Source organism: Microtus pennsylvanicus, chromosome 19 (assembly GCF_037038515.1).
Source record: "Microtus pennsylvanicus isolate mMicPen1 chromosome 19, mMicPen1.hap1, whole genome shotgun sequence".
Classification (NCBI taxonomy): domain Eukaryota; kingdom Metazoa; phylum Chordata; class Mammalia; order Rodentia; family Cricetidae; genus Microtus; species Microtus pennsylvanicus.
The window spans coordinates 4,654,355-4,726,443 of record NC_134597.1 but is presented as its reverse complement, the minus strand read 5'-3'; the positions used below and the strand labels follow the sequence as shown (position 1 = coordinate 4,726,443).

The 72,089-nt window shown below is 39.9% G+C and overlaps 1 protein-coding gene across 1 annotated transcript; it reads right to left on the bottom strand.

Moving 5' to 3' along the window:
- Positions 1-38,678: 38,678 nt before the first annotated feature.
- Sdhaf3 (succinate dehydrogenase complex assembly factor 3) lies at positions 38,679-63,076 on the bottom strand. The gene is made up of 2 exons (XM_075953451.1): positions 62,809-63,076; positions 38,679-39,245 (listed from the first exon to the last, which is right to left on the bottom strand). The coding sequence occupies exons 1-2, from the start codon at positions 62,980-62,982 to the stop codon at positions 39,042-39,044; spliced, it is 378 nt and encodes a 125-aa protein (XP_075809566.1). The 5' UTR covers positions 62,983-63,076; the 3' UTR covers positions 38,679-39,041.
- Positions 63,077-72,089: the final 9,013 nt, after the last annotated feature.

Below are 72,089 nucleotides of genomic sequence, written 5' to 3'. Positions count from 1 at the left end.
TTTGAAAAGGTTTAATACCTTTCCTAAAACACTTAGGCTGTTGTGGAATATTTCACTATGTAAAAATGCATCACATTTGTTTATGCAATAGAATATTCCTTTAACTGTGTAAAGGTTGGTTTTATTTGCTTATGCTGCATTTATTTAATGACAAAATGATATGATATGTTTAATGACATAATGATATGATATGTTTATTTTGCTGCATTTGTTTAACCATATAAAGATGTGTTGCTCTTTTTCCTTGTCTGCCCAAGGCACCCAATTGGTCTACTAAAAAGCTGAATGGCCGATAGCTAGGCAGTATAGAGATAGGGAAGGCTGGTAGGCAGAGAAAAAATAGGAGGAGTCATCTAGAATGAGAGGAGGGGAGAAGAAGGAGGAGGAGGAAGAGAGAGGAGAAAATGAGAGAAGCCAGGCAGTCGCCATCCAGACATAAGATGCAGTGAAAGTAAGATATACCGAAAGCAAAAAAAGAGTAAAAAGCCCTGAGGCAAAAAGCAGATGAAGAAAAATAGGTGAATTTAAGTTAACAGAGCTACCTGGAATCAAGCCTAAGCTAGGCTGAGCATTCATAACTAATAAGATGTGTCCCTGTCATGATTTGGGAGCTGGTTGGTGGCCCAAAAGGAGAACCCTGGTACTGACTGTCACACTGCAAATGAGTGACTCTCAACTCATATTTCCATCTCACAGTCATAACCTCTTAGGAATTCAGAGAAATGTGTTAATTTATATAGAGGAATGGATTCATACATAGTATATACGGAAAACATTCCTTCAGACTGTCTTTCTCAGAGTTCATCAACAAGTATGAAAAATAATCTGTTTGTTGTTCATGATTAACCTGCTCTGAGCACAGGGTTAAAATTCCTTTTAACACGTGTTACACAGGCTCCCGTGAAAACCAGAGGAAGGTAAGCAGGCAAGATTTTATTTAAAGTCTATATACAGAATTACTAACTGATTTAAAAAATAAGAATTTTGCCAGTTAAGAATAAAGAGAATGTTGAAGAATATCGAACCAACATCCAGGACAGGAACAGGTTTGGAAAGTCACCTCCAAGATCTAGACTTCACTGGACAGAGCATAGTCGTGGGTCACTGGGTGGCAAAGGTATTCTCTGGGATTTCACTTGAGGAGGCTGTGTTAGAGACAGTGACCCCTTGCTGAGGTCGCAATGGAGATGCCACAGAAGCTGCCAAGGGGAAATTCCATGTGCCATTCACCATCAGCTACTCCTGTATCCTGGCCGTGAAGAAACTATGTTCAACTCCAGAGGTTTTCTTTCTCTCACTGTGTTCCTCCAGTACTCATTTCTGACAAAGCCTGACATCATGCCAGCTGTCAAAGGAATGCCCATTTCCACTGCTAAAGACAGAAAATAAAAGTTAATATTCAAATTGATTCAACAAGTTTCTAAAGATGGACTCTATTTGGTATATCTGCACAAAAAATTTTTTGGCCCTGTTAAAATCACAAACTCTTATTTAGGTGGTATTAGTTTTGGAACACGGAGTCTCCTCTTTTCTTCACTTATGTGTCCATAAAGAAGAATTTTTCTGGCCTCTCCACTGCTTCATTCATCCTCAAAAGTGGGAAAGGAATTGGCTACTTTGGAGGAATGAATGAGGTCACGAGCCCAACATCCCCGACTTATGTTTATGAGTCATCTTGCCTTCACAACAAGTTCATTTTCATCACCATCTTGTGAGGCTTTGTGAGATGCTGCCAATGACTGGAGGGCATGTCAATGAAGTGAGACAGATATGTCCAATCAGGGCAGAGGGTGGGATGGAGGCCATCTTCAATTCAGCTTTCATTGCTACTAAGATAAGTAATTTCAGCCTCTAATTAGGGTCTGTATGTACACTTTTCAGGGGGTTCTAAATTCTTATAAGAAAGATAAAAATCTAATGTGTTGGTCTAGATAAGAGCCCATTATTAATCCAATCAATTTCTTTTTTGTTTGGTGTTTTTTTGTTATTGATGTTGTTTTGTTTTGTTTTTGTTTAAGACAGGGTCTCTCTAAAACCCCAGGTTGTCCTGGAACTCACTATGTATACCAGCCTGGCTTTGAGCTCATAGAGATCCACCTGCCTCTGCTTCCCAAATGCTGGAGTTTAATGGCGTATTTAATGGTTGATTTTAAAGTCAGATTCCAACCAATTTCTTAAGGAGAGCACCTCTCTGAATTCCCAGTGTAAGCCTCCTACTGTGCTTTGAGCAGGCTCTAATCTTAACCCTCTGCCTCCAACTTAACCGAGTTGGTATAGTGTACATTTTCCCCTAACGGAGTATTTACACTGTTTGCCATACCTTCTCATCTCCAATTCTTCTTTCCATTCCTGTGCACACACACAGGCACAAACACATGAAAACATACCTGTGTCACTTTCTAAAATGTTTGTCAAGACCTGTCACCAGACGCGGCCATATAGTAAAGACGCGTATTAGCTCTGCCACGGGGGAGGAGATTTTACCCTAAAGCAATGAGTAAAGTATCCAGCATCAGATCCGACAGTTGCTTAAGAGGACAGCCGAAAGCAGAGGCACCAACTGCTACCAACCCGCCTTCCGAGCTGGCCAGAGGTTGTCACATGAGAATCATGGCCCCTCATCTCAGGGTTCCAATGCATTTTTACATAAATTTGCTAACTGTGTCCTACCACAACCACCAATAGTCCAGGCGCGCGCGCGCGCGAGAGAGAGAGAGAGAGAGAGAGAGAGAGAGAGAGAGAGAGAGAGAACCATTCAGGATTTGTCCTTAGTACTTTGTTGTCTAAAAGCCAAAGTACGCACATGAAACCTTATTATGCAGAGTGTGGCAAAGATCATGGAAGAGTTACAGAAACATGGGGACTCACCAAAAGGGGAATTTTACCTGCTTAGAGACAACAAGAAGGGCTTCAAGGCAGTCTGCATCCGAGAAGGCTTTGTAGGATAGATATATATTGGGCACCTGGAAAGAGTAGAGGCCCAAGTAAGTAGAGAATGAGGGGTAATCAAACATCTGGTGATCTTAAAGCCCTGATACCTATGCAAGCAGACTGTAGAGACTGTTTGCTATGAGATCGTAGTGCAAGACAGCGTCCCACACTGGGCATAGGACAGGCACTCAATGCTGGTGAAAAGTAAAGTTCCAAGATCTGGTGGTGTAACTCAGTAGCGGAGCACTTGGCCAGGAGATCCTGGGTTCCATCGCCAGCGTGATGTCATTTTGTAACCCACTGGCTTTTGTTGGGTTGCTTACGTGCGCATGAGTGGGAGGGCTATCTACAGAAGCATGGGCAACTAAACAGTGGCCACCACTGCGGCATGCCCATTGCTGCTGGATTTTCTCCCCTCCACCATGATTCAGAAGCATTTTATATACAACCTAAACTTACATCTCTTGACAGATACAGAAGCCATAAGTATCTTTTCCCAGTGTGCTCCTCGTTCCTCATCATGTCTGAGGCAACCTTCGCTGTGTAGAAACCCACGTTTGCTCGTATGGATGATGCTGCGGGTCTGACTTAAACATTCGTTTATCCTGCTGGGACTCTGCAAAGCTAAGATTTCTTTTTAGAATGCGAGTTAGACTCTGGCACTAGGGGGCGCTAAAGGACGCGTGAAAGGACGAGAACAAGGGTCATGCTCCAGCCTGCTTACTGTCCCTGTTAGCAGTGGCCGACCAACTTCCCCACCCTAACAACCACAGCTGGACTCAGTGGCACAGATGATGCCAGTTTGCATTGTTGCCCGCTCACTAAAATGAGTGTTATTACACTCCTTCACACACTGCAAGACCAACAGGCTGAGCCCTGGGACACCTTTCACAACAGGGGTGACCCAGCTCCACACTTCCCCCCAAACTTCAAGTTCCTCTTCTTTGCCCAGATTCGTATTGTTTTCAGTTTGCTTCCTAGCAGGCTAGGAAATATATGTTCTTTATAATTCTGTATTAAAATGTTGCTATGCGTCTTAAAATTTCTGACTAAATCCCCATTAATAGTGATCAGAATCTATGTAAAGTCAAAAGGAGAAATTCTGTGGTATTTGTAGTGCAAGCATTTTAAAGGTACAGGTTAATCTGAAAATAACTCATTTAGAGCGATACTAAGTTGACCGTCTATTAGAACGGGGTAGCTGTAGCTGTATGGGCTCATGGCCGAGTCCTTTATTCCAGGGCTCCTTAAACTTCTGCCACTCCTCATGGCCCCATCTCACCTGAGAGATTTTGTACAGTCCTGGGAATACAGATAAAATAGGTATGCAAATCAATCAAATTTGGGGAACTCTGGGCTGGTGAGCTGACTGACAAGTAGGGAACCTCACTAAATTCACTTGGTTAACTTTGAAGTTTGGATGAACCTGAAAAATTAATTTTTTTAGACTTTCCAGATTTAAAAGGAGCTTGGATATTTTAAGTATTCCACTAAAAGAGTCTGGTATTTTTTTATTTTGATATGGGCTGTGAGATTTCCCCGTTCACTTGTGACTCCCTTAGTTTGAGTTGTCCCTTTCTTTTGGTTAGTTGAGCCAAGGGTCTGTCAATTTCGTCTCCTCAAAGAACCAGCTCTTCACTTCATTGATTTTTGTATCGTTTCCTTTGGTTCCGTCTCATTAACTTCTGCTTTGATTTTTTTTATTAATACTTGTTGCCTTCTACTGGGTTTGAGTTTGGTTTGTTTTTCTTTCCCAAACTCTTGAGTCACATCAATATGGCATTTATTTGTCATTTTCTGATCTTTTTTAATGTCGTCACTTGGGGCTATAAACATCTCTCTAAGCACTGCTTTTCATGTGCCTCAGGAGGTTTGTTGTCTTGTTTTCATTTTCATTTATTTCCAGGAATTTTCTTTATTTCTTACTTGACCCCTTTCATAATTTAATAATGAATTACTTAATAGCCATGAAGTCTTGTACTTACTAGAGATTTGTTTGCTGTTGTTTTATTGTCTTAAAGTCAGAAAGAAAACACAGAACTATTTCAACTTTCATGTATTTTTTGAGATTTGCTTTGTGTTCCAGGATATAGTCCTTCCATGGGCTGCTGAACAGAACATACATTAACTGGTGTTTGGGTAGAATATTCTGTAGAGCTCTCTTTGGTGCATTTAACATATGACATCATTTGATTCTATTATTTCTCTGCTTATTTTTTTGTCCGTATGACCCGTCTATTGGAGAAAATGGAGTACTGAACCCTCAAATTACGGTGATCCTACCACAGTCAGGGTGTGTATTGATACCCGTGGCCCAGGGTGACACCAAAGGCCACATGAATGCCTGGGGTCTAGACCACAACCTGTGGCCGTGTTGGTACCTGAGGACCATGCCACCACTGTGGCCATACTGTCCTGGCTAGCCACCTGTCCACACAGGCTAGCCATCCTTTCCACATGGGGCCAAATGCATTCAATGCTTCTCTGGGTCTGGAATACCTCACTCAGAATGATCCTTTTCTAATTCCATCCATTTATCTGAAAATTTCAAGATTTCAATTTTTTAATGGTTGAGCAATACTCAATTATACAACATTTTCTTTATCCATTATGATTTACATAGTGGCTGTACAAGTTTGCATACCCAGCAGCAATGGATGAGCTTTCCCCTTAGTCCACATCCGTGCCAATAGGAATGGTCACTTGTTTCATTGCCTTTAGTCATTTTGACAGGAGTAAGATGATATCTCAAATCATTTTGTGGTGGTGAAATTTTTACTCATTGGCTCTTTTGGTGGATCCACCACCCAGCTCCCAAATAAATCACATGGAGGTTTATACTTTCTTATGAATGCTCCGCCTCAGCTTGGCTTGTTTCTTGCCAGCTTTTCCTAATTTAGATTACCCCATCTATGAACACAGTTGAACAATTGTCCTTGGTATGATTGAGCATCCATTGGGTATATGCCGAAGAGTGGTATGGGAGTCTTGAAATAAATTGATTCTCAATATTCTGAGCAACTGCCTTACTGAGTTCCAAAGTGGCTGTAAAAGTTTGCTCTCCTATCAGCAGTAGAGGAGTGTTCTCCTTACTCCACATCCTCTCCAGCATAAGCTGTCATCAGTGTTTGATCTTCACCATTCTAACAGGTGTGTGATGGTATCTCAGAGTCATTTTGATTTGCATTTTCCTGATGGTTAAAGATGTTGAACAATTCCTTAAATGCCCTTTGACCATCTGAATTTTTCTGTTAAGAATTCTCTATTTGGATCGGTACCCCATCTTTTAATTGGATTATTTGGTATTTTTGGTGTCTAGTTTCTTGAGTTCTTTGTATATTTTGGAAATCAGTCCTCTGTCAGATGTGGGATTGGTGAAGATCTTTTTCCATTCTATAGGCTGTCATTTTGCCTTATTTACCATGACCTTTGCCTTACAGAAGCTTTTTATTTTGGGGGAATTCCATTCATTGATTGTTGCTCTCAGTGTCTGTGCTACTGGTGTTATAGTTAGGAAGTGGTTGCCTGTGCTAATGTGTTCAAGGCTACTTCTCACTTTCTCTTCTATCAGGTTCAGTGTAACTGGATTTATGTTAGCATCTCTTATTCACTTGGACTTGAGATTTGTGCATGGTGATAGATATGGATCCATTTTCATTCTTCTACATGTTGATATCAAGTAATGCCAGCACCATTCGTTGAAGATGGTTTCTTTTTTCCATTGTACAGTTTTGGCTTCTTTGTCAAAAATCAGGTGTGTGGATTAATGTCACGGTCTTCAATATGATTCCATTGGTCCACCTCTCTGTTTTTACGCCAATACCAAGCTGTTTTAATTACTATAGCTCTGTAGTACAGCTTGAAGTCAGGGATGGTAATACCTCCAGAAGTTTCTTTGTTGTACAGGATTGTTTTAGCTATCGTGGGTTTTGGTTTTTCCACATGAAATTGAGTATTGTTCTTTTGAGGTCTATAAAGAATTGTGTTGGCGGGCTGGAGAGATGGCTCAGCAGTTAAGAGCATTGCCTGCTCTTCCAAAGTTCCTGAGTTCAATTCCCAGCAACCACATGGTGGTTCACAACCGTCTGTAATGAGGTCTGGTGCCCTCTTCTGGCCTGCAGGCATACACGCAGACAGAATATTGTATACATAATAAATAAATATTTAAAAAAAATTGTGTTGGACTTTTTGACGAGGATTGCATTGAATCTGTAAATTGTTTTTAGTAAGATTGTAATTTTTATTATGTTGATCCTACCCTACCCAAGAACATGGAGATCTTTCTATTTTCTTCTTCAATTTCTTTCTTCAAAGACTTAAAGTTCTCCACAGCGCACTATTCATAATATCCAGAGCCTGAAAACAACCTAGATGCCTTTCAACCAAAGAACAGATAAAGAAAATGTGGTGCATTTACACAATAGAGTATTACTCAGCTGTAAAAGACAATGACATCATGAAATTTGCAGGCAAGTGGATGAAACTAGAAAAATATCATCCTGAGTGAAGTGATCCAGACTCAGAAAGACAAACACAGCATGCACTCACTCATAAGTGGATATTAGATGTAAAGTAAGGATAACCAGGTTACAATCCACTGCTCCAGACAAGCTAGGTAACAAGGAGGACCCTAAGAGGGACACAGGGATTGCCCTGGGAAGGGGGAAAAGATGACACTATGTTTTAGCATCCAGTTTTGTTTGTTCTTTTTTTTTAAGCTCCCTTTCCCACAAATCCCATCTCAAATCATTGTTACCACCATTCCAACAGGTAGAGAACAGTGTAGACAGCCTCCTCTGCCTTCTTTCTTTATTTTTAACGTTTATGCATCAGTATTAATATTTTGCATATGTTGCATCCTTATTTTGAAAAATGCAAACTTTCTTTTTCCAAACTATGGACATGCCCATACATGAAGGAGGTGGATGGCTCAAAAAGAAATATCAAATGAAGTGATGGGGGCCACTATAAGAAATTGAAGCCGTGCGCAACATTGCCCAGAAATATGCCACTAGGAATATATGAAGCTTAGGGGTTTTGTTTGTTTTGTTGTGGTTTTATTGTTTGAAAGAAAAGTATTGCAATGCATTTTGTGAGGCAAGTTTACAACACTCCAAGTTTTGAATAAGAAGAAAAGAGAAAATAAACAAATAAAAACACCAATACCTAGGTTTATACGAAAGATCATAGTCTTTGGAGCTCATCTAAGCCATAGGAATGTCTCTCTTATCCCATATTAGCTGTGCCAGTCAGTGATTACAGAGAATTACAAGTTGTAGAGGCTTTATTGTTTATTGCTGGTTATGATCTTAACAAAGTATAATTATGTATTACCAGCAGGGTGTTTTTAACTGTGACTATTGTATAGAAACAAATTTTGGTATCTTTCAGAAGCACATGAAGTTCTTACCCCTCTGCCCTGCCCATTGTTGTATAACTTCAGTCATATTGGACCTTTAAAACACAAATTGTAAACTCAGCCAAGCTGTGATAAGTAAATTGGTTACTGTTTACACTGTGGTGAGCTTTTCATTTCAGCAGACAATGCTTTCTTTTCCAGAGAATAAAAGAAAACAAATCTTCAGATGCAGTGGTCTTCTGTAGCATCTCATCTATGGTGTTTTGTAAATTCTGGAGACATTTTGACTAATTTGTCTTAGAGCTGAGATGTAAACTTTGCTTACAAACATTGCTAATTCTACTCCCGCTTACGGTGTTCTAATTTTCTGTGAGCACACTAAAAGCAAAAAAAAATAAATGTGAATAAAATGTTTAAAAAATTATTCCATCTATCTTTTGCCTCTGGACTTTTACCTTTCTCTATTTCTACACATCTTTCTTTACTTCTTACTCTGTAGCTTGCTGTGTAGTAGGGTGGCTGACTCCTGGTGTTCTCCTCTCCTTGTTCTTTCTCCCTTGCTCCTTACCCCTCATTTCTCCTTCTATTTATTCTCTCTTCCTGCCAGCCCCACCTATCATTTTTCTTGCCTTGCTTTCGGCCATTCAGCTCTTCATTAGACCAATCAGGTGCTTTAGACAGGCAAAGTAACACAGCTTCACAGAGTTAAACAAATGCAACATAAAATAATGCAACACATCATTAAACAAATGTTCCACAGCATAAACAAATGCAATGTGGGAAGTCCTTCTGTATATGTGTTGCTTTTATTGGTTAATGAATAAATCTTCTTTCAGCCAATGGCTTAACAGAGTAAAGCCAGAGGAAATCCAAACAGAGATGTAGAGAGAGAAGGGGGATGCCATGTAGCTGGCGCTGGAGCAGACAGATGCTGGACACCTGACAGAATCTTGCCAGTAGGCCACAATCACATGGCGATACACAGATTAATAGAAATGGGTTAATTTAAGATGTAAGAGCTAGCTAGAAATATGCACAAACTAATAGGCCAAGCAATGATTTAACTAATACAGTTTCTGTGTGACTATTTAGGGTATTTAGGGTCTGAACAGCCAGGAAACAAAAGAGCAGCCTCCCTCTACAAAAATAAAATTTTGCAACAGTTTTGATTTGCATTTCCCTGATGCCTAAAAACATGAACATTCTTTTAAGTGTTTCTTAGCCATTTGAGTATCCTCTTTTGAGAATTCTCTATTTAGCTCTGTATCCCATTTCTCTTTCACTTGGAATTCTATGTCTGATTAAATTGCTTATCTGATCTTGGTTTAACTTTGGTATGTGGTATATATTGATAAAAATTATCCATTTCTTTTAGGTTTCCAATTTGATGGACTGTGGGTTTTTTTAAAGTATGTCCTTATGATTCTCTGGATTTCCTTGGTGTCTGTTATTATGTCCCCCTTTTCATTTTTGATTTTGTTCATTTGAATCTTCTCTCTCTGCCTTTTAGTTGATTTGGATGAATGTGTGTCCTCATCAAATCTTATTGATAGTTGCTGTGGGAGCACATTCCAGTCCTTCAGCCAATAGCCTTTAAGATACCAGCCCACTTGGGCGTGGTCTCTGATACTCTAAAAGCAGTTGTAAAGCATGCGCCTGCTCTCTTGCTTCTGGCTCCTGCTTCTTCCCGGCTGCTAGACTCTGTTCTTTGTGAAGAGGACTGTTATCTAGGACAGTTATCTGTAAGTTTCCTTTAAATAAATAACCCTCTTATTATTGATAATTCTGAACTGGTATGGGATTATTTTGTGACTTCCATCATTAGATAGTCACAATGAATCAACTCTTCTTAGTTTTATTGATTCTTTGCATTATTTTGTTCCTTTTTTTCATCCCTGAGTAAGTATTTCCTGCTGTCTACTCCTTTTGGGTGTGATTTCTTCTCTTTGCTCTAGTGCCTCTTAGAACCATTTTCATTGTGTCCTGTAAGCTTGGGTATGTTGTGCATTTGTTTTCATTTAATTTAAGTAAGTTCCTTCTTTATTTCGTTCTTGACCCATTTTTCATTCAGTGGTGAGTTGTTCAGTTTCCATGAGTTTCTAAGCTTTCTGTTTGTTGTTGTTGTTGTTTCAATCCAGCTTTAGTCCATAATCTGATAGGATGCAGGGTGTTATTTCAATTTTTTTTATTTTTATTTTTTGAGACTGGCTTTGTGTCCAAGAATGTGGTCAGTTCTGGAGATAGTTCTGTACGGTACTGAGAAGATGGGAAGATGGTACATTGTTTTGTGTTTGGCTGAAATGTTCTGTAAATATGTTAGGACCATTTGTTTTATGACATCAGATAGCTCCAGGATTTCTGCTTAGTTTTTGTCTGGATGACCTGCCTACTGGTGGAAGTAGGGTATTAAAGTCATTCACTATCACTGTGTGAGGGCCAATGTCTGATTTAAGCTTTAATAGTGTTTCCTTTATGAACTAGTTTGGTGCATGTATTTTAACAATTGCAATATCCTCTTGGTGGATTCTCCCTTTGATGAATATGTACTGTCATTCCCCATCTCTTCTGGTTAGTTTTGGTTTGAACTCTACTTTGTAAGGCCTTAAAATGGCTACATTAGCTTGCTTCTTAGGTCCATTTGCTTCAAATATCTTTTTTCTGTCCTTTTTCCCTGCAACGATGACTATCACTGACCATTAAGTCTGCTTCTTGGATTCGACAGATTTTACATCCATTCTGTTTGTCTGTATCTTTTTATTCAGGAATTGACACCATTGATGTTGAGAGATATCAATGGACTGTGTTTGTTGATTCCTGTTATTTTGTTCTTGTGGTGGGGTTTTCTCCCCTCTTTCGGTTTGTTGGCCTTATTCCTTGTGATTAGGGGTGTTCTTGACCTCTTCAGTTAGTTTTCCTCCTAGAAACTTCTATAGGGCTGGATTTGTAGGTAGATATTGTTTGAAATTGTTTGTTCGTTTATTTGTTTGTTTTTATCATGAGTTGTCTTTCTCCATCTATTGGGAAGGATAGTTTTTCTGAGTTTTGTTGCTGAGCTGGCATCTGTGGTCACTTAGAGTTAGTAGAACATCCTTCAAGCTCTTCTGGATTTTAAAGTCTCCATTGAGAAGTCATGTATAATTCTAATAGATCTAAATTTATATGTTATTTGGTCTTTTTCCCTTGAAACTTTTAGTATTCTTTCTTTGTTACTGTTTTTACTTTTATGTGCTGAAGGGAATTTGTTTTTTGATCCGATCTATTTGGTATTCTACATGCTTCTTCTACCTTGATAGGCACCTTTCTTTTTAGGTTAGAGAAAATTTCTTCTGATTTTGTTGAAAATGTTTTCTGTGCTTTGACATGGGTTTCTTCTCTTTCTTTTATTCCTATTATTCTTATATTTGGTTATTTCATAGTGTCCAAGATTTCCTGGATGTTTTATGCCAGGATTTTTTAGATTTAAAATTTCTTTGACCAAGAAATACCCATGTCTTCTCTTATGCCTCAGTGCCTTAGATTCTCTCTTTCATTTTTTGTATTTGGTTGGTGAGGTTCCTGTTTGAGGTCCTAAATTTTTCATTTCCATATTTCCCTCAGCTTGTGTTTTCTTTATTGATTCTATTTCAACATTCTTGTCTTGAACTGTTTTCTTCCTTTCATTCTGTTGTTTATATTTTTTTATAGATTTCATTAATGGATTCATTTATACTCTCTTTAAGGATCACTAATATATTTTTAAAAGACTGGTTTAAAATCCTTGTCTTGTCCTTCAGCTGTATTGGCTTTCTTAAGGCCTACGGTAATAAGGTTGCTGGACTCTTGTAGAGACACATTATCCTAGACGTTTTGGAAGTTTTTAAACTGGCTTCTAGGCAACTGGGTTTGGGGAAATTACAGTTCTAGGTGCTGATGTCTGGTCTTGTCTTCGTTGGGTAGGTTTCCATTCATTCTAGGTGCTGATGTCTGGTCTTGTCTTCGTTGGGTCAGTTTCCATTCATTCTAGGTGCTGATGTCTGGTCTTGTCTTCTTTGGGTAGGTTTCCATTCATTGATCTCTGTTGCTCTCACTCTTAGAAGACTATGCTAGCTGTGGGTTGCCTGGTGGGAATACTTGTGAGATCCTGCCAGGTGTGGTACTGGAGGGTTCTGTGTAGAGTATGTTTCTAGGTACTGGGGGCTGAAGCTGAGAAATGAGACTGTTGTACAAGGGGAAGTAGGCTGAAGGGGTCCACGGGAAAGAGGAAAGCAGGCTGTGAAACCAGGGTGTACAGAATCTCCTGGGAATGAGGACAGCTGAGGACAAATATTGACAGCTGGGAGTCTTTTACAGAGCTGAAGATGAGGCTGGGGGATTGGATTTGGAGGGGAGGAGGAAGCGTGAAGATTGCCTAGCTACATCCCAGGTCAGCATGGCCTGTGGGTTCCCAGGGAATTGTAATGTCATCTTGGCTAACTCTTTCCTTGATCAGAATTCTATGCCCTTCTTTATAACTTCTTATTAGTTTTAGTTTGGTATCGATTTTGCCACATATTAGAATGGCATTTCCTGCTTGCTTCCTGATCCCATTTACTCAGAATATTTTTCCATCCTTTCACTTTAATTCCCATCTTTAAAGCTAATATCAGATTCTTGTAGACAACGGCAAGGTGGTGTTTTCTTCCTTAATCCATTCATTCAGCTTGTGTTCTTTGATTGAAAAGTTGTGGCCATTGCTACTCAAGCACTGTTTAAGTTATTATTGAAAGGTCTGTGTAAAGAAAGACATTTGGTGATTTTGGTTTATTTGGGATTTAGTTTTCACTTTTTGCTGTTTTGTTATTGCTGCTGCTGTTTTTGCTTCTTCTATTCATATCTTCAGTCATAATTTGTGTCCAGTAATAATAATTTCATTTGTTTTTCCTCCACATTATCATAAGTACATTTATTGCTCTGACTGACTTGGTGAACATAAATTCTTTTCTTCCTAATGTTTTTAGTTTAAATATAATTATATAACTTTCCTTCTTCCTTTCCTCACTCTAGTTTCTCCCAATTACCCATCCTCAGTGCCCTCCCATGTCCCTTCAAGTCGATATCTCTTTATTTTTATTATATGTGTCTATACATAAATTTATAAAAATAGAACATACTGAGTCTATTTTTGTTAGTGGTGTGTATATGGTTTCAAGGATGACCGCTTTGCTTTGGACAACTAGTAAAGAGGCTCAGCCCTGCAGAAGCTAATTGTCCTTTTTCCAGCATCCATTGGTTGCCTGTAGTTCAGTCTGGGGGTGAGTCCCTGTCACAATACCCCTTTCATGTTAACATGCCCACTGATATTTCTGTAGTCTTCTTTATGCAGCCATTTCTAGCAGAGACTGTTTTTATAACAGACTCCCTGGTATTCTGGCTCTTACAATCTTTCCATCTCCTTTTCGGGAATGTTGCCTGGGCCATAGACACAGGAAATGTAATGTAGAGATATCCACTGAGCCTGAGGTCCCTGGGATCCATGATCTCTGCATTATTGGTAGACATGAATTCTTTTAGCCTGTTTGTATAATGGTAAGTTTTCCTTCCTTCAACTATGGCAGATAGTTTTACTGGGTACATTTGGGTTGGCATTTATTACCTTTTAGAACTTAGAGTACATTTCTGCAGGCTTTCCTGGCTTTCAAGTTTCCGTTGAGAAATTATTCTGATGGGATTTCCCTTATATGTAACTTGTGTGGTTTTTTTTCCTTGAAGCTTTCAATACTCTTTCTTTCTTCTGTATTTTCAGTGTTTTAACTGTGCTATCCTGTGGGGGTTTCTTTTCTGGTCTTGTATTTGGTGATCGATGTGCTTCTTGTACCTGTATCTTTCCTTGGTTTGAAAAGTTTTCTTTTATGATCTTTTTGAAGGTCTGATTTATGCTACTGATGCAGGATTCTTTCCTTCTTTGCCTACAATTTGAAGTTTTGGTTTTTGTAGTGTATCATAGTCCTTGCATGTTCTTTTCCTGTGACTGTTTCCCTTTGTGTGTGTGTGTGTGTGTGTGTGTGTGTGTGTGTGTGTGTGTGTGTGTGTGTGTGATATCTAATTCCTTTACCTTATCTCAAGCCTTGCTATTCCACCTTCAACGTGATCCATTCCACCTGTAAAGCTTTCCCTGAGTTCTCTATTGAGTTTTTCAACTTCATCTTCACTTCTCTTGAATTATCTTCAATATTTCTATCTTTTTATTGAATTCCATTTTTAAATTCTGGATTTTCTTCATCAACATTTCATTCATCTTTATGGTTGTGTTTTCTTGGGCATTGTATTTCATTAATTTCTGCCCTGATTTTTATTATTTATCCATCTACTAATTTGGAGTTTGTTTGTTCATTCTTAGACTTTGAGAACACTATTAGGTTACTCATTTGAGGATTCCATGATTTTTTTATGAAGGTACTATGAATTTCCCTCTTAAAACTGCTGCATCCCAAATGTTATATTAAATTGTGACTTTATTTTTATTTGCTTCTAAGGTTTTTTTTTTAACTTCTTCCCTGGTTTCTTCAATCATCCACTGGTCACTGAAGACTGTGTTGTTTGGTCTCCATGTGTTTAGATAGTTCCTGTTCTTTCTTTTATTATTGATATCTAGTTTCATTGCACGGTGATTTGTCTGATAAGATGTGGGAAAATGTTTTGATTGTTTGTGTTTATTAAGACTTGACTTGGGCTGGAGAGATGGCTCAGAGGTTAAGACCTGCTCTTCCAAAGGTCCTGAGTTCAATTCCCGGCAACCACATGGTGGATCACAACCATCTGTAATGAGGTCTGGTGTCCTCTTCTGGCCTGCAGTCATACACGCAGACAGAATATTGAATACAAAATAAATAAATATTTTTTTTAAAAAAAGTCTTGACTTAAAGATCAGAATGTAGTCTACTGTATAGAAAGGTCTATGGGCTACTGAAGTGAATTTGTGGTTAGCAGCTTGTTGGTGGAATGCTTTCTCAATACCAGCCCTACATTATCTATTGTGCAAATTAAGGCTGAGGTTGCTTTATTGACTGTTTTGCTAGGTGATCTAGAGTTATTTTATTTAGATCCATATCTGTTAGTTTATGTCTAAAATGAACTTTTTGTTTGCTTTGTGAAATCAACTTTCATATATAAAATGGTGTGTGTGTGTGTGTGTGTGCGTGTGTGTGTGTGTGTGTGTGTGTGTAATGTGCACAAAGGTGCCCCTGAATGCCAGAGTAGGGCATCAGATCTTCTGGAGCTAGAGTTGCAGGAGTTGTGGGCTGCCTTACATGGGTGCTGGGACCTGAACTCAGGTCCTCTGGGAAAGCAGCAAGTGCTCTTAACTGTTAAGCTATTTCTTCACACACACACCCCCAAAAAAATATTCTAAGGAAATAAAGCAGAAGAGGGGATCAAGAAAGGGAAAAGTGCCACAGAAATGAGAGGGAAGTGAGTTGAAGACAGGAGGAATAATGAAATCAAAACAGGAGTAGAAAATGCAGAGCAATCATAAAAACCTAACAGCAAAAAATACAAACCAAAACAAAACAACTAGGAAGTAACAATGTAAAAGAGAAAACACGTAACAAGATTTTTGGAAGTAAGGAGTAGGCCTATATTTCTCTTTTGTGGGATGCATTTGGAGTCTCTTAGCCCCTGGATTGTTCTTAGGAGTTGCCTCTGCCAGTGGAAGAGCAGGCTGCTTATGTGTACGTTCTGGCTCGTTAGACTGCAAGTCTGCGTATGTACAAGCTGCAGTCTGTCTGTCTCCCCTCACAGGCTGAATCTCTGCACAAGAGTCCACCCACCCACGGGAGCGTCCCCATGCCCTTCATAAATTGCCAGCACAGGACAACAGCTACATTGATAGCTATTGTCTTCGGCGTGTGTGTGTGTGTGTGTGTGTGTGTGTGTGTGTGTGTGTGTGTGTGTGTGTGTGTGTGTGTGATACTGTCTACACACGGCTTTCCGGGTCTGAGACTCCGACAGGGCGGCGTGTATTCGTGTTTACCTTGGCAGCTGGATGCTCCTTCAAGGCTCGGGCTGAAGCTGGCACTTTGTAGCTGTGCCGGAGTGCGTTTGTATCCAGTGAGTTGATTTTTAGGCCTGCTCTGGTGGAGTGTTCAAGCGGTTCACAGGAACCTTGCCCTCTTAGTCCACAGAATGGGGTGCCTTGGGGAACTGAAGACAGGGTAGTGTCAAGCTTCCTACACTCTTCCCGACAGAGTGGTTGGATTACAGCTTCTCTTAGGACCAACTCCGTGCTTGTCCTGGTGTAACGGGCAGACTGCAGTGGCTGGTACCAAATCCCTTCTCTTTCGCCTGCTTTACACAGCTTGGGATTATGTCTAAAACTGTTTTTGTTTTTACTTGTTTTTTTAATTGAAAATATTTTTATTTTATTTTCTCTCTCAATAGAAAACAGACAGGAAAAGGAACTCGGTTTTTGTTGTGTTTTCTTCTGGAAACTCCTTTTCTCTTTCATCTGTGGAACAGGGTCTGGAGATAAGGGGTCTTTTCTTCTCAAACCCTATGTTCTGTGCTCGGAGGCAGATTTTGAGGTTCCCACACAGACCTAATGGTCCGTGCTCCTAGACGAGATCTGTGGTTCCCACACAGATTTAGTATTCACGGTTTCTTATCTGATATTTGGCTGGCTGTTGCTTACCAGGGGCCTGGCTTTCCTTTCACACCTCTCACCGGTTTCTGGCATCACAGATCAAAGGTGACCTTACAGCTTCCTAGGAAAAGGAGAGTGCCCTTAGTCCTGTAGTCTTGGCCTTATAGGCATCAGTGTCCTGACCTCATAAATCCTTTTGTCGTGAGTTAGTTTTGCCTTGAGAGTGTATAGTTAGCATAGGAATATTCAGCTCTTTTTATGGGGAACATATATTTCTATTTTTAGTTACTATACATTCTTTTGGTTCAGATATTGTTTTATAAACTAATAATTTTATTTAAACTTCAGAGTATCTGTCTTCTCATTGATGTTTTAAACATTTTTCCATGTCCGTTATATCATTGTCTTATTAACTTTAATTTCTATCTCCTTGCTTCTACTTACCATTCCTGTGTTTTGTTACATTTTATTTTCTTTTCCCTGCCATCTACTGAGTGGAAAAACTTTTCTTCTATTTGAAACTAAAGGATCAGCTGAAGTTTCTCAATAGTTTTTCTTGGACTTTCTTCATAAGATGAAACTCCTGGTCATTTACCCCGTGTCCTCTGTGTTCTGAGAGGAAAGGGGACAGTTCCAAGAAGAAATTTTAGAAAAAGAGTAGGCGTGGCATCCATTAAATTCCTAGTGTGGGAAGAGAGCTGAGGGCGATGTGAAGCCAAGGCAGGGACCGCAAGATCAAGGCTGTTGTATCATCTCAAGGAAACCACAATCTGGCCCAGACCTGGGGATGAAAATATGATGTAGCTGGCCTGGGTCTGAAAAAACCTGGGATAAAACCAGACTCTCTGAACATAGCGGACAATGAGGACTACTGAGAACTCAAGAACAATGGCAATGGGTTTCTGGTCCTACTGCACGTACTGACTTTGTGGGAGCCTAGGCAGTTTGGATGCTCACCTTACTAGACCTGGATGGAGGTGGGTGGTCCTTGGACTTCCCACAGGACAGGGAACCCTGATTGCTCTTTGGGCTGAGGGGTGGGGACTTAACTGGGGGAGGGGGAGGGAAATGGGAGGCGGTGGCGGGGAAGAGACAGAAATCTTTAATAAATAAATAAATTTTTTAAAAAAAGAAAAGAAAATATGATGTAGATAAACTGACAGGTGTCAATAAATTTCCCTGCTGAAATGGACTTCACATGAGAAACTCATGGTTAGACAAATTTTCCTTTTGTTATTTGAAAACTTTTGATAGGTCAAATATGAAGTAGCAACTGTCTTGTTAGGATGGAATTCAAACCTGAGAGAAAGGATTTAACAAGGACATTACCTGTAGTGAGCTGGCACTCTTGCCAGTGGACTTCCGAGAAACTAAGTTATTGAAGCACAGTGTGCTGGGGTGAAAAACAAATACCACCAGGAAACATTCAGTGTTACGGAAACCATTGCCTCAAGCCTGAGGAAATATATTTATAAGTAATTCTATCCACATTCAGTCTCATTTCATAGATGCTATGCCAGTGATTAAATTTTGCCTGTTTTCCTTGCTGGGGGTGCATGGCCAGCAGTTAGAATGAAGGAAAAGTAAAATCACAGAAACCAAAGGAATGGAAAAATTAATCATAAATCAAATATCATTTACCCTCAGGAAAACAATGTAATAAAATAAATCCTATTTCTCTCGTTACTGTTCTAACCACCTAGAAAGTTTTGGAGACTACCTCAGGATACTAAATATTAGGTAATAAATGTTTAACTCATTTTTCCTGTGTTACCATTGTTATGGACTTTTCCTTCCTTCCACATTAATTCAATATGATACGCTGAAAGCAGTTAGAGGTTTAGGAAAGAGCATGAAAGCATGTTCCATAGTGACAGTGTCAAGTCCAAACTGAAGCCCCACCGCTTCCTCTGCTCCTACTGCATGGAAGTCCATTGAGATTCAAGGCTTTGGGTCTGGTTAATTTCAGTGTGTGATACTCTTCCCTTGCACGTTATTTATAATAAACTTTTAATGTTTAAAATTTTTTAATGATTTTAAGTTTGCTATGGCTCCATAATTGCAGTCTTCAAAGTCAGTATGTATTGAGGTTTCTAATTCAGCTGGCATTGCTGATCTCCACCATGGCTGGCATTACACTGGCTGAAGGGTTTAAAAGAATATGTCTGGGTTCCTACCCTCAAGGTTGTTGTGAGCTGAGTATAGGAAATATGTTGGGATAGAAATTTACGTGTACATTTTTCAAGGACTCACATTGTAGACGGATGAACTCTACTACACATCTGCCCAATGTCAGATGGAACCCTTGTTCTCTGGAGCGTTGCCCTATGAAAAATGTCAGGACTTTTGACAAACATCACAGAGCGAATGTCAGAAACAGAACAACAATTCAAATTAGATCCACCTGTGAGCAAAGTAAAATCCAGTTCATTGACTCTCCAACTCCAAACCTCAGATTTCTCTGGCTCTCTCCTAGAAGGGAGAAGGGCGGGAGGGAAGGAGAGAGAACTTAAGTCAGACCCACCTCATTCTTCTATATTAACTAGCAACCAGAAATCACCAGGCATACAGGAAAAGGCAGCCATGTGAAAGACGTCTAAGGTACTTATCCTGCACATCAGGTGAGGACAAAAACAAGGAAACAAAATCAAAGTCACTCCAAATGGCTCCTGAATAAACTATTTTTCCCCTTTAAGATGAAAGCTGTGATTTATACGTTGACTGCAGGTAAAGACATTGTCAAACCTGAGAAACTGAGTTGAGTTTCTGTGGCTCATGTAGTAGGATGGGAGAATTGATCCCTTCACGTTTTCCTCTGCATGCACATGTGTCTTATAGCATGTGGGCATGTGCACATGAGCACACACACAAATAAATTTGGGGCAGATAGTCTTTTCCTTTTCCAAGTTCAGTCCAACAAGGCCACCCCAGTTAAGCCTCTCTGGCCCCAGCCTCAGCTATCATTACTAACCCTTCCATCTTCACACACAAGCGCTGGAGGTCAGAGTGAGGCCACACATTCTCCTGGAACTTTCCAGTGATAAAAGATTTTGCTACAGGACAGGCAATGATTCATTTAATGGATGACCAATTTAAACTAGAATTAACACCGAAAGCAAGAGTAGAAATCCAGTCAGGTGTAGCTTCACACACTCATGTTAACTGAGTTAACTCATGGGTTTTTATTATTATTTTTATTTTATTTCAAGTTTAGGCACTCTTGTTGGTTTTCAATCCAGTGGCCTCCTCAGCTCAAGTGGGTATCCATTTGGAATGATGCTACGTCCCATAACAAGGAGCCTCATGGTCAGGAGATGATCTCATCCTTATACTAAAGTCATCCTGAAACACAAGAGACTGGCTCTCCTAAAGTACATCTGTAGCTTTTCTTCTTGGATGTACTCTTTGATTAGTCTGGGAGCCTCACAATAGTCTTGGCTCACTTCAAAACTTCACCCCTCTACACTCTGGTCCTTGAAGGCAAGTCTGACAGTTGATTCTCCAAAGTCAGCTGTGTCTCAGATGTTCCTGGACTGTCGGCCTGCAAATAATGACATGGAGACTTATTATTAATTATGAAACCTTTGCCACTCTTATAACTTAATTAACTTATACCTTTTAATCTACATTCTGCCACATGGCTTGGTTACCTCTCCTTGGTACCACATGTCCAAGTTGGTCCATGTCTCCCGGCATCTTTCTTCCACCCTTCTTCCCAGAGTTCTCTCTTTCCCTGGAAATCCTGCTATTCTCTCTAGGCAGCCTATTATTGGTAATTCAGCTCTTTATTAAGCTAATCACAATGACACATCTTCATACAGTATAAAAAATTCTGTAACATTTTCTCCCTTTTGTCTAAAAAAAGGGGGTTTAACTCTAACACAGTAAAACTATTCATAATAAGAACAATTATCATGTAAGAATTATATCGAATCCATTTGTATTTTGCAATTTCAGAGAAAATACCCTATCACCTATCCTATCTTAATGAGTCCAAAGTTTTAGACCTAAACTATTCTCTATCATAACATGTCTTACCAACCCAAAACTATCCTTTTATACCTCAAAACAATTTCTTAGATTAACAACTTAAGCTTCTATGACTCTCAATCTTATTTATTCTACATCTTTTTTGTGAAGTTTTTAACAAGGAAAACTGTACTATCTAATCTTCAACCCCCATCAAAGACCCAAGAAGGATATAATATTACCTGAGTAAACAGGAAGTGCAGAGCAAGCAACATCCAAACTGTAGAAATGACAGAGACATTTGGCTGCCTGGATAGTCACCAGAGGTTCTCTGCAATGTTGAGTCATCCATGTTTAACTTAAAGACCTAGAATATCTGACAGACTTTTCTGTGAAGCAGGAATTTTGAAGGACTGTCTAACCTTATTTTGGCAAAGTTCAAGAGTCACCTTCTTTTGTGTCCTTTTTGTCCATTTTGAACAGCATACTGTCAAGAGTTGAGGCAAGGACAGTTTCTTGCCCAAATGACTAGTTTTTCCATGTCAAAAGCAAACTTCATATGGAGGTTCTTGGAGGCCCAACAGCCTTTTCTGAAGTAGATTGGTGATACCAGGAGTAGGTGTATCTCATGTCATGAAAAGCCTTATGTTATTAAAACATCTTAAATGCCACATTCTGTGGGTCTATGAAGTCTTTGAAGACCACCTACCTATTTAAAATATATGTTTAATCATGAAAACATATCTAACATGACTGTACATTTTATTTTTATAGATGACTATTAACCTGCATTTCTTTTTTATATTGTTGGTTTATTAATACTAGGAATCAAAATTTCTACTTCCTCCCTTCCTCCCACTTCCCTCCCACTCCTCTACTCAGCCTTCCCTTCCACTCCAGTCCTAAGAGAAGGTGGGGTACCCTGCCCTGTGGGAAATCCAAAGCCCTCCCCTCCATCCAGGCTTAGGAAGGTGTGCATCCAAATAGACTAGGACCCAAAAAGCCAGTACATGCAGTAGAGACAAATCTTAGTGCCATTATCATTGACTTCTCAGTCTGCCCAATTGTCAACCACATTCAGAGGGTCCAGTTTGATCCCATGGTCATTCAGTCCCATTCCAGCTGCCTTTGGTGAGCTCCCATTAGTTCAGGCACACTGTCTCAGTGGGTGGATCAACCCCTCATGCTCCTGACTTCCTTGGTCATATTCTCCCTCCTTCTGCTCTTCAACTGGACCTTGGGAGCTCAGTCCATTACTCCCATGTGGGCCTCTGTCTCTATCTCCCTCTGTCGCCAGACAAAAGTTCTATGGTGATATTCAAGATCAGTCTGACTACAGGACAAGGCCAGTTCAGGCACCCTCTCCTCCACTGCCCAGGGTCCTAAACTGGGGACATCCCTATGGACATCAGGGACTCCCTCTATAGTCAGGTCTCTTGCCAACCCCACAATGCCTCCCTTAATTAAAATATCTTCTTTCCTGCTCCCATATCCCTCCTTCCTCCATCTCAACCATCCCACTCCCCCAAGCTCTCCCCAACCCTCCCCTTCTCCCTTCTCTCTCCCCCTCTCCCTTTCCCCCACCCCACCCCACCCCCATGCTTCCAACTTTTTCCTGGCTATCTGGTCTGCTTTCAATTTCCAGGAGGATCTATATGTCTTTGTTTGGGATCACTTTATTACTTAGCTTCTCTAGGATCGTGAACTATAGGCTCAATGTCCTTTGTTCATGTACTCACTAACGAGTGAGTACATACCATCTTCATATTTTGGGGTCTGGGTTTTCTCATTCAGGATAGTGTTTTCTACTTCCATCCGATTTCACGCAAAATTCAAGATGTCATTGTTTTTTACCACTGAGTAGTACTCTAATGTGTAGATGTGCCACACTTTCCTTATCCATTCTTCCATTGAGGGGCATCTAAGTTGTTTCCAGGTTCTGGCTATTACAAATAATGCTGCTATGAACATAGTTGAACAAATGCTTTTGTAATATGGCTGGGCATCTCTTGGGTAAAATTATGCAATGGGAGAAAGAAAGCATCTTCAACAAATGGTGCTGGCATAACTGGATGTCAACCTGTAGAAGAATGAAAATAGATCCATATCTATCACCATGCACAAAACTCAAGTCCAAATGAATTAAAGACCTCAATATAAATCCAACCACACTTAACCTGATAGAAGAGAAAGTGGGAAGTAGCCTGCAACACATGGGCACAAGAGACCACTTCCTACACATAACCCCAGTAGCACAGACAATAAGAGCAACAATGAATAAATGGGACCTCCTGAGACTGAGAAGCTTCTGTAATGCAAAGGACACTGTCACTAAGACAAAAAGGCAACCCACTGAATGGGAGAAGATCTTCACCAACCCCACATTAGACAAAGGTCTGATCTCCAAAATATATAAAGAACTCAAAAAACTAGACATTAAAATTCTAAATAGCCCAATTAAAAATGGGGTAATGAACTGAACAGAGAATTCTCAACAGAAGAAGTCCAAATGGCCAAAAGATACTTAAGGACATGTTCAACTTCCTTAGCTATCAGGGAAATGCAAATCAAAACAACTTTGAGATACCATCTTACACCTGTCAGAATGGCTAAAATCAAAAACACCAATGATAACCTATGCTGGAGAGGATGTGGAATAAGGAGAACACTCATCCATTGCTGGTGGGAATGCAAACTTGTACAACTACTTTGGAAATCAGTGTAGCAGTTTCTCAGAAAACTGGGAATCAACCTACCTCAGGATCCAGCAATACCACTCTTGGGAATATAACCTGCATTTCGTAATTATCCTAAACAGTTTGTAATGATAGCTTTCAAAGACTAGAACTATACATTATGTTTTTAAGTGAACTGCATAGGTACAATACTTTAAATAAGAGTAGAAACATATATACTGTATGTATGACAAAAATGAGTTTAATTTTCATTATACAAAAATCCATATCAATGTAAAATATTTGAGGCTAGTAATTGTTTTTTAGTTTAAAAGTAGATTCAATAATCTACCCATTTATCCTATAATTTCTATATCCCTTTTTCCTTTTTTTTTCAGAAAGAAATTCCTGACTATAACTTTCCTTGCTTAGTTTTTTTCTGACCATGATTAGTAACAAACTTGCAATCAACACCCCCTAAACAATGACAAACATTCATAATCCACTGAGTGATCCAAAAAAAAAAACCCACTCCATCTCTTGGGAATGTGGGTATTGTGTTCTCTAGAATGCTTCCTGTTGTCTGGGGGTGAGGCATTTGGGGGAGACCCTGAGAAAATAGAGATAATGGTCAAGTCCTGATAGAGCTAGTTGTATTATTATTTAACTCTTTGTGTGATGGGAAAGTGTAGAGTTTATCTGACTTCCTGACTGGAGTAGTCTATGAGGCCAGACCATTTTAGCTGGCAGCATTGAAGTTGTTCTGGATCCAGAATTTTGAGGAAAGTGCAACAGAGGCATTTTAGAGGTTGGATCACCTGGGACAACCACTTGTCTTCATTTGTGTCTGATTTTTTTCCCTGAAAACACACAAACTTTTAAAGGTAACATATATATATCTGCATTAACACAAATATGGGATATGTGGTATACACAAGTCAGCTAAAGATAATTTCCTGTTGTCCATTTGACCAAGTAAAAGGCATATGTTAACTTTATTAGTTTGTTTGGACTGTATAACCAAAGCTTTATCCATGAAATATAAAAAGAAGGCTTGTAATAATAAGTCATGCCAACAAAATTTATCATGTCTCATTCGGTCTCCGAACTATTCCCATGTAGAGAGATCAGTATATACATCACCTGTCTTGTAGCTTTTATTTTTGGGTTATTGTTACATCTGTAGCCAAGATTTTCTAGAAGGTTTCCCCCATCAAATCTTATCTTTATTAATTTTGAAGAAAAACACAGCTCTCTTTCCCTGTGGAAACAAAAGCATAACTTCTCCCCCCGATACAACACATTTTCTGACTTCCATTATAAAGTTAAAATATTCTTAAAATATATAGGTTAATTTAATTTAGCAGTTTTTCTACACTTCAATGCCTCTCACCAGTGTTTGTCCTTTGCCTATCAGCATTCAAAAACATAATGTCAACAAAGCAACATACAGGGTCCAGGTGTCCCTGTGTTATGGTATTTCCCATCCTTTTGTGGCTTATTCCTTTTATGTTACTTTATTCTCTTTTTACAAACTCCACTTTATTATTTTTAAACTATTTATTTTTTCTATGACTGTCTATCCCCATTGTCTTTTCTTTTTTCAGCACCTAAGCACCTTTTTAAACATTTTATATCTGTTCAGAGGTTTTCTCCATCTGTACCTGACTTCCTGCATCTCTGCAGCATTGTCTGACTGTGTGAGTCAAAATTTAAACTGCTGAGTGGAGGCTAGGCACATTGCTGGTGGGTACTTATGTTTACAGCCCCAGCTCTGGAAGTGTCTGAGCCCACTTTCTGGAGTCCCTGTGAGCAGCTGCCTACTGGTGTGAGTGCCGCACGGGAGGTGCTGCAGCACCAGCTGGTGTGACTTCTTTAGTGTGGTTGTGCCACGCGGTGAAGTTGCGTAACTGCTCTGTGCCTTTAACGCCTTTGACATCCGGGGAAAGACTACCTGCCCCTTGAAACCTTCTCATGCTATCCTCTCCAACCTTTTTACCGTAACTTCCTGCTCTACTTCTCTGATCACAACCACTGCTTCCCCTTGGTGACATACAATACTCTAATCTTCATTATACTTCATTATACTTGGTTTGCAAGCTCCACGAACATCACTACCCTTCTAAACACTTCACTGTTTAAATGAGACTATCCTGCTTATAGCTAATATGTCTGCCACTCAAATTAAGACTGCTTTACAATTAAAAAATGATTCCAAGGCACCAGGAAGGTCATGAATTCATTTCATTTCATTGCAGACTCAGAATCAATTTTTTAGTGACATTAAGTTGTTTGAAACCCTATAGTAGGCCATCACCTTTGATCAAGTTAAAACTGCTCCTTCCTGTGTGGTTCTTTGCAATATGTCCCATATGGTCTTCATTTCAGTAAACTCTAAAGCAAGGTGGCCGACAGCTGCAGACCATGAAAACAACCTAGCAGTCCAGGCCAGACCCTTGTTAAGAGATTCTGTGAAGCATGTGGGACCTTTAAAGGAGTCACTCTGCTGTCAGAGGCCTGATACCATGACCCCTGGCCGCTGTTCTTCTCCACGCCTCAGTCCTTCCTCCCAAGCCAACTGAGCTCCCGGCCACATCAGCACCCATCAGAACCCCCAGCCTCGCACAGACTTGTAAGTACTTCTGTTGGTGCATTTTGGTTCCGTATCTTTATTGTGACTATGAAAGCCCCAGTTTCCCACACCAGGTCTCTCTTTGCAAGAGAGAAGCCTCAAAGTCAAATTTGAAGGAAACTAACATCTAGCCTTCTGAACGTTTCAGCTAGTAGTATTTACCTGTTTCCTGGCTAAATTATTGTGACAGCTCTCTGAAGCCATGGTACAAAGTATTATAAGAGAACAAAATGACCATGTGCCAATTAGATAGACGTGAATAAGGACATTTAGAGAGCAGTAAGAACTCGGAAGGGTAGCCTTTCTTGAAGTCATTTAGAAACATAGCTGGGGGAGAAAGCATAGTTCCCTCCAAAGTCTAACAATTCCAACCAAATACAACCCAGTAGGGGGCATGAATCCTGGACAGGAGTAGAAAGAGGCATCAAAGGTTCCCTAGGGGAGAGGTTTGGAAATGGAGGGACCATATGCAACTGATGAAATGTATGAGAAGCAAGCCCATGTATTTAATTGGTACCCAAACTATAGTTCATCAACTATAAAGCACATTAAATGTCTTAGTATACTTTCGAGCCTCATGTAGTAGCCAGCAATCCACAGTTCCTCTCCTAATACATATATACAAACACAGCCACTTATGCGTATATTTACCTCCCAAAGAATGCTGGGTAACATTCTAGTTTCTAATAGATACGGTGACATCTGGTCCTTGTAGTAATCCAGCTACATGCAGTTGTGGCATAAAAATAAGTCTTCCCTTAACCTTGGTTCACCTATGCTCTTTAAGATACATACACTGTGTTTTTGGCTGCCAACTTGACTACATCTGGAATTGACTCAGTCCCACCAGTCTGGGCATAGTTGCAAGGGATTTTTTTTCTTAATTAAATCATCTAAAGCCAGAAGACCCACATCTAGTCTAGATCTTTTAAAGGAAGGAGATCCACCTTAATCTGGACCAACCTTCTACTGACAGCCTATATAAAGGCCATGGAAGAAAAACGATTGCTCTCTTTGCCTGCTTATTCTCACTTGCAAGTCCACCATTTACTGGCATTAGAGACTACTTCTTCAGGATTCTGGTGTATATTGAAAACCAACTGAGATGTCCAGCCTCATGAACTGGACAACTACTGATTCTTGGACCTTTTATTGGTAAACAGCCATTATTGGACTAGCTGGACCACAACCTGTAAGCCAGTCTATATAGTCTTATATATAAGCTCTGTTCCTTTAGAGAACTCTAATACATATGCATGTAAGTTTTTATATCTCTGTTCTAATTAAAATAGACTACACATGTTCCACAAATGTTTTGCATGTAATGTGTATTGACCAGTGTTCTAAGTCCCTTGACCACATATCTAAATCATGTACACCAAATGCTATGGTTTGACTATGGTGTGTCTCCCTGAAAGTGTATATGCTGGGCTCAGGTTCTAATGCAGCAGTAGTAGGAAGTGGAGTCTGGTGGGGGGTATTTGGGTCATAGAAACAAAGCCCTCAGGAATGGACAGATGCCTCTGTTAGAGGAACCAAGTTTTCCTACCAGAGAACTGGATTCATTTCCCCCAAGAAGTCCAACGAAGCTGTGGTGGTTTGAATAAAAAAGGCCCCCATATTACCATAGGGAGTGGCACTATTAGGAAATGGGACCTTGATGGAGCAGGTGTGGCCTTGTTGGAGGAAGTGAGTCACTAGGGGTGGGCCTTGAGGTCTCAGATGCTCAAGCCAAACCCAGTGTGGCAGTCTCTTCCTGCTGCCTGTGGATCATAATGTAGAAATTGTAGCTCCTTGTCCACACCATGTCTGCCTGCACACTGCCATACTTCCCACCACGACGATAAATGGACTAAACCTAAGACAGCACTGATTAAATGTTTTCCTTTTTAAGAGTTATCATGACCATGGTGTCTCTCCAGCAACAGAAACCCTAACTAAGACAGAAGCCTTCTGAGACTGCTGGCTGTCTTACCTCTTCTTGTTGCCCTGCAACATGGTTGTTCCCAGAAAATATTAATATAATTACATGAGATATAAGAACATGGTTTTGGGGGTGTTTTTTTTGAGAGTTTCAATTTATAATAGCATTAAAATTGGTCTCTCTTACAGTTCCATCATTGGCTCTTGGTCCTTGCTAAGACAGTATATGATAGTTAAGGTAAAAAGTTTAGATATAGATTCCTTTGACACAATTCTTGGCTGCAGCAATTAGCAACTGTGTACTTTTGGTCAAGTTATTTAATCTTGATAAACTGTAATCCTCAATTTAGAGATGATATATCTAATTACCCCTGACTGGTTCATCTGAGGAATAAATGGTCTAACGCATTTGTGTTTAACACAACCTGCCACCTAGAAACCTCCTAATAAGTGGTAGCTGTTGTTGCTGCTATTATTAAATTTGCTCCTAACATCAGGCTCCAGTTTTCTCATCTTAACGTGGTAGTGGGTGGGAATGACTTAATTGCTGTCTCCTTGGAAATGTGTACCTGTAGATGCTCTCAGTCAGCCTTCCCGGCTCAGGCTTATCCACAGCTATTTTAAATATTGAGAACGTGCAGTTCTTGTTTCCTGACTTGGCTTTAGCTTCACCCCTGTATCCACCAGTGCAGTGGCCAAGGCTTCAATTCACTAATTGCTATAACGCACAGGACAGAACACTCTCCTTAACTCTGCCTGCGGCAGGTCTCTGCTGCACCTTTCAGGGAAGGGCCTGCATGGTTCTGCTTTAAAACAAAATGAGGCTTTTAGGCCGAACCTAGCTCTGATCATCTGAGTCCTGTATTGTGGTATCTTTGGCAGTAGACCCCACCCTCAACTCCTGAGAGGCAATCAAGGCCTATACTGATAGTCTATATTGTTTGGATTATCCTGACCAACCATTCAAAAGGAGGGTTTCTTGTGCCCGATACTGGGGGTTTTGTTAGTCTATGGTTCTAATAGTTAAAATTGTCAGTCCAAGTGGCTTGACTTCCTTTAAGATATAGATAGATAGATAGATAGATAGATAGATAGATAGATAGATAGATAGATGATAGGTAGGTAGATAGATAGATAGATGATAGATAATGTTTATAATTCTACGCAAATATAAAATAGCATTATTCCTTGAGGTTTTATCAAACAAACTTGCTGTTATTTGTTCTTTATCCCCCTTCTTCTGTATTAGCCTCCTCTACAGATGTTCCATGCATCCTTCCCCTCTTCAAATCACTTATATCTTTCTAGTTCTTTCCCAAACTCCTGATCCCCTTTATATTTTCTGTGGTTACTCCATGCCATAGATTCACATCTGAAGATTTAGAGCTAGGAACTGTTGATAATAGAGAACATGAAATGTTTTTTTTTTCCAGGTCTGGATTACCTCACTCAATATAATCATTTATAGATTCATCTATTTACCTGCAAATTTCATGATTTCAATTTTCTTTATACTGAGTAGTACTACATTGTGTATATGTTCCACATTTTTATTACCCATTATCTGTAGAAGAATGCTTAAGTTCTTTCTACTTCCTACCAATTGCAAATAGGGAGGCTTTGAACATTGCTGAGCTAGTATAAGTGAAGTAGGATGCCAAGTCCTTAATAAGAATTAAAACTGAACTCAGGTGGGGTGGAGGAGTACATACCTTTAAATAATCCAACACTCAGGAGGCAGAGGCTCCTGATCTCTAGGAGTTCAAGTCCAGTCTGGTTAAGTTCTGAGTTCCAAGACAGCCAGGGTTAAAATAAATAAATAAAATAAAAAATGTCTTCTAAAAGTGAAAATTAAACTGAGTTCTGAATTTATATAAATGCCAAACCAGCATAGCAGAAAGTTGATGATTTTTCATGAGGGGAGTGAAAAATGTATTTAATTATTAATAAGATATGAATAAGAAGAAGAAGGAGGAAGAGGAGGAAGAGGAGAAGGAGAAGGAGAAGGAGAAGGAGGAGAAGGAGAAGAAGAAGAAGAAGAAGAAGAAGAAGAAGAAGAAGAAGAAGAAGAAGAAGAAGAAGAAGAAGAAGAAGAAGAAGAAGAAGAAGAAGAAGAATCTGTTTCTTGAGCCACTCTCTTTGCAGCGCTCAGTTACAGCTGCCCTAGAAATTAGCACATCAACCAAGTGATAGCTTTGCCAGCAACTCTCTAATCTCTTTATTCAATGACTGACTGGGTGTCCACTGCTGACTCTCAAAGTTTATCTGCACAGAGATGAGTGACATGGTCCCATTGTTCCCATTAAGCTCTAATCCCAGGAAAGGGCTGGGCACTGGGCACACACACCAACAGCCAGCCTGAGCCGGAGAGATAAAAGCTCTAAACAAACGCATGCATGGTGCCTAAAGGAACCGGGGAAAGCATCATAGAGGTGACACTTGCCCTGCCTGTAGGGACAAGTTAGAACTGGGTAGAAATAGAAGGAAGGAAATAATTTGAGACAAAAGGAATAGCATTCAGGCCAAAAAGAAAAAATCACCTCAACATTTTGCTAGCATAGCCAAAGGGATCACTGGTCACATCCAGATCCATGCGCATGGCATCCTAGAGAAGCACTGGGAAACAAAGGATGTAACCTCTGCCTTCTGATATGACAGGCCCTCCAAGTAGCCTGTCGCTTGCTCAGGAAAGATATGCCAAGCAGCAGAGACTGAGTCCTTCAAAGGCTTCATCATGAAGTCTGGGTCAAAGAAGGTTCAATTCTACTCCTTCAACTTTTCACCTTAAAGAACTATTTTAGCATTAAATGTCTTCTATAAATACCAGGACCCAGAAGAGACAGCCATGTCAGGACTCGGGCTCTTCTGCTGAGGCACAGGGAGAATGCCGCTGCTTAGATGATGAGAAGAGGACCCCCTGTTTCTTCCGTCGGGCGAAGCAGCTTTCTCTCACTAGCAACAGCTTTTGGACTACCTGAGAGTTAAATGAGTTCATTCATGCAATGTCAATCCATACAAGATTGGTTCGTTTGCTTTTTATGCAGAGCTCAGAGAGAACAATGCCAATTACTTCCACAAATAGCAAGGAGCAATCCTGTTGAGGAGTGCCTTTAATATAGCTATTCCTTCCAGAAGAAAGCCTTTCTACCTTCCCTTCTCCCTCCCTCCTTCCTTCCCTCTCTGTCATCCTGTCCTTCCTCCTGTCCTCTCTCTTAGGAAAAACTATTCTAGGAATTAAGAAGTTACAACTCCAATAGCAAGGTCCCACTCTTCCTAGGCTTTTGCCTCCACCAGCAGCATGGTTAGCAAGAACAATTCTTAACAGTTGCCAACTGCTTTTTTTTAAAAAAAAAAAATCACAAATCATACGTTGTGGGACAGATATTCACTTCTGTTGTGTAGCAAATGGGGAAACTGGACCAGATGATGTTATGTAATTTACAGTGGCAAAGGTCCATCTCACGTCATTTCCACATTTTCCATAGTGCTCCTTGGATTGGTCTTAGCCTGGTTAAGATTCAGCTACAGAGGTTTGTTTCTCACAGGCACCAGGTGGTGCCATCTGTGGCCTTCTTCAGAGCTGAAATGCCATGCTATTCCCTGGCACACTGTCTGCTCTTTCAAAGGGATGCGTATCCCAGTTTCCAGAAGATGAAAGTCTAAATGCATGCTCAGCTCACCTGCCTGATTTCTTTGATTCTGAACCAATCAAGAAAAACTAATTTTCCTCTAGAATTTTAACATACTGTTTTTAACGTACAAGAACGGAACTGAGCACTGTTCTCCAGACGAGTGTTTGCTGTGGCTTTGGTATTCTAATAAAATGCTTTGTTGATATTTTTATGAATGAGAGGGGTATTTCCTTTATTATCTGATGTTTTACAGGAAAACCAGAGACATATATTTATTGCATCTCTATATCTGTGTATTTACTCAAAAGCACTATAAATACTCCATCTGAAATTCAAATTTAAGCGAGTGTCTGCTTTGTTGTGTTTTGCAGTTTTCCTGAATCTGTCAAGTCTCTCCACACTATCCTCCTTGTCTTCAGCACCACCCCAGAGGCTGTTTTCAGCCCAGCTGCTGGTCCTATCACCTCCTGACATGATGGTACCAGCAGATCCCTGCTGGTTTCCATTCCCTTCTGTATCCCTGCCCAAACAGCAGATATCAGGATGCTCTGCCCTCAGGAAGGAAGTAGCAAAAGAGTGTTCTTTTCAAGACTCTTGCCTTGCTAGGTGTGGTGGCATACACCTTTAATCCAAGCACTTGGGGTGCAGAGGCGGGCTGATTTCTGATAATTCAAGTCCAGCCTGGTCTACAAAGAGAGTTCCAGGACACCCAGTGCTGTTATGCAGAGAACCTAAACACAACAACCCTGTCTGAAAAAAAAAAAAAAGAATCTTTACTTGACACCCCCGCCCTTCTAGGTATGAGTTCAAGATTTGAGTTTGAATATTAAAGTCTTTTCTCATTGATATGTATTTTGCTACTGAGTGTTCAGTTTGCTGCTCATCTTTGCCCATCCTGAAACCCCCTTTCAGATTGTCTTTGCTTCAGGAGCAGCAGGATCTTTTTTGTGATGAAACATTTTTTGAGCCAAGATCATAAAATACAAACTATTTGCTCAACTACTGACTTCATGAAGTCATCACAGTTGGGTCTTTGAATTTTTTTTCAAAGAATAAAATGACTAGACATGTGGTTCTCAGGAAGTCTTGGGGTTGTTTTCATGTCACTGTGGTCACCAAGTGAAGGGACTTATTTTGTAAAGGTTTTCCCGGAAGTTGATAAGGTTTCACATGGCTTCTCTGAGCCCCAGCTTTTCTGGCCTTCCCACATCTTCCCCATCCCCACGACAGCAGAGGTTCTCAGATGCTTTCAGGTAAAAAACATTGGTTGATTTCTTGTATGGTAGCCTTGCTGCTGAAGGAAGTCAAAGAGCAAAACCCTGCACGCCACTTTAAGATCTTTACCAGGTTATTGAGTTCAGAACTGGGGTCAGAGGGCACAGAGAACAGAGAAGATGGGAACTTACACACAAAACTTTGCGCTCACCCTTAGCAACTGCATTGCTTCAGCAGAGTCGGGTTTCAGCTGCACAGGAAGTCAGCCCCCTTACCGCTGGCATTTCCTATGAGACGCTCTGTGGTCTGACACTAATCATCTGCTGTACTTGTCAGACTTGACTGTTTGCCTAAATTAAACCTACCTCACCCGCAAGTCGAAGGCTCGGAGGTGCAGACTAAACCATGCCTGATAAATATTCAAAAGAACGGGTTGAGTGTGTTCTTTCCTATCTCCCCTGAATTATCAGTGTTCTCTGAACTATATGCCTCGACACAATTAGCTTCCAATCCACGGAAGTTGTTAAACTATGCTTTGGGTGGATGGGTTTTTAGTAACAGTTACAGTGAAGTGAGTCTCATTTGTCAGAGAGAGGCAAAAGAGTCTCCCCAATTTAACTAACACATCTTTCTCTGTTGTTATATAACAATTATGTCCCTTCCTATGGCTTTCTGAAGTCTGTCATTCTGAAGATTAAACGAGCACCTGGCCTTTCCTATAGCAAAACCTGAAGAACCAGTGAGGAAAGCGAAGCCAGGTGAAGGATGGAACAGTAGGAAATAGAGAGCACGTGTGCTCACCTAATGTTAGTTCGTGTGCTGCATTTTGTGTGTACCAGGGTTCCTGCAGAGGTCTTCAGCTACAAGTAATAACAGAGCCGTTCATTGCAGTGTGGCTTCAGAGCACCCTGGCTTAATGCTGTGGAGTAAATCCTCTTGACATCTTTAACCACTCCTCTATTTGGGACTGTCTACATTATTAAATTTTCTCTGATTCCTTACCAAGTTACTAGTTTTATGCATTACTTTATTAAACATATTTACTGAGAACTTACAATGGGGTCAGAGCACAAAACAGCATCCTCCCCCTCACGGAATGTGCAGTGTCTACAGGAAACAGACTGAGCAGCAGCTAAATGATGCAGGGTGTATCTTTGGCTCTAAAAGACACAGGCTAATGTTGGAGGTCGAACGCCCACCTTTCCTGCTCTAAAGAAGGATGTTTTCGTTTGCTTAGCTGTGGTTATTCATTAGAACCTTAGCAAACATTAGAACCTTATTCATTCTAGTAACTTGTAACTTGAATTTTCTACATTAAATCTCATGTTATCAGACACTGCCAATTTTGACTTGAAAGGAAGTAATGGCAGACCTTTCCCCGAATCTCACAATGGTGACTGACAACGGTTCCTATTCACTAGGCATCCTCTAATTGGACGGAAGTACCCTTCATACCCAATTTAAGAGCATTTTTTTTACATTTAGCAAATGCTTTTTCTGTATCTCTCAGCTGATCATAATTAATTCACCTTTATTTTGATTATGTGGCATGTGATAGCAATTTATTTTCTAATGTGGAAACAGCTTTGGATTCTTGGCACAAACCTGACCAGGTTGTCAGTTGCCATTTGCTGGATTTGTCTCGATAATACTTAATTAGGACTTTTGTATCCATATTCCTAGGTGAAATTGACTGCTAGTTTTCCCTCCTCATTCTTCACTGGATGTGTGATGAAGTCAGAGAGTCCTCTTTTCTTTCTGCTCAGTGAAGAAATTTCAGCGTAGAATTGTTTCTTGATACTTGGCAACACTCTTTCCAAAATTACTTAATTGTTCATTTTTCTCTCTGGAATCACTGTAAACTCGTGACAAAATAGCTCTGATTGCTGTAAGAAATTTTGTGTTTTTGTCTGTGTGTGTGCTTATCCATTTTGGTAAGCTTAATTTTTAGAAATGTTGTCAATTTCTTCCAGGTGCTATAAATGTATTACTTTTAAATTGTTTGTAATATCTTATCAGCAGAAATAGTTGGATCCTTCTTTGCTCCTGTATAGTTACTTTTTCCTTCTGTTAACATTTCTAGGATTTTTCATAGGATATGATCCATTATAGATTGTTTTTAAAATTAATATTTTAAATTTAAACTTTTTGGTTTAATCTTTATTATCTTCTGGTTTTGTGTTTTTCTAAATTACTAAGCTAGGTATTTCCTTTTAGTTTTTTGAGATAGGGTCTCTCATGTAGCGAAGGCTGGCCTGAAACTTACCTTCTAGCTGAGAATGGCCTGGAACTCTTGATCTTCTTGCCTCTGCCTCTTCCCAAGCACTGGAACTATAGGTGTCTGCCATCCTGCCTGGCTAAGATACATACTTCTCGTGTACAACCTTTCTTTGAGCCTGCTAGACACACTGAAGTGCATCAATTTACTCCATGTGCTCTTTTAGCTGCAGTCCGTATATTTTATTCGACATTTTCACTGTCGGAGAGTTCCAGTTACACTCCTGGTTTCTTCTTTGACATGTGATTATTTGGAATTATTAGCTTTCTCAAGTATGGGGCTGTTTAATTATTCTCTTACTATGTAAATGAAACTTTGAATTATCTTCCTAGTAAACTTCTAGCAATGTTCTTGCCATAACTTTTGCCACACACACACATATATAAGTATCCACATGAGTATGCGTGTGTGTATGTATTTGTACATATAATTTCAAAAAGCTTTCTTTTGGTTTGTATGATATTCAATCTTTATATTATGCTTCAAATACAATTTCTCGTAGCAGCATAAGCCGGCTTCATTCTTTACCACTTAAAAACTGCCTTTAGTCAGATAACGTATACTTTACCTTTAATAAACACAATGATATCTATCTTGAGTTGTCTCGATCACTGCCGTCCTTCTCTGTTATCAATGTGGTTACCTTTAGAGATTTACTTCAGTTCACAGTCCTGGTCGGAGGTGTAGGGGCCATAGCTGGTAATGGTTGGCCTTACTAACAGACTCCTGAGGCAGCTGAGTTATCTCGTGGAGAAGAATGCCTTGTATTCTGCCTCTGTCTCTTCTTATAAAGTCATGAACATTCAGTCATGGGAGCTCCATCCTGCTGCTTCTGTATAACCCTTGAAACCCTCCCTAAGGCACACTGCCAGTTCTTTCTTCCTCCCAGCAACTTCTGAGGATCAGCCTCCAGCACGAGTTTTAATGGAGACAACCATTATCAAATCAGAACATCTATTTACTCTTATTTTTCTATTGATCTCGACCCTTTACTGTTTTCCTTATTTCATTTTCTCTTTTACTAGCTACAGACTTATATGCTAATTCTGCATGGCCGTTTTAAATGGTTATGCCACAAATCAGTCATCTTAAAGCTAACCAGCATTACTGCTTTCCTTTCAGAGTATCCAAATTTACATGGACTGCATTGCTACCCTTGTACTATTCTCCATCTCTGTTTAAAACCCGGAAGTGCGCCAGGCTTCAGGGTCTAAAACATGCTTCTGTTCTTTTGAGCAAATCAAGTTTCCGGGGCAGCTCAGGTGAACGTAGGAGAAGCCACAAAGTTACAACAGACAGAAATGGTTAAAAAGGATAGAAGAGACCTGAGCTACCTGGCAATCTACCACATGGCGCTTCAGAATTCCTAATAAGCAAGCCTCTAGGGAAATGTAAAATCTAAGGTGAATTATATTAGCTGATACATTAGGTTTATGTTAATATCATTCAGTTATCGAGAGGGGAAGAAAAATAAATTTTTAATATTATTGGAAATATATACAATTTGAAAATCAGACTTGAATTTTAGAAATAAGGTTTAGTTCTGTGCAGGAGGCACAGTGGTCCTTGTGCTCACAGAGAAGCTAGGAGAACCTGGAAGGTGAACACACTGGGTTGTTCCCTCAAAGGAGAGGATGCACAACCTGTTATCAGCCTGGAAGGCTGGGATCAGACAGGGTTAACAGCCTGGTGACCTAGACCACACTGCAGCTCCCCAGACCCTTTTTGTCTATAGAACCTTTCTTACAGAAAGGGTCACGTAGTCAATCTATAGAACCTACCTTACGGAAGGTGTCACATAGTCAATCTATAGAACCTACCTTATAGAAGGTGTCACGTAGTCAATCTATAAAACCTACCTTATAGAAGGTGTCACGTAGTCAATCTATAGAACCTACCTTACAGAAGGTGTCACATGTAGACAATCTATAGAACCTACCTTATAGAAGGTGTCACGTAGTCAATCTATAGAACCTACCTTACAGAAGGTGTCACATGTAGACAATCTATAGAACCTACCTTATAGAAGGTGTCACATGTAGACAATCTATAGAACCTACCTTATAGAAGGTGTCACATGTAGACAATCTATAGAACCTACCTTATAGAAGGTGTCACATGTAGACAATCTATAGAACCTACCTTACAGAAGGTGTCACATGTAGACAATCTATAGAACCTACCTTATAGAAGGTGTCACATGTAGACAATCTATAGAACCTACCTTATAGAAGGTGTCACATGTAGACAATCTATAGAACCTACCTTACAGAAGGTGTCACATGTAGACAATCTATAGAACCTACCTTATAGAAGGTGTCACATGTAGACAATCTATAGAACCTACCTTACAGAAGGTGTCACATGTAGACAATCTATAGAACCTACCTTACGGAAGGTGTCACATGTGGACAATCTATAGAACCTACCTTATAGAAGGTGTCACATGTAGACAATCTATAGAACCTACCTTACGGAAGGTGTCACATGTGGACAATCTATAGAACCTACCTTATAGAAGGTGTCACATGTAGACAATCTATAGAACCTACCTTATAGAAGGTGTCACATGTAGACAATCTATAGAACCTACCTTATAGAAGGTGTCACATGTAGACAATCTATAGAACCTACCTTACAGAAGGTGTCACATGTAGACAATCTATAGAACCTACCTTATAGAAGGTGTCACATGTAGACAATCTATAGAACCTACCTTATAGAAGGTGTCACATGTAGACAATCTATAGAACCTACCTTACAGAAGGTGTCACATGTAGACAATCTATAGAACCTACCTTATAGAAGGTGTCACATGTAGACAATCTATAGAACCTACCTTACAGAAGGTGTCACATGTAGACAATCTATAGAACCTACCTTACGGAAGGTGTCACATGTGGACAATCTATAGAACCTACCTTACGGAAGGTGTCATATGTAGACAATCTACAGAAGGCTCTTCCTCTATTGAGCTCCACTTTCTGGAAGTAGGTCTCACTGATCCCGGAACCCACAGGCTGGCTGGAGAGCCACAGGGATGTGCATGTCTCTGCGTCCTCACCCCTAGGTTCACAGCATGCAGTCCCATGCCTGCTCGTCATGTAGGTTCTAGAGATCTGCACTTGAGTCTTTGTGCTTTCCCAGAAAACATTTTACCAATGGAAACAGCTCCCTGGTCCAACTTCTATTGCTCCAGTATCCAATCAGTTGCCCAGCTTACACTCAGGTCTTGATAGGTATTTTATTTTTAAATGTATACGTCAACATAGTAATTTTCATCTCCCCACCCTTTAGGCAATAAGTGAAATTCTCAAAAAATGAATCTTAAAGCTCTTCTTAAAACTTGCATTCTAAGTGACTCAAAGAGGACGTTCTGAGTGTAGCCAGGAGTGGACTATTGAAGGAGACATGTGGGACGTTCAGAATGACAGTACATCTAATGATAAACTTACTGAAATTCACATCTACCGGTATCATGATTTATTTATTTAACTGATGAAACTAGAAACAAGCCACGAGCTAATGCTTGATGGGAACAGAATTTAAAACATTCCTATACAAAAGAGAAATTTTCAGTAAATTCCAAAGTGTGTTCTTCTTTACACCTTTTAGTCCAAAATTTAAATTCCACAATATTACATTCCACACAGCAAATACATTATTCGAGTGACAGCAGAGTGTACCCTTTGTGATCTTGATCAATGAATCATTCAGATTGTCCAAAAATAAGATATTATTTCACTAAAGTGGCAGTAATATGTCTTAAAGAGCCAATGAGAGATGAGGTATAAGGTTATAAATTTAACATGCTTCGTTAAGATTTATGTATCACAATTTAGGTTTCGTTGACTCAGTGATACTAAACTGCCTATTGGGTTTAGTAGCCTCCTGCATCAGCTCTTGCAACTGTCCAATCTGCTCATCACGAAAGTCACTGAGTTTTTCTTCTGGGAGAGAGGTGCCGAAACAAGCTATTCCTGTTGAACTTTGTCTGCTGTCCTTAGCTTGTTGCTGTAACACCGCTGCATAGGCCTAGTAAAAGAGACAGAAAAAGGAGAAGTTAGAAAGTGGAAACACTGCGGCTCACAGGGTCATGAAGTACTCAAGTTTCCAGTTCCTAGGTCACCAGTTGGGCTCCAGCACTACATTTACAGCAATTGATTAAAAAGATACAAAGTCATGGTTTTCGTCTTCAGACATAATTTCAAATATATCTTATTTTCAGCATTCTAAAGGTTTTACACACATTTAGGAGAGTCCTTAATCTGCAAACTAATAGCAGAAGTCTGCTGTAGAAACATTCAGTGCCTCCTGGTAGCACACACCTTTAATCCCAGCACTTGGAAGGCAGAAGCAGGCGGATCTCTATGAGTTTGAGGCCAGCCTGGTCTACAGAGCAAGTTCCAGGACAGCCAGAACTACAAGCACAGTCCATGCAAGATTCTAGGGCCAATTCTAGATCTAAGATGAATCCCAGTGCTGACAGGAGAAATAGACATAGCTCCTATCCCTAACCCAGAAGCTATTTCCAACTGTCCAACTGACAATCACTCAACAAAGGGAAGATTAGTTTCTTCAACAGAGTCTCACTGGGTATACACATCATCGTTAGGGGAAGGCCTCGTGTCCAGAAGTAGATGGGCACCACAAAAGGAACTCAGTGGTATTTTTAGTCTCATGATGCTTGTTTAGGCATAAATTTTTTAACCTTACTGGTCTTTGCTTTGTTTATATACTATGGTTTGTGTTTTTTATGGGTTTGGTGTATGTGTTTCTCATGCTTTTTGTTTGTTTTGTTTTAATCTGATTTGTTTTGTTATTGCCCGTTTTCTAAAGAGATAAAAAGAAGCCACGGAGTGGAAAGAATGGAGAGGCTGGAAGGATCTGGGAGGAGATGAGAGAGGGAAAACAGTGACCAGATATATTGTATGAAAAAAACGTTCAATAAAAAGTAAATTGAAAAATGGGTTAGGGGTCTGAACAGAGTTCCCAATAGAAGACATAAAACTGGCCAAGAAATACCTCAAAAAGAGTTTGTCATCTTTACCAATTAGGCAAAAGCAACTAAAACAACCTTGCGATTCCATCTCACGCTATCAGGATCTAAGATCAACAAACCAACCAAGAGTAAACACTGGTGAGGTTGTGGGTAAAGGGATCCCTCGTTCATTGTCGCTGGGAAGGAAACTAGTACCGTCACTCTGGAAACCAGTATGGAGAAGAAAGTGAATTTACCACATGACCCAGCTCTACCACTCCTGGGCAAATGCCTAAAGAACTCGACACCCTACTCTACAGCCATGTGCTCAGCAATACTGTCACCCTTTTGACAACAGCTATGAAACTTAAGGATAATGAAGATGTGCTTCATGTACACGAAAGAATAACATTCAGCTGTAAAAACTGAATCATGAACTTTTCAGGTAAACGGATGGAACTAGAAAGGATCACATTGAGTGAGGTAACGGAGATCCAGAATGACAAATGACTCTCTCTGTTCCCCCTAGGCCCAATCCCTGAGTCTCACCCCAGTTCTGCAGCAGAGCACCTGTGTCAGCCTTCACTGCACCCCATCTTATCTCCTGTTGATACCACAGACCTTCCCTTCTACCCTCCATACCCCTACTTGTTGCTTTGGCCCAGTCCCCAACTGCAGTAGGTACCACCTGCAAAATATATTAAGACAATGGTGGCACAAACCTTGTGTAAGGGACCAACCAATGTTTGATTTAAGGCCCACTCCATGAGATGGAACCCATAACTGACACTCCTCATTGGACTGGATTGGGGAAAACCCAAGAGGCCTCAACCCCACATAAAGAACCAGGGACAACTTAGAAATGCTGAGAGCAGGAGAAATAGTTTTTCTCAGGAAGAACACACTAATTGGTTATCCAATACCAAATGATCATCCCTGAAAACATACACACAAATAACATTATACAGACTTAGCAGATTGTATTTATATATTTAGAAACATATGTTTATACACATATGTAACAATAATTAATGAAAAAAGAAGTCATGAACTTGAAAGTGAGCAAAGGGGGGCATGGAGGTTTTGAAGGTAGGAAAGAGAAGGTGGCATGATGTAATTATAATCTCAATTATTTTTTAAAATGTAATTTTGTTCTAAAGCAAAAACTGCTTATTGTTTAAGAAAGTATAAAATTAAACACACATAAGAAAATTGTACTCTTTAGAAGAAGATTCATAGAATATAAATATAAATTTTAAGTATGCACAAGATACTCCAAATGTGGTGAGGAGTTGAAGGGAATTATTTCCAAGTTTTTAAACACTGAGCATTGATATAAAAACACTGGTGAAAAACTGAATCTTTCCTGGTAAGCTACGACCTCGTGGTGATATACAGTTCCTCATTGTGGTGACCACACCCACAAAATTGTTTTCATTGCTATTTCCTAACTATAACCTTGCTACTGTGATGAACTATAATGTAAATATCTGTGATTTCCGATGGTGTTAAGCAACCCCTATGAAAAAGTCATTTGACCCCCAGGTTGAGAACTTCTTTAAAGGCTCAGACCCCACTGCAGAATAGGAGGTAGGAAGAGTATAAGAGCCAATGAGGTGACTGACTACATGGAAATGTTGTCTTCAGGGCACAGCTGGGCAGCTGCACATACTAACTCAGAGCAGCTGTGAGGCTGATACAGATGTGTGCAAGCCTAACCTAATGAAAGCCCAGCACGGAGAGGGGAGTGGGACACCGAGTTCTACGCTAGCGGAGGACCTTCTGACAGTTCGTAACTGCTGCAAGAAAAGGGGTCAGCTTTCTCTGAAAATGTTCTCCACACATCCAAGAATATTTGGGCAGCATAAACTGGACTGGACTTGAGGAGGGAGGACACAAGGTTGGGTGGGAAGGGAAGTGGGGATGAATCCAGGAAGATTTGGAGAGGGAGAGTGAATATGATCAAAACATACAAAACTTCCAAAGAATGAAAAACAGTCTGAGCAAAAGCAGCTTAGGGGAGGAAAGGGTTTCTTTAATCTTACCAAGTCATAATTCACCATCAAAGAAGTCAGGGCAGGAACGAAAGCAGAAGCACGGAGACACGTGGCTCGTGGCTTACTCCCTGGCTCACAATCAGCTCAGGCCCACCTGTATTCTGCTGGCTGAAAGGGACTGGGCCCTCCCACACCATCACTAAAACCACCAGTTCACTTGCATATTACAGTGGAAAACATACTTTTTAAGAATCAGATCGACTTTCAAGCTTGACATGAAAATTAATTTCCGTCATTTTTATCCTTGCTTTTGTGCACATAAAAAATAAATGAATAATTGCTAAATTGATAGTAGAAAGAGCTGTTCGGTAAATATTTAAATGATATATTCTAACAGCAGTACAATAAATAAATAAAATTGCTTAAATAAAAAGCCAATTAATTAGCTCTAATAACATCTTGATTTATCTTATCAAACTCACGGAGTCGCAGAAAAGCTGTTAGAAACAGTACTGTGAATGCTGCTGTAAATTAAGTTTTTACAAGCTTAACAATGAAGACAAAATTATTTGGTTTTAAAGTGATAAAACCAACACACATTTAAAGGAGAATGCCAAGAGAAGTAACATATTCCTACTCAATTGAGAGCCCTTAGAGAGGAAGGTATTTCATCTGAGCTGCAGTGTATGTATTATTCATACTGAGCCCAAATTGTCACAGCCCCAAACAATCTATTGTCAAGTTGACATCTTCCTAAAATCTGTCCTCTACTACAGCACAAATGCTCTCTCGAGATTCCGCACCAAGACTGTGATGGCTGTCAGCTCTTCAGCATGGCCGCAGACCCTACAGCATCTACGGAATTCGTCTGCAGGCCAACCTAAATGGCCTACAATGAGACTGAGCTTTTTCTAACCTAGCAACCTAAATTTTAGGTGCATTTTGTTCAAATCATTGGTCACTACTTAACCAAAATACTGGACAAATAAAGAAACAAAAAGTTGATGATTCCACCAGTCAGTGTTTAAGAGAATACTTGTAACCTGAAGACTGAGTCACCACTAGAGGCCAATCAGCTATGAACACACGTTTATGAGACTTAATCTTGAAACATTCTATAACTGCGCATTCAGCTTCAGGGAACAGTAACGGTGGTGGGGGTCTGGCTCTTGTTTAAAATAGGACATGCTCACATGGATGCCAAAGTAGAAGAAAACCGAAAAGCTTGTGATTTGGAGCCTTCATAATAATCCTAAACAAGAACAATTGATCAGACAATTTGTTTTGCAAAACTTCCAAAGAGAGCTCATCAAACTGGAGACAAAAAATAATGCCTGTAAAAATATTTACGTTTGGGTTGGAGAGATGGCTCAATGGTTAAGAGCGCTCACTGCTCTTCCAAAGGTCCTGGGTTCAATTCCCACGCACATGGCAGCTCATAACTGTCTGAGGCCCTCTTATGGGGTGCAGATGTACATGCAGACATTGTACTTATATACATATATACATAAATAAATAAATCTTTAAAAAATTAGGTTTAAATGTTTAGTACACTTAAATACACCAAAGAGGCTGATACCAAAACATTTCTATTGAGAATTGATCCTGAGCTTCTCTGCCTGTCTTAGTAATCTCATGGAAGTCAATTTTTATCAATCATAAAATGTACCTTCAAAATGACTGCAGGCAATTTTAAGCAATTTGAAAAGAAAACCATATTGCAAAATGTATATTCTTCAAGAGAAAAAAAGGAATAGCATTCTAGAAATAGCTAAAAGAACAGAGGTGTGGTCTATAAATATTTTATATTTTTGCAATGATCATGTAATCATAAATTTTACCATAAAGTACCCAGTTATATTTTCATAACTTAAAATTTTACTTTCAGTAACAATTTTCCTAAATAATTACATTACAGTTCTCGCAACAAAGCCCAGTTTTCTAAGTCAGCTGACACGTATTTCAAATGTATGTAAATGATATTTTTGTGCTTGTTTCATTCCCTATGTGCATCCTAACTTGACAACAAATTATGCAGAAATAAATGATGGAAGAGGGAGACAGAAGACAGGTCAAAGGTAGAGTGGATGGAAAAATCAAAGTAGTAATGAAACCATAAAATGACTAAGCAAAATTCTAGGTAACTTAACACTACAGATCACATTGAACCAATTACTAATTTTTAAAATAAAATCATTTCACACATTACACATTTATCTAACAGATATCAAGTAACTCTCCTCAGTTTCTCTAAGAAAAGAGATTTATCAAAACAGTTGCATAAAATGCTATTCAGGGATACTCATGAATTCTTCAAAATGGATTAAAACTAAATAGAAGACATAGAAAAAGCAACTTCAGGGATGGTAATGCCTCCAGACAATCCTTTATTGTATAGGATTGTTTTGGCTATCCTGGGTTTTTTGTTTTTCCATATAAAGTTGATTATTGTCCTCTCAAGATCTGTGAAGAATTTTGATGGGACCTTAATGGGGATTGCATTGAATCTATAAATTGCCTTTGGTAGAATTGCCATTTTTACTATATTGATCCTCCCAATCCAAGAGCAAGGGAGGTTCTTCCATTTTCTGGTATACTCCTCAGTTTCTTTCTTCAATGCCTTAAAGTTCTTGTCAAATAGATCTTTCACTTCCTTGGTTAGAGTTACCCCAAGATATTTTATGCTGTTTGTGGCTATCGTGAAAGGTGAAGCTTCTCTGATTTCCCTCTCTGCTTCCATATCCTTTGTGTATAAGAGTGCGACTGATTTTTTGGAGTTGATCTTGTATCCTGCCACATTACTAAAGCTGTTTATCAGCTGTAAAAGTTCTTTGGTGGAGTTTTGGGGGTCGCTTATGTACACTATCATATCATCTGCAAATAACGAAAGTTTAACTTCTTCCTTTCCAATTCGAATCCCCTTGATCCCCTTATGTTGTCTTATTGCTATTGCTAGAACTTCAAGCACTATATTGAAGAGGTATGGCGAGAGTGGACAGCCTTGTCGTGTTCCTGAGTTTAATGGGATGGCTTTGAGTTTCTCTCCATTTAATTTGATGTTAGCTGTCGGCTTGCTGTATATAGCTTTTATTATATTTAGGTATGACCCTTGTATCCCTAATCTCTCCAATACTTTTATCATAAAGGGATGTTGAATTTTGTCAAATGCTTTTTCAGCATCTAATGAGATGATCATATGGTCTTTTTCTTTCAGTTTATTTATATGATGGATTACATTGATAGATTTTCGTATGTTGAACCAACCCTGTATCCCTGGGATGAAGCCTACTTGATCATAATGGATAATTTTTCTAATGTGTTCTTGGATTCGGTTTGCCAGTATTTTGTTGAGGATTTTTGCATCAATGTTCATGAGTGAGATTGGTCTATAATTCTCTTTCTTGGTTGAGTCTTTGTGCGGTTTTGGTATCAGAGTAACTGTAGCTTCATAAAAGGAATTTGGCAGTGCCTCTTCTGTTTCTATATTGTGAAATACATTAAGGAGTATAGGTATTAGGTCTTCTTGGAAGTTCTGGTAGAATTCCGCATTGAAACCATCTGGTCCTGGGCTTTTTTTGGTAGGGAGGTTTTTGATAACCTCTTCTAATTCTTCGCGACTAACAGGTCTATTTAGATTGTTCACCTGGTCCTGATTTAACTTTGGTAAATGATATTTATCTAAGAAAGTATCCATTTCTTTTACATTTTCCAGTTTTGTGGCATATAGGCTTTTGTAGTAAGATCTAATGATTCTCTGAATTTCCTCTGTGTCTGTGGTTATGTCCCCCTTTTCATTTCTGATCTTATTAATTTGCAAATTCTCTCTCTGCTGTTTGATTAGTTTGGATAGGGGTTTGTCAATCTTGTTGATTTTCTCCAGGAACCAGCTTTTTGTTTCATTGATTCTTTGGATTGTTCTCTGTGTTTCTATTTTATTGATTTCAGCCCTCGGTTTGATTATTTCCAGTCTCCTACTCCTCCTAGGTGAGTCTGCTTCTTTTTTTTCTAGAGCTTTCAGGTGGGCTGTTAAGTCTCCAATGTGAGCTTTCTCTGTTTTCTTTAAGTGGGCACTTAGTGCTATGAACTTTCCTCTTAGGACTGCTTTCATAGTGTCCCATAAGTTTGAGTATGTTGTTTCTTTATTTTCATTGAATTCCAGGAAGACTTGCTACAGTGTTGAAAACAGTGTGGTACTGGTATAAAAACAGAGAAGTCGACCAATGGAATCGTATAGAAGACCCGAATTTTAACCCACAAACCTATGAACACCTCATTTTTGATAAAGGAGGCAAAAGTATACAATGGAAGAAAGAAAACATCTTCAACAAATGGTGCTGGCATAACTGGACGTCAACCTGTAGAAGAATGAAAATAGACCCATATCTATCACCATGCACAAAACTCAAGTCCAAATGGATTAAAGACCTCACTATCAGTCAGAACACATTGAACCTGATAGAAGAGAAAGTGGGAAGTACCCTACATCAGATGGGCACAGGAGATCGCTTCCTATGTGTAACCCCAACAGCTCAGACATTAAGGGCAACATTGAATAAATGGGACCTACTAAAACTGAGAAGCTTCTGTAAAGCAAAGGACACTGTCACCAAGACAAAAAGGCAACCTACTGACTGGGAGAAGATCTTCACCAACCCCACAACAGACAAAGGTCTGATCTCCAAAATATATAGAGAACTCAGGAAACTAAACTTTAAAATGCTAATTAACCCAATTAAAAAATGGGGCACTGATCTGAACAGAGAATTCTCAGCAGAGGAAGTTCAAATGACCAAAAGACACTTAAGGTCATGCTCAACCTCCTTAGCGATCAGGGAAATGCAAATCAAAACAACTTTGAGATACCATCTTACACCTGTCAGAATGGCTAAAATAAAAAACTCCAATGATAGCCTTTGCTGGAGAGGCTGTGGAGGACTGAGTACCCTCATCCATTGCTGGTGGGAATGCAATCTTGTGCAACCACTTTGGAAATCAGTGTTTCAGTTTCTCAGGAAATTTGGGATCAACCTACCCCTCGACCCAGCAATACCACTCCTGGGAATATACCCAAGAGATGCCCTATCATATGACAAGAGCATTTGTTCAACTATGTTCATAGCAGTATTATTTGTAATAGCCAGAACCTGGAAACAACCTAGATGCCCTTCAATGGAAGAATGGATGAAGAAAGTGTGGAATATCTACACATTAGAGTACTATGCTGCAGTAAAAAACAATGACTTCTCGAATTTTGCATGCAAATGGATGGAAATAGAAAACACTATCCTGAGTGAGGTAACCCAGACCCAAAAAGATGAAAATGGGATGTACTCACTCATAATTGGTTTCTAGCCATAAATAAGGGACACGGAGCCTACAATTGGTGATCCTAAAGAAGCTAAGTAAGAAGGTGAACCAAAGGAAAAACATATAGTTATCCTCTTGGCTATGGGAAGTAGACAAAGCTGCCAGAGAGAAAATTGAGATCTTGGGGGTGGGGTGGGATGGGGGTAAGGGGAGAAGGGGATAGAAAAGGGAGAAGGGGAGGAAGGGGGGAACTTGGAGAAAAAGGAGGATTGGGATAAAGGAAGGTTGGATAGGGGAGCACGGAAGCACAATTCTTAGTTAAGGGAGCCACCTTAGGGTTGGCAAGAGATTTGAACCTAGAATGGCTCCCAGGTGCCCAAGCCGAGGTCCCCAGTTAATTCCTTGGGCAGCTGGGGATAGGCAACCTGAAATGACCCTAGCATATAGCAATACTGACGAATATCTTGCATATCATCATAGAACCTTCATCTGGTGATGGATGGAGATAGAGACAGAGACCCACACTGGAGCACGGGACTGAGCTCCCAAGGTCCCAATGAGGAGCAGAAGGAGGGAGAACAAGAGCAAAGAAGTTGGGACCACGAGGGGTGCACCCACCCACGGAGACAGTGGAGCTGATGTATTGGGAGCTCACCAAGGCCAGCTGGACTGTGACTGAAAAAGCATGGGATAAAACTGGACTCTCTGAACATGGCGAACAATGAGAGCTGATGAGATGCCAAGGACAATGGCAAGGGGTTTTGATCCTACGTAATATGCTGGCTTTGTGGGAGCCTAGCCAGTTTGGATGTTCACCTTCCTAGATATGGACGGAGGGGGGAGGACCTAGGACTTACCACAGGGCAGGGAACCCTGACAGCTCTTTGGACTGGAAAGGGAGGGGGAAAGGAGTGGGGGGAGGGGGAGAAGGGTGGGAGGGGGGAGAAGGATGGGAGGAGGGGGAGGGAAATGGGAGGCTGGGAGGAGGTGGAAACTTGTTTTTTTTTCTCATTTTCTCAATAAAAAAAAGATTTAAAAAAAAAAAGCAACTTCATTTCAAAGTCAGTAAATATACGTAAGCTATGTAAAGAGAAACAGCATATCTTAAATAATTCATGAATATTAGTACTTGAAATAGGGTAGATAAATATTACAAATTAAAACCAAGTTTTCTGACTGCCTGGCTGTTTTTCCTATACAAAAGGATTTTCTGCCACCGTGTGGAAGGTTGTGAAATTACACATAATTTAAAAACTAACTAGTTTATTCCCAGGTTCAAATATATCTAAATCCAGTTATAAACTACTTCAAAGCAAATGTCAAATCCTATGTAAACCTGTGTACAGGATCCATCTCTCTTCTTTCTGAATAAAATTGTGTTTTCTTTATAATAAGGATTTTATTTCTAATAAGGATAGATACTATATGACTAACACTCAATTTCAGGTTTTACCCATATTACATTTTTTGGGGGTGGCGTGGTTGATACAGGTATCTGTGTAACACCTCGGGCTGTCCTGGAACTTGCTTTGTAGACGGCTGATCTCGAACTCAGGTTACTGGCGTACTCCACTACCACCACCTGGCTTCCACATTATTCTTTAAATACTGTTATTTCTCCCTACATCAGGCACTTAAAATACTAAATTAGATAAAAGAAAAGTAATACTATACTACTCAAACTTACCCTGAATAATTAGGAATCTCAGATCTCTGGTACCATTTTTTAAATTTGGTTTATTTATTTTACTTTATGTGTATGAGTGTTCTGCCTATATGTATGTGTATATACATATGCATCATTCACGTTTCTGGTGCCCTCCAATATCAGAAGCATCATATTCGCTAGAACTAAAGTTACAGATAGTTGCCAGCCTCCACGTGGGTGTGAGAATTGAAACTGGTTCCCCTGGAAGATCAACCAACCTGGAAGATGGCTCTTAACCACGAAGCCAATCTCCACCCCCTCCCCACACGAGTTCTTTAAAGATCAAATATGTATTAATTTCCACACAGCAAGAGACTAAACACTGACCAATCCAGGAGTTGAAGTATTTGGGGAAAGCTCAGTATTGTGTAAAACATAACTCATGTTCTCAAGTCTTGATATAAATTCTCAATCTTTATAAATGCTATAGTAAACACAACTGATTAGTTAGCTTTTGTGCAACTGGGGGCATTAGCATAGTCACTGGCTTTTTTCCTAAGGGAAGAAAGTTTTTTTTGCTGAACCTGTGTTGTAAATAAAAATACATCCCTAGTAATTTTACAGCACGAACTGAAGGAAGTCACTGTTCTTGTCCTCAAGGAGCTACCGTATACCAATGACAAAGTGCGCACAGCTACAAGACAGCGCCGGAAGCAGTAAAGACCAGATGAAAGCAGGCTTTTAGGAAATCAGAAGAAGACACCTGACTGTCAGTGGAAGACGTAAAAAAGACAGCATAAAATCATGGGACTAGGGCTCTTTTGAAACCATTTTGGACTCAAACTCTAGAGAAAAATCTAACCATTTAGGCCGAGTGAACTGTGAGAAACAAAACCACTGGGTCAATTACAGAGCATGAATCTCAACTGAATAACTAACCACAGAGTCTATGACAGCCAGTACTCATCGACAGGAGGGAAAGGTACTCCAGGGTCAAGAGAGGTCAGTAGGAAAACAGAAACCAGTTTTTTAAAAGGCAGTAACATGATCAAAGTCACACTTTTGACAGGCAAAAGAGAGTATTGCAAGATCACTTCCAAACTTACCTCACACATTTGGAGGTACAGCAATTGGGGTGAGAACAACAGATCGGAATTCTGAGATCATAAAAAGGGGTCACAGGATTTCACAACTCGTTGGATATGGGAGAGAAAACACGAGTAACAAAATTACATCATCTGTTTTCCTTGCAGGACCTCGAATCTCTTGTGTCATCCCCACTTTCTTGCTGACCCTCTTCCTACTCCACACGAGCACCAGAGTCACCAATATTCACTAGACACCGCCCGCAGGGCCCGACCAACTAGCATCAAGATAGCAAATACTATCTTATTTGATTCTTAACCTTAGATGCCGTATTGACAGACCACTGTGGCTTGGAACAGTCTAATTGTCCAACAGCAAACACTCAGTGACTACCTGCTAACCAAGGTCAAATAATCACTGATCTTGAGATTCTCCTGCTCAGTCTCCCAAGTGTCTAGAAAAACAGGCTACATAAAACACAAAGCATGCATTAATAAACTACTCATATTGTTTTAAGACTTCTTGTCAATAGAAAATTATTAGTAATTCAATTTGGGAGAATCCAGAAGTTCCATGTGGATCTTTTGATCAGAAGAGGGTAGAGTCCCTATAAGACTACCTAGTTCAAGAATTAATTATTTATACTTCTAAAAGAAAGTAGGAGATAGTAGAGTCCAAAATCCAAAGCATAAGAAATAGTAGGTGCCTAAACAAACCTACAAAAAGAAAGAAAGAAAGAAAGAAAGAAAGAAAGAAAGAAAGAACTTCCACTTAACCGACAGCGCAGTTATATTTAATATGGCAATCATGTTTCTTTCTTTACATTATAATCTATCATACTTAGGTTACATTAACAAACAGTTGTAGCTATCAGGGTGGTGTGCATGCCTTAATCCTAGCACCTGAGAAGCCAGAAGCAAAAGCAGGCTGATCATTCAAAGTTCAAGGTCATCCAGGTTTATGCTTGGAGTCTCAGGTCAGCCATAGCTATACAGACAAAGTCTGTCTAAAAGAAGAGAAGAGAGAGAGAGAGAGAGACAGAGACAGAGAGAGACAGAGACAGAGAGACAGAGAGACAGAGACACAGAGAGAGAGAGAGAGACAGAGACAGAGACAGAGACAGAGAAAGGAGAAACAGCTGTGTTTGCATATGGTGGTGTAATAGTCGTCCATTTCTTTAACCCTAGCACTCAAGAGACACAGGCAAGCACAGCTCCTTAAGATTAAGGTCAACCTGTTCTCTGCATAGTAAGACCCTATCTTTAAATAAAGCTGAGCAGTACTGGCTCACACCTTTAGGTAGGCAATGTAGTGATTGTTTGTATTTTCATAAATAATACTTGCCTGAAGATCAGCGTACAAAGCTCAGCCACTAAGGGAAGGGAGTGGTGGCACACACCTTTAAATCCAGGACTTGGGAGACAGAGATCTCTGTGAGTTGAAGGCTACCCTGGGCTACTCAAGATCGATCCAGAAACAGATCCAGGTGGTGGCGGCTCACACTTTTAATCCCAGCTCTAGGGAACTGGAGACAGGAGTGATATGACTGGGCAGAGAGAGGAATATAAAGAGGAAGAGACAAGAACTCAGTAGAGTGTGGAGTCTGAGGTTTGGTGGAGACACAGTGTAGTCTAGGCAGTCTGAGGATCGCCCCTTTGGTCTGAGCATTGGTAGAAGTAAAAGGTCTCTCTAGTGGCTTACTGGTTTGCTTCTCTGATCTTCAGTTTTAACCCCTATATCTGTCTCTGGGTTTTATTCCTGCTACAAGGCATAGAGGTAGGGGCAGGCAGATCTAGGAGTTTGAGGCCAGTCTGTTCTACAGGGCAAGTTCAAAGAAAGCCGGAGAAACCCTGTCTCAAAAACACTACAAGAAAAAAAAAGAAAGAAAGAAAGAAAGAAAGAAAGAAAGAAAGAAAGAAAGAAAGAAAGAAAAAGAAAAGAAGAAGGAAGGAAGAAAATAGTTGTTTATGACTAATTGTATTTCATTATTCAAACTAAGAGGAGGGTAAATTATCATTAACATCTTCTAAATATTAAAAAATCAATGCGCTCCTTATTGATATAATCAGATTACTTTTAGTAAACTAATAAACATATTCAAAAGTATCATATATATGCAATTTTATAACTACAGATTATATACAAAATTGTAAAGAAAAAGAAATTATTGAGATACAGGAATCCTGTTGTGTTTTCTAAAGGCAAAATATAACCCCAGTTGGGCTGGAGAGATGGCTCAACCGTTAAGAGCACTGGCTGCTCTTCTAGAGGACCAGGGTTCAATTCCCAGCACCCACATGGCAGTTTACAACTGCCTGTAGCTTCAGCTCCCTGGGAACTGACACCTTTACACCAAAATGCACATAAAATAAAGTTAAAAGAAATTATTAAAAAATAACCCCAACTAACACTTCGCACTCTGTACAATTTCACCCTCCCCCCTGCTACTATTAAAATACTTAGAGTTTTAAAATATACTTGAATTCAATCTTAATAGACAGAGTCCTCAGATGCTCCTGTAATTTGGGCTCATGAGAATATTTTCATAGCATTCGGGTATAAGGGAATGGAGTTAAAATAATGTGGTGTGTCTCAATTACCAAATGTCAAATCTTCACTTGTTCTCGTCATCAAACAGAAATTAAGTTTCATTCTTTCTAGTCACATCCATCAGCATTTGTAGACGCACCCTTGTTACAACACAATTGATATATGCAAATGACTCTACACAAATAAACAAAGTACGGGTTGATTATTCACTTAAAAAATGATTTACAAAAGAACTTGCTTAAATAATAAGTATGCCAGCATATCTAAAGCAGTTCTATTTTCCATAAAAATATATAATCAACTTTTCAGAAATATACTCTAGTATAGATTATTTACACGAATATCAAGCTTCAAAAACCCCTACTAGTCTGTGCAAAGGTAGCAGGGGAAACAAATAGATTAAATACAATGCTTGAAAAAGACATAGAAATATATATTTAGGATAGCTTGAGCTACACTCACATGACTATACTCATAACTATCAACCTACAAAATTCATCCTTAAAAATATAGTCAAGGAAATCTTTAATAAATAAATTAATTAACTAATTTTAAAAAAAAAAGAAAGAAAGAAAATAGTCAAGGAGTACCAAAGAGTGGAGTCAATGTCGAAAGGTGACCCTGTGCAAGGAAATACAGAAAAAAGAAACCCAGAGATCCCCCCTTTATCTTTGTTTCTCAGAAAAACTCTTAAGAGGCTTCTAGAAGGCTGTCTTAGTCAGTGTTCTACTGCTATGAAGAGACACCATGACCACTGCAACTCTTATACGGGAAAACATTTAAAAGGTCCTGGCTTACAGGGTCAGAGATTTAGTCCATCATGGTGGGAAAATGGCAGCATGCAGGCAGGAATGGTGCTGGAGAAGGCGCTAAAAGTTCTATGTCTTTGTCAACAGGCAGCAAGGAGTGAATTGTAACACTGGGCTTGGCTTGAGCATACATGAGACCAAGAAGCCCTCCTCCACAATGACACATCACCTCCAATAAGGCTACAGCTACTCCAACAAGGCCACACCTCCTAAAGTGCCACTCCCTATGGGCCAAACGTTCAAACCTACGAGTATATTAAGGCCATACCTACCAAACCACTACATTCTCTGGCCCCCATAGGTTTGTAACCATACCATAACGGAAAATGCATTTAGTCCAATTCCAAAAGCTCCCATAGTCTACCACAGTCTCAACAATGTTTAAAAGTTCATAGTCTCTTTTGAGATTCACACAATATCTCAACGGCAATCCCCTATAAAATCAAATCAGATACTTCCAACATATGATGGCATAGGATATACATTACCATTCCAAAATGGAGGAGAGGGAGGATAGTAAGGAAATACTGGATCAAAGCAAGATCTCAAACTAGATGGAAACCTCCAAGCTCTGAATCTCCATGTCTAATGTCAGAACGTTCTCCAGATCTCCAACTCCTTTAAGCGTTGTTGACTGCAACACACTTCTTTCTCTTGGGTTGGTTTCACTCTATTAGCAGCTTTCCGTGGCAGGTATCCCATGAGCCTGGCATCTCCAATACGTCATCATCTCCAAGGCAATTCAGGCTTCAACGTTACAGCTTCACACAAAGGACTCTCTACACTTCCATACAGGGACATCCCTGACACATACCTGGCCTCGGCGGCTTTTCTTAGTCACAGAGGGAGATTCCATAACCCCTTTCTTCTACGCTTGACTCTAAAACCAGAACCACTTGGCCAAAAGTTCTGCTGCTTGCTGGGGCTGAAACATGCTCCCCTTGCTCAATTACATCCTCAAAAAATTTCTGTTTTCCATGGTTTCCTTCACTGCCTAAGCTTGACCGGCTTGGAACTTACTCTGTAGAACAGGCTCACCCTGAACTCATAGACCTGCATGTCTTTGTCTCCTGGGTGTAGGGATTAAATGTGTGAACCATCACACCTGGACCTCAGTTGTTCATGAATTTATTTTCATAAGCTTAGATGGATGGGGGTCTTGCCCTGTGGTGATCACTCCCTTTATTCTATTTCTTAATCTGCTTATCTCCTTGAACACAGGACTTAGCTCCACTCCACATCCTGGTGCCCCTTTCTTCCTCAAGTTGTATATTTTGTACTTTTCCTTGCTCAGCATGTGCCTTTTCATAGATCTTCTTAAGAGTGACTACAAATGATCACATGACAAAGTTTATACTAGGCTATTTGAGATTTCCTCTGCCAATACGATTAATCCAAAAACTCTTCACTTTAGCCTCAGGCAGACTGTTAGAACAAGGGCAAAAAGCAGCCACATTCTTCACCAAAACATTACATACTAAATTCTTCCCCTCTGAAACTTCTTCAGCCAGGCTCCAACAGTTCAAATCACTCTCAGCACACCACTGTCTTCCATGCTCCTACTACTATGGCCCACTAAGCAGTGCTTAAAGCATTCCATTGTTTTACTAACATGTTTCCCCAAGACATGGTCAGGTCTATTACAGCAAAACTCTAGTCCCTGGTAACAACTTCTATCATAGCTGGGGGTTTCTAATGCTGTTTAAAGATATCATAACCATGGCAACTCTTATATAGGAAAATATTTCATTGGCACTGGCTTCCAATTTTAGATATGTAGTTCATTATCATGGTGGTGAGAAACATGGCAGCCTGCAGACATGCTGGAGGAGGAGCTAAAGGGTCTACATCGAAGAGCTTTTTTGCAGGCAGCAGGGAGTGAATTGCCAACACTACACATGACTTGAGCACATATGGTCCTCCAACAAGGTAACACCTAGTCCAAGACGGCCATAGCCCCCCATAGGGCCACTTCTCATGGGCCAAGCATTCAAACACATTGAGTCTATGGGGCCCTAGGTATTCAAACCACCACAACAGCTATGCCTAGATAAACAATCCAAATTTGATGATCTAGAAATGATGTATTTTGGACCAACCAACTCAAGTGAGACAAGGAGAAGAATTATGAGGACCCCAAACCATCACTCTTGGCTTCTTCCTGTTCTTTTCAGGGTTCTGTTCTAAGAACAAGTTCCCAGTCCCTGGCATTTCCGACACAGGCCAGAAAGCTAGCAATACGAATGACAGGGGAAAGCAGGCTTACAATAATGAAGAGGTGAGGTTGTAAAGAATTGTGACGGGGACACAGCTGCTGCAAGCATGGATGATGATGAAGAGGGGGGTTCTGCAAAAAGGATGGAAAACTGAATTACCTGTTTCCACGGAAGTCTACAGAGTAAACCCTTTGATAACACCTTAACTATACAATTAAAGAAGTGCTCTAGAAACCAGCAATTTGAATAAAATGTACCATATGTTATGAGCACCCTGAACTCCACTCAAAGATGCTCATCTTTCCAAACATTTCAGAGTAAGCAGTTCTGGCACTGGGTAGCTTTCTCTCAGCCTCCCAGAGGCACTGGGAGACTAGCACAAGGCCCCTTCAAAATAGCACTGACCACTGTCACTGCCTCCATGTTCCGAAGTTCCCACTGCAGTGTTTGTATCCTCTGCTAAAGGAGGGAACTGCATCTGTGTATCTGCAGCTTGTCAAATGAGTAAGAGACACAACAAACCCTCTAGGCTGTGCTGGACCAGGGTCACTAAACAAGATGGCTCTTAGAGAGCTCACAGCTCAGACTGAGCTAGAGAAGTGTTCTTGTCACTCATGTGACCACGGTAGCTGTTTGTGGAGTTATATGCCAGCTATGCGTCTACCACCAAATGAGTTCTGCATACAAAGGCAGTAACAAAGTATATGCATTTTTTTTTATTATGGGGAGAGTTTTTAAGCAAACTATAGACCTGCTCACGGGTAACAAACTGAAGTGTCACTGCAGCAAAGTCCGGAAACATCTAGCACTTTAAAAATCAATCCAAATAAAGCATAAACACTTCAGTGTTTTAGAACACAGAAAAGCAAAGCATACCTTTCCCTTTAGACATGACTCTATCACAGTGATTCAGGAGCAAAGAAGAGCAAAAACTTGTAAACAAGGCAAATACGATCCTCCCTTGGGAAATAAGCTAATTAAATCTGCACACAAGGAGAATAAGCTGACGTCTCTGAGGCCCAGAAGGTGAGTTCATCAGTTTAATCTATTAACAGATATAGCAATAATGTCAAGCCAAAGTGGGTAACATTAAACAGGACAGAGAGAAGACACTGTTATGAGTCCACCACTGTCCAGGAAAAAGCGAGCAATGAAGCGGCAGGAGCCTTTTCTGCTGCAGATGCAGTGAGGTCTGCCGAAAACATTCCTCTGCCCACTCCACTTCTCCTTACTTTAAGGTCATGTTCACTAGGAACAAAAAAAGGCAAAGAAATAAAAAAAAAAAATGCTTTTGGATTTGGCAGTCAATTCTGACATAATTGAACATGAAGTCTTTATTTACTACACTTAATGTGAATAGTCAATTTTTTTTTCAGCAAACATAATGTATTTGGTTACAGGTAACATGTACCATCTCAAATCCCAACGGGATAGTTTGTAATGTTCACTGTAGACTCCTTATTAGTCCTTAGAAAATCTAGAATAATTTTTTGTTCTGAGATTCAACTGAGAAATGGTCCCCTGGAAGTGAAGGGGAATATTCTGAGTTCTAGAAAAAGACATGCTCTTCACTAGTCCCCAGCAGAAAGAGCCAATTGGCAATAAGGTTTATATTTCATTATTGTATAAGTTTAAATGGCAGGAGTCTGAAACCAACAATCTGAAGTCTCTGAGTCTCTTGGTAAAGTTCAATCCAGAACACAAGATCATTTCTGGGCCTGATAACCAGATCTCAGGGGTGGCATATGCCCACCTCAAGTCTCTTCCTTAAGCCTACTGTACCAGCTTCCAAGCCACAAAGGGGGCACGTTAACATGTCTTTACGAGACAAAACAAATATTAACGAACCTCCCATTTGGCCTCATTCTTAGCCTACAAAATGTTTTAAAAGTAAAAAGCTAAATGCAACACAGTACAATTATTAAGTAGCAACTTAGTTTTTTACCAAATTAAGTTACTGAAAGATCATAGAATATTTAAATACTATCAATAAATTCTAAATACTTATTCTGATTAGATAAAGAGTAAAACGCTTTAATTTGAAGCTACATGTATCTAGAATTCCATTTCATTTCAAAAATTCAGCAGGAAAATATAGAACTGTGCAGGTGACATCAATATTTTACAAAAATATGAAAACTCCAAGATTAGCATACAAAATCAAGAAGACAAAGGCAATAAATCTTTATAAAGTACTGGTATTTAATTCTTTGAATGTGCCTGACTCAAGGCGTTAGTGAGACAGAGAACTAGCTACAAAATTATTGAAAAAATTATTGAATGTATTATTTGGTTGCATTTTAAAGTAACATTTTCTTAAAGGTTGCTTTAAAGTAACATGTTTACTAAAGAAACGCCATATATGGAGATAATCTGGCAAATCTCAAGTTCAGAGAAAACACTAAAAGCACCCTTCATTTTATCAGCCAGATAACAATTGCTCACATCTAATGACACCATGGGCAGTTGACATTCATTCTAAAACCCTTTCCGATAGCTGCCTTCTAACCCACCCATCACACCGCTACATAAGAATTATTTTCTACTATTGGGCAGCTACACTGCTTTCAATGCCTCACTAGTGCTATATCTAAGCAATATAACAATTTACATTATTCATATGTGCTTTCAATGCCTCACTAGTACTATATCTAAGCAATATAACAATTTACATTATCCATATGTAAATCAAAAAAAGGTCTGTTAGACTCCCTTTTGCCCATCCTTGTTTTGTTTTGTTTTGCAAGTCAGGGTTTCACTGTGTAGCCCTGAATGTTCTGGAAAAGCTCTGTAGGCCAGGCTGACCCGGAGCTCAGAGATTAGCTTAGCCCAGCCTTTGCATTCCTTACGGTGTGAGCCACCACTGCTTCATACAAAGTCACAGAAATCCTGAGGGCTGGGATTAAAGGTATGTACAGCTACCACCCAGCCTATCTCTTACATTTAAACTATTAGTGCTTTTCTACCAAAATAAATAAGCTTTTTAAAATATTAATGCCATCAACCACTTATTTTTTTCCTTTTTGTGATTCCCATCAACCATATATTAAATTTAACTATTTCCATTTGCCTTTTAAACATTTTTAAACTCAAGAGTTATGAAATTTTATGTTAAATTTGATTGGATTCTAAAATATATTTTATTATCAATTCTTTGCTTTAAAAAAAGTTCTCAAAGTTAACAGAGATGACAGAAAAGACAAAACCTGAGACTGCCTGTGTAGAGTATAGACTAGATTACACCATTTGATTAAACAATTAACATAGTTCATGATACAATTGTATAAGAAGAAAAAGCACTCCTGGTTTGCCATTAATTTCAAGGGCAAAATATATGATATTTTCTATTGAGACAACAGAAGTCTAAAAAAATTTTTTTTAATTGTTTTTGGGGGGGGTTGGTTTTTCGAGACAGGGTTTCTCTGTGTATCTATGGCTATTCTGGAACTCACTCTGTAGACCAGGCTGGCCTCGAACTCACAGAGATCCACCTGCCACGGTCTCCCTGAGTGCTGGGAATAAAGGCATGTGCTACCACCACACATGCCTTAAAAAATATAACTTACATGACATCACTATCCTATAAATCATCATCATTCAATAAACCACCACACATGAAGAGGCTGCCATGAGTAACGTGCAGAATAAACAGAGACATACCCAAGCAACTCACAGTAATTCATTCCTTTTCTCCAGCAAGCTAAAAACAAACCACAAGACTGATATTCAAAAGCAACCACCTAATATCTTTGTAGGATAGTCCTTTACACTGTGTGAATATATTCATGGTGATTGGTTAAATTAAGAAGATACTGGTCAACAGCCGGGCGGGATAAAGTTAGGGGAGAGCCAAACAGAATGCTGGGAAGAAGGGCAGAGGCAGAGGAGTTATAAGCAAATGCAGAGAGAAGTAAGAGGGACATGCTGCACTGAGAAAAGATAATAAGTCACGTAGCAAAGCATAGATAAACATAAATGGGTTAATTAAAGTTGTAAGAGTTAGCTAGTAATAGGTCTGAGCTATTGGTCAAGCATTTATAATTAATATTAAGACTGTGTGGTTACATGGCAGCAGCTTGTGGGACAGAAAGTTCTTCTAACAGGTCTTCAAATTAGGTGAGGCAGGAAATTACTAAAAATAGCAAAATGCAATCAATTCTAATTATACTAAGTTAAACAAAGTTTAAATATACATGGCATGCAACTTAGCCATTTCTTTTTACCTTATGATCCATTTAAAAGTCACACAAAAATAATACCTCAGATGAGTTACAAAGGTTACATACACTCTTGATTGTAAGATACTGGGTTTAAATTTCTGCTGATTCATCAACTACAGGACTCCCCCCCCACACACACACAGAGAGAGACACAAACACACAGGCACACACCCCATAGAACACTTTTTTCTTCATTCCAAAAAATATGTAAAACTAGTATACCAGTGGAGAAGATGAGCCATTTTGACCCTACAAAAGCATTTCAACTAATGCATTCTGAAGGAATATTGGGAACAGAAAATTAGCAATGGAACACAACCACAGCATATAGCCATGAATGCTGAATTGGGCAAAGTTTAAGAAGAAACAGGACACTTGTGTAGCCTCAGATTCTTCATCCAAATATTTAGTAATTTTAACTCACAGTTTGGAATTCCAAGACGATGGCACTGGCAACTACCTGGCTCTGGTGGAAGTCTTTTGACTGTTGTGGTGTGAGTGTATGTAAGAGGGAATGATCATACAGCACGTGGCTAGACAGGAAGTAAGAAAGATTCACACATGAGGTTGTGGTGTGTGTGTGTGTGTGTGTGTGTGTGTGTGTGTGTGTGTGTGTGTGTAACTAGAGAATGAACTCAGGACTTGGCTTGTTGACAGAGTTTCTTTCCCTCCCGGTCACATACTAGGTAAGTACTCTACCACTGAACTACACCCCAGCCTCTTCTGGTCTTATTTTGAAATGAGGTCTTGCTAAACTACATGGGCTAGCCTTAACCTTTCAACTCTTTTGCCCTTCACTCTGGAGTAGACAGGATTGCAAGCACTCAGTCACCACACTTAGCACAGTCTGCTGTTTTTCTTTGTTTTTTGTTTTGTTGTTTTTTAATATAAATACTGGCTCCAACAGGAATTTCCAGTATTTCTGAACCTACATCAGTCTCTCCCATTAGTGATGCCCAGTGAGCTTATGGACTCACCCTGGCTTGCACCTCTTAAAGCTTTTCTACTCACTCTCAACATGCCACACCGGGGATCAAACTGTCAACACTCTATGAACTTCTCAGATCGATAAGCTTTCCCTAAACCACAGCATCACTTCAATCAAAGGATCATCACAGTACCATGATATATACTCTTTGCATAATGTGCCGAGGATGGTGCACCTCATTATAATCTTTCAAAACTGCACAACATTAATCTAATCATGAGTAAGGAACAAAGAGACCCAAATCGATACATTCCTCTAAGTAACAGCAAAGTACTTTTCAAAAACGTGTCAAATGAGGAAACACGGAAACAAGCTACAGCAGATTAAAGAGGGGAAAATGCCTAAATGCGGAGTGGAACCCTGAAATAGAGTAGGGGAATTTTTGAAAGCCGTGGTACACTGTGAGTAAGCCCTGCAGTTAAGAGTTCCCCAGCAATGTTAATTTCTATATTTTGATTAATGTCTTGGTTATATGTATGTTGTCACAAGGCGAAGCAGGGTGGTGGATTTTGTGAACTCTACATTGTCTTTGTGTCTCTTCTGTAAGTCTAAACTACTTTAAAATGCTTTTGAATATTTTATTTAAATAAAACAATGAAATTGCTGTCATCAAGCCTCCTATGATGATGAACACATTTTCCCAGTTATCTTGTACACTTTCCTTCAGCTTTTTGTCAACTTTTTCTAAGTACTACTGTTTCCTACATTTTCCTTAAACATTCCAAGTTCTTAAACTTTTGGACTTCTCCATGGAGAAGCCTTTCTTCTCAACACAGATAGTCTTCTTGTCTGGCCTCAAAGTAACTCAAAGATACAAACACCTTAATATATTATAGCTGCAATATAATAGCACAGCATAGTGGTGAATGTCTTTAATCCCACCACTCAGGAGGCAGAGGCAGGGCGATCTCTGAGTTCCAAGCCAGCCTGCTCTACAAAGCAAGTTTCAGGCCAACCAGGGCTACACAGAGAAACCTGTGAATAGTGAAATAATAAATAAACTAGCTGAGATGCTTACTGTAACGCTGTTATTTTACACATAAGACTGGAAGAATGGAAAAATGAGTTCATGTAATATTTAGTAAATGTTGAGGCCTGAATTTAAAACTAGGTTTTCTGATTCGAAGACTAAATACATATTTAAAGAAAGTGCTTTGCATTTAAAAAGATTAAACCTCCCCAGGTCCAGAAAACCAAATTACATCTAATAAGCCAAGACTTTTTTAAAAAGTTCTAAATTTCTCTCTTTAAAAATGTTAACTCCCGCCAGCATTTTCCCCTTCCCCAAGTGTAATCTTTAAGTCTTTCTATGTTTATCTAATTGACCTGTCAAGTAGAAAACTTACTAAGGCCCTAAAATTACAAATTAACAAACGGTAGAAACAAGCCTCTTTAGTCTGAAAGCTAAGTAAAGGCATGAAGTTCATTGCACGGGCTGTCACGTACAAACCAAAAGGACAGCAGCCGGCGACCTTGGAGTGCTTGACAGTGGGTGCTGTAGTAAATTCTGAGACACCCCACCTTCATCAACACCTGGTAACCTCAGGCTCTCAGAGTTGATCTGAACAGCGGGGGAACTGCACGTGCCCCAGCAGAGAGCCTGTGGGAGACCCTGCGGGTTCGCGACGGACTTGGGGGAAGCGCTGCTTGACCAGTTTTAAGGCTGTTTAATTCAAACACCCTGTCTGACCGTGCACGGACACCGGGAGCTGTTAGGAAGCCGGTCTTTGAACTGAATACCAATAGAGCAAGCCCAGGAGTCTGGGTTGAGGGGGCGGGGAGGGGGCATCACTTGCCTCCCATTCCTGCAAGAAGCGCTGGGCCTCGCCAGAACCAACAGTCTTATGTCTCCTAAACTCGTCCTTCACGTACTGATCGCCCAAGGCTTTGAGGTCCGGGGGCAGAGCCCGGTGGAGCTGCAAGATTCGCTTATACAAGGCTCGGACACACGAAACGTGCCTGCCCGGCATCGCGCCGCGCCCGCTCGACCAGCCGCGCCGGCGCAGAGCGGTCCCCCGGCTCTGCCCCTTTGGGAAGTCGCCTGCGGCGGCGGAAAAAGACGCGCGACCTTCATCCGGTTTGGTCCCTCATCGAATCATGTCCTTCCGGAAGCCCGAATTTTGGTGCCCACAGAAAAGCGCCCTGTCCCTCTCTGCTAGAGGCGTGGCTTTTGAGTAGTCATTGCAATTTCTTGATACCCTAGAGTGACGCTATCAAGTTCAAAGTCTTGAGTGAGTACGTTGTTTTAACTTTCAGAGCTAACTCACCGTCGTTTCCATTCCTCTTTCTTATTAAAGCTTTGAAAAACACTTCATCAAAATCTGTCTCCTCCAAAAAGCTTTCCTTGGTTAATCCAAACCGTTGGAGGCTTCTGGGCGTTTTCCTGGGAGCGAGGTGAGGATCAATGTGCTTTCATCGCCACCTCCAACAGCCCACCCCCTTGGCACAGTGCAAACTACAAACATAGCTTCTCCCGGGTAACTAACACAACGGAGCCCTAGTTTGTGCAGGCAGGTCAAGCAGGCTGTGGAAGAATCACCAGAGGTGTTTTAAGTGTATTTCCACGGCCACGACAATGGAGGTTCTTATTAAATAACGTGAGATGAATACCAGGAATCTAGACTTCCACAAGTCCTAGCTTGTGTAGAAATGATAAGAAATTTTTTAACTTTGCTGGAGCCAATAACTCCTTATTTTTTTCATTCCCATTATATTTTTAATCCTCCAGCAAATCCTAATGGCTCCACCACAAAAGCTATGTAGAACTCAAACATTATTTCCACCGCATTCTGTACCATAATCATCTTTACTGGATAGCTTCCTTATCTGTGTTCCTGCCTCTGACCACGTTGAACTCCAGTTACGGTCTACCTAGGTGTAAGTTAGATAGTGTCCTTCCTCTCCTTGACAGATCCTGAATGGCATTCCATTCGTGTAAAACCCAAAGTCTCTCTACCTCTGAGAATTTAAATGTTCTGTTTATTCATTCCCTAGTTTGTCAGTTCAAGTCATATTGGCCTTGGGGTTCTTTATTTATCTTGAAAAGGCCAGGCACACTCCCAACCGCTCCTGAGGAACGTTTGCTTGTAGCTTTCTCTTATATGATCCTCTTAGCTTAGTTACTTTGCTCAGACCTCTCCTAACAGCCTTGCTTGAGACTATAACATAACCAAGCCACATCTCTCACGCTTTTCCTGCCTTTTTCTTCTCCATAATATTTGGTACACAGAATTTACATAGTGACTTGTTCTTGTTTCTCACTAGAATACTCAAGGAAGGCATTTTCAGGAGGGGTGCTGCCCACTGGTGTATCTCTTCTCTAGACCTGAAATAAGCATACAGTAAATACTGGTTGCATTGATGCCTGAGTTTAATCAATGCTGTTGAGTACCTCAGGGATTGAATGCAGGTAAAACATGAGTGTAAGAACTCGGTGGTTCTTTCACAGGTACTGGATTTCTGTCCGTGTAACAACCACGAAATCCAAAAGGACAATAGCTCCAGAGATTTTGCTCATTTCCAGGCCTCACTGTGGTGTCTCACAAATAGGAAGTACTCCAATATTTATTACTTTGAATAGAGTTTTTCCTTTTACTTAACTTTAAGGAAAACATTTAACTGAACAAATATAGAATATTTTAATGGATTTAATTTGATATTTTGACAAACCATATTAATGTCAAGGGTTGAAGAGCAATGTGATTATTTCATTTTAGGAAATTTTCTAACCATATTCCATCTGTTAATATCCCTGTAAATTGAAAATTTGGTTTCTTATTCTAGTTTACATTTTTTTCTGGTTTTCCTTCAGGTTAAACTGCAGCTATAATAAATACTTCTTTCAGAGCCAAAGCTCTTTATAAAAATGTAAGAAAATATTCTCTCAGTGAATGAATAAAAGAATTGATTCATCCTCAAGGGAGTAGAAAAGATCCACAAAGCACTGGCAAATCAATGACCAGAAATGGAGGTGATCAGCCAGAAAGATTCTATGACAGTGTTTTTTAACCTTCCTAATGCTGCAACCCTTTAATACAGTTCCTCACATTGTGCAGACCCCAACCATAAAGATATTTTGTTGCTGCTTCATAACTGTCATTTTGCTACTGTTGTGAATTGTAATGTGATTTGAGATTCCCCTGTGTACACCATTGGTTAATTAAAAAATAAAAAAGCTGCTTTGGCCTATGACATGGCAGAAGAGAGCTAGGCAGGGAAAACTAAACTGAATTCTGGAAGAAAGAAGGCAGAATCAGTGAGACACCATAGAGATACTGCAGGAGACAGACACAGGAGACAGATGCGGGACAGAATCTTACCAGTAGGCCGCAACCACATGGCAATACATAGGTTAACAGAAATGGGTTAATTTAAGATATCAGAGCTAGAAATAAGCATAAGCAAAAAGACTGAGCAGTGTTTGGTATAAGACAGTTTCTGTGTAGTTATTTTGGTTCTGGGCAGCCAAGAACAAACAAGCAGTACAGTCTCCACCAACAGATTAGTGTGCCAGGACAGATTAGTCCAACGTAGGATTGACACCATCCATGTAAAACTTGAAAAAGCTTGAAAAGGAATTCTAGACAAAAAAGAATAGAGTTAAACACAGCTTCTTGATACCCAACATTTTTTTTTCCTGATGGGCTCTGATAGCTGTCTATGAGCAGGGCACCATGGCTCCTTTAAGAGTGGTCTTCCTGATTTAGCATTAGCTGCAAAAAAAAAATGTGCAGTAGCTTCGTGGTTCACCAGGACAAATGGCTCTGACTCTTTCGGGAGGTCCAGTTATGGAACACTTGAATGGGTTTTGTGAGCAGAGTGCTACAACTTGCTTATTGGCAACATAGACTTGTTGTGTGCCTGAAAATAGTGCTGTGAGCATGGCTCGCACTGAGTGGACCTCTGCCATATTAGACTGGGTGGAGCCAAAAGGTAAAGCACCCTTAGTTCTAGCCTGGCCGCTTAGCAAGCATTTTAAGAAACAGCTCTGGACAGAAAAGGATTTCAGATACACAGTAGGGCAGATTCAGACATAAAAGGCCTCTAAATGAGGCACAGTGTGTTTAAAAAATGTACATAGGTTTGAGAGAAGAAAAATGAGTATAGAGAGTTTTTAAAAAGTTTATCATTTTAAAACAATAAAACAAAGTCTTTAAAGAGACAGTGAAAGTAATAAAAAAGAATACAGACAGCATAGATTAAAGGAGTAAAGAAAAATAAGGCACATAAAGATGGAAAATACACAGAGATTATGAGTATTATTGTGTTTTCTTTGAATATTTTGGCTGTGAATGAACTAAGTACAGAAAGATATTTTATTGTATGGGCTGTTAAGCAAAACCAACATAAATATTTTAAAGGTATCTTGACTTTAAAATTTAAGTCTAATAATATGTTGCTTTGGAAAAGAGGTTCTACTTTTGTTTCCACAGAGGATGAGAACCTGTGGATTCCTCCCAGGCTAATGTGGTTTGTTGGACCATGACTACCTTAAAGATCTTTATGAACCCCCAAAAGAAAATACTTCACCCAACAAAAAGCAGGAAGAAGTTTGAAGAGAACTACACTGAAATTTCTAAATACTGTTTATAAATGTTTGTTTACATTTAAAGGGTGATATGCTATAGCAATGGATACTTTGCTTTGGTATGGATCTTGGTTTATTGATACAAATTTAAGATCAATAATGTTATATATATATATATATATTTCTGCTCTTGATTAAGGTAGTGTGTTTGTGCAGCTCATTTAAAAATGTATTGTATAATTAAGAAATGTTATAGTCATCTATAACAATCAAGCTTGTAGTCATGTTTGTTAGCTTTTCTAGATATATAGAGATATATTTCAGTTAGGTAATTTTCAAACCTTTCAAAGACCTATGGAATGTGCCGTTTAAAATGTTTTAAGAACTTAGGACTTTTCATGACAATGAGACACATCTGCTCCTGTCAGTACCAATCTATTTCAAGAGGATGATGGGCATTGAATAGGCTCCTTATTGAGTTTAATAGCCACTTGGGAAGGAAACTGTTGTTGCCTGGACTGCTTGATGTTATGCTGTATGAACTGGACATGCAGGACCCACAGAAAAATGACTAGGGTGAGGAAATAAACCAAAACTCTGGATAAATTTTATTTTTAGTAATTTAATACCATGTGATAAGCTCTATTGATGAAATGGCCTTTGCACAGATGTTTATAAAAATTGACAAGTTTAATACACATTCCTGATAATAATAATTTTTAATGGAAACTAGTGGATTCTGTAGCGCAAATATTAGTGTCTTAGTTAATAGGATAGCACCTGACAGGCAAGATTTTGTACAAAGAGAAATGAAAAAATAAGGTCTTTTTCTTCTTAATTGTGCAAAAGGGGATAAACTAAAAGATGTTTTTAAGTTTCCAATGAAAATAAAAGGGGTGAGAGAGGAAGCAATGAAAATGAGATGTTTCTGAGTTTATACTTTAATTTTTACTTTTTAAGAGTAAAAACATGTTTTTATTAAAATAAAATTTTTGTTTATTTATTTTTGGCTTTTCAAAACAGGGTTTCTCTTTGTAGCCCTAGATATACTAGAACTCACTACATAGACCAGGCTGGCCTTGAACTCAGAGATCCACCTACCTCTGCCTCCCAAATGCTGGAATCAAAGGCACGTACCACCACAGCTGGCTTAAATTTATTTTTAAAGCTTACATTAATATTGAAAATAAACCTCTAGAATTATTTGTGCCAGTTATTTTGACCATGTAATACAAATTTTGTTCTGACGTTTGTCATTTACACCTGTTTTCTTCTCACCCAAAATTGATTTTGGAAGATGAAAATAGGTTTTTTTGCTTTGATAATTTCTCATTTTATGGAATGATAAGTGTGGCGTTCTGAATAGGTATGCCGCGGGGTCATGTGTTTGAGTGCTTGGCCCATAGGGAGTGGCACTATTAGTAGGTGTGGTCTTATGCACATAGGTATGGTCTTATTGGACGAAGTGTGTCACTGTGGTACACGAAACTTGGTACTTGTACTATCTCTCATCTGTATCTTTCCTCATCCCACATACCTCCCACTGGCACCCTTGATCATATCCTGCCTTGACTCGTCCAAGAAATAACCTTCCATCTCTGTCGCCTTTCTGTATTCTCCTCGTGGTATTACGCAGTTGAACTCATAGTTATGAGACTGCTTAAAGCTAAAAACAAATCTCAATCCACGCCGTTAATCCCAGCACTCAGGAGGCAGAGGCAGAGAAATCTTAGAACGTGAGGCTAGCCTGATCTACAGGGTGAGTTCCAGGACACCCAGGGCTACACAGACTCTGCCATGAGCAGGGGGTCTGAGGTGAAGGGAGGTCTCAACCTCCTATCATTGACTCATACCTGAAACTATATATCCCCACGTTTTTGACCTCCGTGCCCATTCCCCTATTTAACCACACACAGTGCGTCTCTACATCATTTTCTCCAAAATCCCTAGTCTCTTAGTTCTATTCACTCAACCACTTCCACACATCTGTGCAGTCGAGGTGACCCCACTTCCAAGGCCCCGCTACTTATGAGTCCTTCCTCAGCTACAATTCTTCCACCTCTCCAATGGGAACACCCAAAGATTCAACACAACCGGTTTCCTATCAGAGCTTTCTCCATGTCTCCTGCAATTGATGATTCTCTGCCGCCCCCACCTGGCCACGATTGCACTAAATCCCTCCAGACACGGGATTGGTACAAAGAGAATGAATGACCTGTCACCCCTTCAGAGCATCTATACCATGACACTCATCTTCCTCCTGTGAACTTTTCCTCTCTTCTATTCTTCATTTTACCTCAGTTTAAAACTTGGGCGGCTTCTGTGACATCTTTTTCTTATTTTGTTGTTGTTGAGGAATCCTTGTTGAGACTTTTTTTGTAAATCAGTAAACTTTTCTGTCTTTACTCCACCTGTCTGAATTCTATCAATCTTTAAAAGATTGTCAGGATCTGTCTTTGATTATTTTTCCTGTTTCTAAATAATGAGGTCTATAAAAGTTAAATCCATCGGTTTAAAAACTGGTCTCTCTTGGCACTGCGATGTGCCTGCCACCTTTGTGGAGGCATGTCATGGGTAAACAAAACTGATTTTCTTAGCTTGCCTTTACGTCTGTTTCTTTTTCCGTTCACTAATAAGATGTAATGTCTCCACTAGACGCCCAGACCATTCCCAGACAGTTGTGGGAATTGTCTAAGTTTGATGCCTCTCCAGAGAAATGACTATGGAAAACCCCTATTCTGCCATCTGGTTAGTGTACTTGGCTTCCTGATTTCTTAAACAAGAATTATATCCAATCTCCCTCCTACAAAAGAGCACAGTGGCTCTTCTTTCTGTATCTGGAAGAGTTGGTTTTGAAATGACAATCACATGCAATCTTGCTAAGCCTCCTGAATCAAGATAAATCCTGTTGATTGACTCACAGCATCAAGAAGGAAATGGAACTCTTGAGTCAGACTGATCGTTTGAAAACATGTTCATTGTCATCCCTCAAATTGGCTGAGAAAGAAAATTATTGAAAAATTGAGTAAAATAGTTTTTAGTTTGTCCATGATATAGGCATGATAACAATGATCGAAGATTATTTATGAAATGAAAAGAAGACCCAAATAGTCCTGAGAACCACATTATTTTGTGCCGTTTCCTCCAAAGCTTGACTCCTGGAACCATGGCTGGAGGACAGTGAAGGGATGAGGCAAAGGGAGACACCGGGGAAATGACAGGCAAGTAGAGAAAGCCTGGGGTCAGGTAGGTCACCTGATGGACTGGCACGAAGGATCATGTCAACCAAGAGCCCCACTGTGTGAGGTATAAAACAGGGCAGGGTTGGCTGGTCTCTGCAGGAGAGCAGAGTCGAGCTGGAAACATCCTGCAGGAGGAAGCTATCGTGGATAGCTTTTGCACACGCTGAGCAATCATTTATAAACATTGGCACCTGGACCAGAGGAGAGCTTTGCCTCTCAGATCCTACCATGGTAAAAAAGTTTTGCCAGTTTCCCAAGGGTCTCAAGCCTTGGTCCTCGATATGACTGGCTCATACTAAACACATTCATTTAGAACTTCATTTTCTTTACACATCCACTCAAGTCTTCTTCTGCTCCCTAAAATTTAGCAACAGTGAAACATTAAACAAACAGGGTTACAGAGATAGTTCACTGGTTGAGAGAGGATCAGGGTTCAATTAGCAGGACCTGCAATCCATCAGTCACTCCAGAGGACTCAGCATCCTTTCCTGGCCTCCATTGGCACTGCATGCACTTGGTGTACAGACATTTGGGCAAAACATCTGCACACAAAATAAAAATAAAATAAAATAAAAACCTCTGAGAACCTGGAGACCACTCCAGCCAGAGAAGCAGGTGGTCTAACAGCAGATTTTCACCTTCCTTGCCTCTCCTCCAAATCCAATCCCCCAGTCTCATCCCCAGCTCTGTAACTGCCCACATGGCACCGCCTCCTTCCTTCCCCACCCCCATCTCCAATGGGTTGTTCAGATTTACCCCTCCAAACATCCTTGCCCTACTTACTGCTTTATCCACGCCCCAATTTCCATGACATTCCCTGAAAACCTACAGGCCTCTATGGTCAGTGAGGCAGGAAGGTTAACTGCAGAACTTCACCTCTTCCTCCATTTCTCCAAAGCCAGCCCCCCAATCTCATATCCAGCTCCATAGCAGAACACCTGCTGTGGGCCTCTCCTCACTCTCTGCCCCCACTCTCAGAGACTAAGCAGATCCTAATGGAACATCCTGCTTCGCTCCCTCCTGTGTATGCCCTCAGCTCTAGCCCTCCTAATCCATCCCCATTCCTAAGTGTCAGCTCCCAATACCTAGAAACAGGTTTTACCTGGATGCCCCAGTGGCCACACCTTTAAGGAGCCTAGAAGAATTTGCTACCAGGCAACACACAGATACCACACTGTCCTAAGAACCATAGAGGGCAACAGAAACAGAATAAAACACCCACCCAGCAAAGACAAGACTGGATATCTATCGGCACCTGGAATTATAGGCTTCCCAAACACAGGTGCCTAGATGCCAACATAAAAACAAAATCAGTAACAGTCAGAACAATATGTCTCCCCTATATCTCAGCAACCTTCCGAGAGCACCCTGAAATTGCAGCATAGCTGAAGCACAAGAGAAAGACCTTAAAATGAATATTGTATGCATGTGATATATAATACGGTCATTAAAGAGAAAATCAATAAATCCCCTAGAGAAATCTAGGCAAACACAAACAAAGGAAGGAAAAGAATAAAACCGTTCAAGACCTGAAAGTGGAAATAGAATTTTAAAAAATAACCCAAGCTGAGGAAAATATGGTAATGAAAAATTATGTCAGGAACTTCAGAGACGAACCTCATAAACAGAACTCAAGAGATGGAAAAGAGGGGTGCTGGAGAGATGGCTCAGAGGTTAAGAGCATTGCCTGCTCTTCCAAAGGTCCTGGGTTCAATTCCCAGCAACCACATGGTGGCTCACAATCATCTGTAATGGGGTCTGGTGCCCTCTTCTGGCCTGCAGGCATACACACAGACAGAATATTGTATACATAATAAATATTTTTAAAAAATTTAAAAAAGATGAAAAAGAGAATCTTAGGCATTAAAGATGTGATAGAAGAAATGGATACTTCAGTCAAAACAAAATGTTAAATTAAAACATTCCTTTCACAATAGATCTAGAACATCTGGGCCACTATGAAAAGACCAAATCTAAGAGTAATAGGAATAGAGGAAGGAGAAGAAGCCAAGATTAAAGGCAGAAAATTCCCCTCAACCTAAGAAGGAGATGCCTATCAAGGAACAAGAAGCTTACAGAACCAAATTGGCACATAAAAACCAAAACACTAAATATACAGAACAGAGAGGAAATGTTAAAAGCTGCAAGGAAAAAGGACCCTGTAACATATAAAGGCGGACCTATTAGAATAACCCCTGACTTCTCAGTGAAGACTTCTTAGCTAGAGCACTAAGACAAATGAAGGAAATCAAGGGATGCAGATTAGAGAGGGAAAAGCCAAAGTATCTTTGTTTGCAGATAATATGAT

Bases quoted from the DNA above. Each gene is read 5' to 3' on its own strand.
- Sdhaf3 (XM_075953451.1), bottom strand. From the start codon at position 62,982: ATGCCGGGCAGGCACGTTTCGTGTGTCCGAGCCTTGTATAAGCGAATC. The intron at 39,246-62,808 runs GCAAGTGATGCC...CTCTTTTACTAG, and splicing joins GCTTCTTGCAGGAATGGGAG to GCCTATGCAGCGGTGTTACA.